The sequence below is a fragment of the Podarcis filfolensis genome, assembly GCF_964270895.1.
Source record: "Podarcis filfolensis genome assembly, chromosome: 11".
Taxonomy (NCBI): domain Eukaryota; kingdom Metazoa; phylum Chordata; class Lepidosauria; order Squamata; family Lacertidae; genus Podarcis; species Podarcis filfolensis.
Window position 1 is genome coordinate 50,276,956 of NC_139613.1, and position 72,089 is coordinate 50,349,044.

At 43.5% G+C, this 72,089-nt stretch overlaps 1 protein-coding gene and 1 long non-coding RNA gene across 2 annotated transcripts; both read left to right on the forward strand.

Moving 5' to 3' along the window:
• Window positions 1-3,908: 3,908 nt before the first annotated feature.
• On the forward strand, window positions 3,909-7,193 carry LOC310745109. Its single transcript, XR_014539942.1, has 4 exons — window positions 3,909-5,129; window positions 5,343-5,449; window positions 5,567-5,685; window positions 5,929-7,193. It is a non-coding gene; the product is annotated as an uncharacterized lncRNA (long non-coding RNA).
• Window positions 7,194-22,466: 15,273 nt separating this feature from the next.
• On the forward strand, window positions 22,467-57,764 carry SPTLC1 (serine palmitoyltransferase long chain base subunit 1). Its single transcript, XM_083576966.1, has 15 exons — window positions 22,467-22,597; window positions 24,879-24,986; window positions 27,262-27,356; window positions 29,093-29,186; window positions 31,465-31,537; window positions 36,869-37,001; window positions 42,627-42,756; window positions 43,447-43,536; window positions 44,598-44,705; window positions 45,944-46,039; window positions 50,133-50,229; window positions 51,430-51,484; window positions 54,272-54,389; window positions 55,495-55,568; window positions 56,336-57,764. Exons 1-15 carry the CDS (start codon window positions 22,535-22,537, stop codon window positions 56,427-56,429), a joined length of 1,428 nt encoding a protein of 475 aa, XP_083433092.1. The 5' UTR covers window positions 22,467-22,534; the 3' UTR covers window positions 56,430-57,764.
• Window positions 57,765-72,089: the final 14,325 nt, after the last annotated feature.

Sequence of the window (72,089 nt, forward strand, 5' to 3'; positions counted from 1 at the left end):
CTTCTTATATAGGAAAAAGGCAGAGGATATAATACAGAATCTAATCTCTTGGACATTTGAAAAAAACTAATCCCACACTACTGAAAGTTAATGACTGTTGGGATTTGTTAATGCCTCGATTGAGGCAGATGTTTTGGTATCTAAAATTTACCTAAAAGATTATCAAGTTCACCTGAAGGCTGCTAAAAAGGAGACTGAGGGAAAATATTAGACTAGCCGTTTCTTACAAAACTCAGTTTATCCTCATTCGGAGGATATGCTAAATTCCACACATTCAAAGAACATTATTTCCCTCAAAGAATTCTAAGCATAACACATTACCTTCCACATAGTTACAATTCCCAGAAATCCTTAACAATCTACAGCTCCCATAATTCCTAGAGGGGGAAATGTGCTTTGAATGTGCTATGAAGTTATAGTGCGTACACAGTTTAAACTACTCAGTACTATGTGGTGCAGTTAAATGAATTAACTTTTCTTTGGCATCTGCAATTCATTAAAATGTCAGGACAAGGCTCTGTTCTGTTGTTCATAGTGCTAGGATGCAGTTACTGTTGTTAAGGCATACCCTCCAACATTTCTCAGTTGAAAAGGGGCCTTTTCTGTGGTGGCTCCTTCTTAGTGGAATGCTCTCCCCCAGGAGGTTTGCCTGGCACCTTCATTACATGACTTTAGGCACCAGGCAAAAACATTGGTCTTTTCCCAGGCCTTTGTTTCATTGGCCAATCAATGGCCTTTTAAACTGTATGGGGTGGGAGTGTTTTTGTTTTGTTTTTATGGCAATTTATTTGTTATTTGGGGACATGGGTGGGGCTGTGGTCTAAATTGTAAGGTTGGCAGTTCGAATCCGCATGATGGGATGAGCTCCTGTCGTTTCATCCCAGCTCCTGCCAACCTAGCAGTTCGAAAGCATACCAGCGTGAGTAGATTAATATGTACTGCTGCAGCAGGAAGGTAAACGGCGTTTCCATGTGCTCTGGCTTCCATCACCATGTCCCGTTGCGCCAGAATCAGTTTAGTCCTGCTGGCCACATGACTCAGAAAGCTATCTGTGGACAAACGCCGGCTCCCTCGGCCTGAAAATGAGATGAGTGCCGCAATCCCATAGTCGCCTGTGATTGGAGTTAACTGTCCAGGGGTCCCTTTACCTTATACCTTTATCCTTATGGTATGTATTTTTGTGTTTTTATATTATAAACTGCCCTGGGACAGAGCAACAGGAGCTCACCCCATCATGGCGATTGGAACTACTGACCTTCTGATTGGCAAGCCTAAGAGGCTTAGTGGTTTAAACCACAGCGCCACCCGCTTCCTGAATAAACAAGCACACAATCACTGATAGGTCCACCCACCATTGTGAGGCTCAAAGCAATGAAGATGATGCCTCCCCAGCTGTTGCCATTGGCTGTGGGTTTCTTGTGATGTCACAAAAGCACTTGGCAACTGAGTGGATATGAAGGCAGGCCAAGGGGAAAGCCCTTTTCTATTTCCAGCAGGACACACCTGGCAATGGATGTGGCATTCAGCACTGCCCAGGTTTCTTCCACTTGGAGGAGGCAAGCAGGTGAATGGAAGGAGGCAATCCTCTGGCAGTGGGATGCTAGGGAGTGATAATAAGGCAAGTTTGCTTGCTTGAAGGCTGCTGGTATCTGTGGTTGGAAGCTGGCGGACATCTCATGATGGACCTAAGAGAAGCTGCCAGATGTTGGTGGATGGAAGCCAATGGCTTTTGGATTCTGAAGTTGGTGGAGGCTACAAGGCTAAAGCAGACTGATGTTTGTGGATGTCGGCTGATGGAAGTTCACCTTTGGAAGACAGTCAACAGAAGCCAGTGGATATTTGTGGATTGAAGCCAGGGCAGGAACGTGAATGGATGTCATGTTTTTGGATGTCAGTTGGTATATGTTTATGTGAGTACATGGGAGGTTTCAAATGTGGTTTAGGCAGAATGGTGTTTGCATGTGCATGAATGTGATGTGTGAAAGAATAGATGAAACCCATGGGAGGAGGGTTATTGGTTTCATGGAATCAGAGAATCAGGGAATCGAGCTTGGGAGGGACCATGACAATGCAGGAATCTTTTGCCAAAAGTGGGGCTCAAACCCACTGGCATGCTTTTGAACTGCTAGGTTGGCAGGAGCTGGGACAGAGCAACGGGAGCTCACCCTGTTGCGGGGATTCAAACCACTGACCTTCTGATCGGCAAGCCCAAGAGGCTCAGTGGTTTAGATCACAGCCCGTAGATATTTAATTAATAAATAAATAATTTTAGTGTTCTATCTCTCATTTGAATGGTGTACGTGACATATAAATGTGTGTGTTTGTATATTGTTCTATACCTGAGTGAGCACACAAACCCTTTAGGCTTGATAGCAAAAACTTTTCAAATTGTGCCTCACCCTGGCAAAGGTCTGGAGAACAAAGTGCCACTCTGTGTACTGGTAACCATTCCTGTTCTAGAGCATCTTGCACCATCTGCTTATTCAAGTGGCCAAGCTTACTAATATATGCTGGAATGTTGCATCAGGGCTTCTCCTTATATCAATTCCTCATGGAATATCTGGAATTACTTTGAGGTTTTGATCACCCTTCAGTTATTTCTCTAGCTTTGCGGTGACACTAACTTTTACATGATTATTTGCCTACTTGTCCTCTGAAGCAATCAACGCAGATGTTTAAAATTGCAGATAAATTATGATGCCACATCTGCTTCTGGTCCCTACCCACATGGGGGTTGGGGCTGTGCCTTGTCTGTCTACCCTGCAGGCTTCATCCTAAGAGTGCTTTAAATTTCACCCAGGATTCTCCTCTGTCTTCCCAGCTCCTGACTCACCTCCAGAATGGTCCTCCTTGACCTAAAGATTGGTCAAGGCTTCAAAAGGCTGACATAGGCTGTCTTACCTGATGAGGAGTTCCATCTCATAAGGATTTAGGCTGGGGTATAATGTCACTGTTCCTCCAGCAGTGCCAACAGAGCTCTGCAACCCTCCACTCATCCTGATCTGTTTAGTTGGGCTGTGTTGGCAGATATCTCCATTGCAACGGCAAATTCTTATTACCTTCTCTTTGAATTTGGCTGATTCTGGGCACACTCTGGACCTGGTTGCCCACAGTTGGGTTCAAGGTTCTCCTGTACACAAAAAGAAAACAGTGGTACCTTGGGTTAAGAACTTAATTCGTTCTGGAGGTCCGTTCTTAACCTGAAACTGTTCTTAACCTGAAGCACCGCTTTAGCTAATGGGGCCTCCTGCTGCTGCCACGCCACTGCTGCACGATTTCTGTTCTTATCCTAAAGCAAAGTTCTTAACCTGAGATACTATTTCTGAGTTAGTGGAGTCTGTAACCTGAAGCTTCTGTAACCTGAAGCATCTGTAACCCGAGGTACCACTGTACCTAAACATAGCATTATGCCTGCATCTGCTTGCATCTGCTGCTGAAAGCCCTTACAAGATTGGTAGAGTTTTGGTTTTATAGCTTGTCTTGCCATCCAAGAAGTATTTTATGAACTACTACCAAGGTCTGAAGAAGCTGTAAAAATCCACATTGTTGCAGATTCCACCCTGACCCGACATGTCATTTTTTGCTCCTAGCGCTCCTTTGATCCTTCAGGTTTCCTCAGCCTCTTCTGCTGAGTCACCAGCTGCTTCTACATGCCTGACCAAGTCCTGGAAGGGAGATTAAGTCATTTCGAAATCAAAAGTTGGTAATGTACGCACAGTGCATGTGTACATCTTTGTGGCATGAAGCTGAGCTACGTTGGCAAGAAGAGAGTGTTTGGAAGTTGGAAGCTGAGGCCTTCAGGGCTTGGCAGGGCCCCTCACCAGTCCAAATTAGATGCACTGACAGCCATTGCTTTCCCTGCCGGGACCCAGTAGTAGGTGCCAGTGCCTGTTTAGAACAGGAACCAAGCTCAGGTGGTCCCATCCACATGGACCAAACACCATTCTAAATTACCTAAAATTCAATGTCCTGATGCATAGATCTATTAAAATCATTGATTCCATAGAGCTATAGTCCAGGTAGGGCTACATCTAAACATTTCATAGGCCAGGGCATTGCATTTTGGGTGAATTAAGACGTTGGTTGCTACCACAGATGAGAGCTGAGCTTAGCTCCCATTGAAAGTTCTGTCTCCCATCTACCACTGAAGCATGTCCAGGAGGCTGGTGGAGGTTGATGGATGTGGCATCAGAAAAAGCTTGTGATGGCCAAGGTTGCCACAAGAAGAGCAGAGCCTGGTGTTGAGTGGGGGGACATCAGCAGCACCAAACCACAGGCTCCGTGGAGTCCAGCACCAGCCCTGGGTGTCTGAATGTGTTTTCTAATTTTGGCAAAAAATGACTGGAACAATCAGCAATCAGGAAGGCCAAAATTTCAATAAGGAATGGGAAAATTTATAATTTATCTTAAAAACCATTGCAAACAGTTAAAACTGTTAACAGGACTGGAATAACACTTGTAGTTTAATGGTGGACGTAATGGAGATGTAAAAGATTTGGATTATTATAAAAGATGCAGGAGGAAATGGTTAACAATAGGACCCACAAAGGGAAGGAGGGAAGTCCAGAAGATTCCTTGCAATCTTGTTTTTTATGTTTTATATTGGATATGTGATTGTAAAACTTTGATCTGAAAACCAAGCAAACAAATTTAAAACGAAAGTGTTTTCTAATTTGTGCAAGGATTGTAGCCACAATACGTCCCTGCTTAATGGTGAAATTAGATGCGACAGAGGGGATGTTCATATTGTGGATATATTTCTCCAGGCACTGCAGCCTTCATCTGAAGCCTCCCCTTTCACAGCTGCTTTTAACAAAAGAAAACAGCAGCTTAACAAGCCACAAAAATGTGAGACTGTAAATTTTGAGAGACAGCACATCACAGTCTCCTGTCCTTATCTCTCCAATACTTCCTCTCCTTGAGTCCAAAAGGTCAGGTCTGGCCCTCATACCTCTGTTTGATATGACTGATGTGTCTGAGCGCAACTTTCTTCTTTTCTTTCTTGTTGTGCAGAAACGTCGTCGTTCTCTTCCCATGATTTACCCTGATCTCAGCCTCCCTGTTTAAAAAAAGGATAGGACACTGAAGAATGTGAAATGTAAGCAGGGTTTATACTGGAAGATAGCCAGGTGAGCTGTGCATCTTCTCCTTCCCAGAGAAAGATGCTTGGGCCACCTCAAGCTGTTCTCATTCCTGTCTCCCTTCCAACAAAAGCAAGAGCAGTGATGGCACAGCCAGAGACTCTGCACACTTTTGGGATTTAGTTAATCCCAAAAGCCAATATCAATGCTAAAGCCTTTGCTTTTAGGAATACTCTTTTACCTTTAACATTTGGTTGACAGTGAGATTTGACGGCTGCAGTCCGCCCCCCCTCCCCCGTCACGTGGTAAAGCAGGACTGGAAGATGTTACAGCCCAAATATTTCTCCAGGTGACTGTAAAAGGAACAGGTGCTCTCCCTTTAAGTCAATCTTCACATTAATGGGGTGTGGGTTTTTTGGTCAGGGTTTCATTACTCTGACCCCTTTAAATTTCTCATTATTTTTCAATAATATTTTATTGCTCAGCCGGATTACGAGTTTCATGTATTACGGTCTGCCAATTACCTGTTCACCTGGGAGGAATAGCAATTGCCTCTGAGTGAGCCCTAAGGAGGAAAACAGCACCTGTCCAAGTGAGGGACTCGGTGGAGTGCAGAACCCGCATCACAAAGCAACATCTGAAATCGGGGCAAAAGTGGTTCTATGTTGCAGGGATCTCTGTCAATTCTCTGTGGAACCTTCAGTGTGGGGTTTCGCAGGGCTCAGTCCTATCCCCCATGTTGTTTGACGTCTACATGAAACCGCTGGTAGGGTTATCGGGCGGTTCGGAGTATGTTGTCAGCAGTACGCTGGTGACACTCAGCTCGATTTCTCATTTACATCTGCAGGTGAGGCAGTGGAAGTGCTGGACCAGTGCTTGGACTGGATGAGAGCCACCAAACTGAAGCTCAATCCTGATAAGACAGAGACACTGTGTGTGTGTGTGTGTGTGTGTGTGTGTGTGTATACATACAGTGGTACCTCGGGTTAAGTACTTAATTCGTTCCGGAGGTCCGTACTTAACCTGAAACTGTTCTTAACCTGAAGCACCACTTTAGCTAATGGGGCCTCCCGCTGCCGCCGCGCCGCTGGAGCACGATTTCTGTTCTCATCCTGAAGCAAAGTTCTTAACCTGAAGCACTATTTCTGGGTTAGTGGAGTCTGTAACCTGAAGCGTATGTAACCTGAAGCGTATGTAACCCGAGGTACCACTGTATATATATTTGGTGGGTTTTTTTTACATATCATTTCCAACAATCATTTAACATAAATTCTTATCTTATACAATGTTTTGGACTTCCGTCAACAACCTCTGATGATTTTCCATTCTTTATCACTTATTCTGCATTTCTTAATTTCTCTATTACTCTTAATTACCATTAACTAATAATTATTTTCATAGTCTTGGCACAATCACATCCCAAGCTGGCTGCACATGCAATTTGAATTTAAAGCTATGTAGTGCCAAGGCGAATCGACCATTGCATATGCCACATAAATACCTGCAATACTAGCATTATTATGGGTGCGTTTAAAAATAAACCATTGAAAGCATCGGCCGTATTGTTCAATGAATTGTAGATACACGATTGGTCAATGAATCGTAGATATGCCCTTTTTAAATGTGTTTTTTTGGGGGCGTTATTGGGTTCTTGTTTTTATTTTGATTATATATTTTGCGGTTTTAAATTTTGATTTTGTTCTGTGAACCTCCCTGTGACCTCCGGGTATAGGGCGGTATATAAATTCAATAAATATAAATAATAGATATACAGTGTACAAACTGACAAGCTCTCATTAATCTTAATTAAAATTTATCTTTATCAGATCTGGCACCTGAGAAAGAAATTATGTTTACTAATGTAATAGGTTTTCCTCATATCTCTGGATTGCCTATGTCTGAAATTTTAAGAAGCAAGGTTAAGTGTCCTGAAAACAGCTGATTTTGTAGCTATCCTCTCTCACATGTAAATAACCTTCAGTAGTGGTAGCAATAATATCTCAGGTCAAACCAGTTCAGAGATAACAAACAGGAAACCTACATATGTTGCCGCTTTGAACAATACTGGTGGCCTTTCAGATTTTGGAAGCTTTCCAATTTGCAAGCATTGTTGTAGCTGGTGCATAACTGCTCCCTAGTGGAAAAGATATACCACTGCAGATTATTTCTATGCCTAGTTGTGACATACTGGGACGCGGGTGGCGCTGTGGGTAAAACCTCAGCGCCTAGGACTTGCCGATCGCATGGTCGGCGGTTCGAATCCCCGCGGCGGGGTGCGCTCCCGTCGTTCGGTCCCAGCGCCTGCCAACCTAGCAGTTCAAAAGCACCCCCGGGTGCAAGTAGATAAATAGGGACCGCTTACCAGCGGGAAAGTAAACGGCATTCCGTGTGCTGCGCTGGCTCGCCAGATGCAGCTTGTCACGCTGGCCACGTGACCCGGAAGTGTCTGCGGACAGCGCTGGCTCCCGGCCTCTAGAGTGAGATGAGCGCACAACCCTAGAGTCTGGCAAGACTGGCCCGAACGGGCAGGGGTACCTTTACCTTTAGTTGTGACATAAGATATTTAAGTCAGTTGAGCATGTTGCCATCAGAATGTCAAAGAATCTGTAGCTGGATTTATTTATTCACAACAGGTAATATGATGCTGGGCTTCTGCAATTTTTTTTGGGGGGGAAATAGAATTTCTGTGATTTGTTCTTCTAAAATCCACTTGATTACTTACTTACTAGATTACTTTACCCACCGTGACACAATGTTGAGGGGGCGTGCGTGCATGTCATGCGCAATGCGCATCATACACATCACCTTTTCAGTGGTCAGCTCCTCTGGTTATCTCTTGCTTGGACTACTGCAATGAGCTCTATGTGGGGCTACCTTTGAAGGTGACCCGGAAACTACAACTAATCCAGAATGCGGCAGCTAGACTGGTGACTGGGAGCGGCCGCCGGGACCACATAACATTGGTCTTGAAAGACCTACATTGACTCCCAGTTCGTTTCCGAGCACAATTCAAAGTGTTGGTGCTGATCTTTAAAGCCTTAAACGGCCTTGGCCCAGTATACCTGAAGGAGTGTCTCCACCCCCATCGTTCAGCCCGGACACTGAGGTCCAGCACCAAGGGCCTTCTGGCAGTTCCCTCACTGCGAGAAGCCAAGTTACAGTGAACCAGGCAGAGGGCCTTCTCGGTAGTGGCACCCGCCCTGTAGAATGCTCTCTCACCAGATGTCAAAGAGAACAATAACTACCAGACTTTTAGAAGACATCTGAAGACAGCCCTGATTAGGGAAGCTTTTAATGTTTGGACAAATGTATTTTAATATTTTGTTGGAAGCCGCCCAGAGTGGCTGGGGAAACCCAGCCAGATGGGTAGGGTATAAATAAATTATTATTATTATTATTATTATTATTATTAGCCTCCGCAGACAATGCGACGTTGTTCACATGACATCACATGCATGCAGCGTGTGACAGGCCCCCCTCAATCTTGGGGGCAACCTGGCGCTTCTGTCCCCAGCTCAGTTTTTTTGCCAGGTCAGGCTTCCTCACTCAGGGAAAACCAGGACTGCGTTTGCTTAGTAACATCCATGGTTCTCTTTCTTTCTCTTGGATCCCAAGGCAGCTAGTACCTCCTGAAGGGCCAATATACAGAATAAATATCCTGTCTGTCCCATGGGTAGATATGCTCTCCACATTGCCATTAATTTTACTGCCTCAATAGCATACTACTCAGTCCATGCCAGAAGAACAGAACTGTGAACTTTGGAAGTTTATGAACTCTCGCCATCAGGGGCTGGTCCAATAAAAGTAATTGCCTTACCTGCTTTGCCTCATTGAATATGGAGAAGGCAATAAACCCAGTGAATCACGTTCAATGTATTTCCTTCTGCGCTCAGTAAAGACCTTTTTTATTATTACCAGTGCCCTGGGATGTATGATTCATGAAACAAGTTTGCACATATTTAGTCTACTCCTTGGGAAGGTGCTGCTTTAATCTTGTTGCGGGTCAACTTCATGCTAATGAAGATGGAGAAGTTACGGCACGATCCTATTCATTTTTCCACAGAAGTGAAGCCACGGTGTTCAACAGGACTTATTCCCAGAAAAGTGTGTATAAGCCTGTAGCCTAAAACTTGTATGGGCAAAACTCGGTGGTAGGTCAGGGAACCATTGAAGAAAGTAGGGATGGGGAACCTGTGACCTCCCCAGCTGTTGCTGAAATACAACTCTCCTTTTCCCTGACCATCGATCAAGCTGGCTGGGGCTGACAGGATTTGGAATCCATCAACATCTGGAGGATCATAGGTTCTCCAATCCTAGACTAATGTATCTGGCAATATGGTGAATTCTTTCCCCCCCCTTCCTTCCTTCCTTCCTAGGTTCCTAGGTGGGTTCCTTCCTTCCTTCCTTCCTTCCTTCCTTTCTTTCTTTCTTTCTTTCTTTCTTTCTTTCTCCCTCTCTTTCTTTCTTTCTTTCTTTCGCCAAAAGTGGTCTATTGTGTTAGTGTCAGGGAACTGTCATCGGAAGAACCGGTGGTGCAAGGGCTCCCAGAGGTTGAGAGAGACTTATCAGCGGAGGAGGGAACCAGCAGGGGGAGAGAAAGAGCTCCAAGGGAAAGCGAGTCGGAAGAATGGCTCAGAGACAATTCCAGCGAGAACAGCGGGGAGGTTTCAGGACCTCCTATAGGGACACCCACTCCTCGCCGGAAACTGTCACGTAGAGAGTCCAGAAGACGTGTTTCCGTTAAGGAGCTCTTATGCTGGAAGAAATTCCGTAAACGCCCACTGTCGGATTCTGCCAGCGACTGACGGAGCCATGCTTATGGAGCTCCGTTACAGACAGTGGTTTGTGGACTTAGCCAAACACTGAGGGACTAGGAACTTTACGCACAAGCAGCTCAACATCCCATCACAGCAATCCGACAGTCCCTGAAAGCAGCTTGTGCAGAGAGGCATCATGAGCAACCCAGCCGGAACCGGAGAAGCAGGAGGAGCTGGAGCCGGTCCAAGCCTGGAAGAAAGGTACTGGGTGTTGGAGGTCCAGCTAGCGCTGCAAACGGCGAGGCTCGATGAGAGGAGGGCTCAGGATGCAGAAAAGGCAAAGGCCCCCCCACAAGCAAGAAAGATGCCAGGATTGGTGCAGAAGTTTGGGGGGGATCCCAGGAACTATCAAGCCTTTAGGACAGAGATGCAGTATGCTCTTAATCTGCAGTTTGATGACTTTCCCGACGAGGAATCGCGAGTGGCGTTTGTGGTTAGCCATCTCGAAGGGGGGGCGAGAGACTGGGTTAGACCCCTGATGGCAGGGCATAATGAAGTCTTGAAAGACGCACGGAAGTTTTTTCGCGCCATGGACCTGATGTTTTCCAGCGACATTGAACAGGGAGTGGTGCGCAGACAGTTGATGGCTTGTAAACAGGGGAGCCGATCTGTCCGTGAGTACTGGACTGAGTTTACTATGTTGATACACAAATTGGGGTGGGATCTGTCAGCGGAACCCATTCAAATGCTTTTCGAAGAGGGACTTTCTTCGGCTGTGAAAGACGAACTTTCCCGGGCGCCCAGGGCGGAGTCTATGGACCAGCTGACCAAATCAGCGCTGACCATTGGAGCACGCCAGGAGGCTAGAGCCTTGGAGAAGCGGGAAGGGAAAGGGGAGCGTTGGAGGGATTTCCGCATTCCAGAGATTCCGGAGCCAACTTTCCCGCCCGCAGAGCCGATGGAAGTTGGAACAGCGCGCGCGCGGGCAGTTTCAAATCCCAGTGAAGGGCGGAAGAAGGAGGGGAAGAGCCCCAAGAAATGTTATCTCTGCCAGCAGCCTGGTCATTTTGCCAGAGTCTGTCCACAAAGAAAGGAATGGCAAGGGATGGCAGGAGCTGTTGGGGGGAAGGAGGAGGAAGGGCAGAACCAAGTAAAAGCCAGCACCTGACTGCCACCATCAGGGCACAGCAGTCAGGCCAAGGAGCAGTAAAAGTGCCCACGCCGGAACCTCCGAGACCAGCCCTAGTGATAGAGGTGTTGCTAGAGCTGCCAAACGGACATCCCTTAAAGATAAGGGCGCTGTTGGACTCAGGCAGCTCCTGTAATTTTATGAGCAAGGAGTTTGCAGCAGAACACCAGATACAGACAATCCCTTTAAGCAACCCCTTGCAGGTGACCATGATCGATGGGAGAGAGCTGTTGGGAGGAGAAGTCAGCTTACAGACCGTCCCAATGGTAATGAGGGTGGCCAGGCACACCGAAAGAATAGCGTTCAATGTGGCCACCTTGGGAGGGGCTCCCATTATTTTGGGGATGAGCTGGCTAGCGTTGCATGATCCGCTAGTGGGCTGGCATCAGAGAGTGGTCTCCTTTGGGTCAGCACATTGCCTAGAACATTGCAAAGAGGGCAAGGCTCCGGAAGGGGCAAAGGCCTTTCTAGCAGGAACAGAAGTAACGGACAAAGGAAAGGTGCCCAAACAATACGCTGACCTGAGCAATGTCTTCAGCGAAAGGGAAGCAGACAAACTACCACTGCATAGACCCTTTGACTGCCAGATCAATCTAGTCCCTGGAGCCCAGCTCCCTGTGGGCAAGCTGTATGCCATGTCAGACAGGGAACTGCAGGAGTTGAGGGAGTTTATTGACAAAAACCTGAAGAGAGGTTTCATCAGAGAGTCCAGAGCGGTGGGGGGCAGCCCAGTGTTTTTTGTGGACAAAAAAAACACGGATAAACCTAGACTTGTAGTGGACTTCCGGAGCATAAATGCAGTGTCGGAACCAGTGGCTTTCCCCATGCCCAGGATTGATGACATTTTGACCCGGGTGAGGAAGGGAAAAATTTTCACTAAACTGGACCTAAGGGGGGCATACAACCTGATACGGATAAGGAAGGGGGATGAATGGAAGACAACAATGTTCACCCCTCTAGGGGCTTTCGAATATCTCGTTATGCCCTTTGGATTACAAGCAGGCTCAGCATGTTTTCAATCGTTCATGAACCACGTCCTGGGACCTCTGCTCTACAAGAATTGTGTGGCCTTCCTAGATGACGTATTAGTCTATTCAGAGAATGAGGAGCAGCATGTAAAGGACGTCAGAGAAGTGTTGAGCCGACTGCAAGCAAACCAACTGTGGGTGAAATTAGAGAAGTGTCAGTTTCACACCAAGGAGGTGGAATTCCTGGGGTACCGCTTGTCAGACAAGGGATTAGCCATGGATCCAGGCAAGGTCCAGGCGGTACTGGAATGGAAGACACCGAAAACGAAAAAGGATGTGCAAAGATTCTTAGGGTTTGGGAACTTTTATCGGAAGTTCATCAAGAACTTTGCCCATTTAACGGCTCCCATCACGGACTGTCTCAGCAGCAAGAAGAAATTTGTTCGGACGGCAGAAGCGGAACAAGCATTTGAAGAATTGAAAAAGGCCTTCGCTTCGGAAGAACAGCTCCTGCACGTGGATTTACAAAAACCCATGAGAGTGGAAACTGACGCATCAGACTGGGCGGTGGGGGCGGTGCTTCTTCAGCCGGGGAAGGATAAGTCGGAGTGGAGACCGTGTGGCTTCTTCTCGCGGAAGTTAAACAAATCCGAGAGGAACTACACGGTATATGACCGAGAACTACTCGCCATTCACGAAGCGTTCCGGAAATGGAGACACTTACTAATTGGTGCACAACACAAGGTGCAAGTATGCACGGACCACAAGAATTTAGAGTACTGGAGAACGGCACGAGTGCTCAACCAACGGCAAGTGAGATGGGCACAGGAGTTCTCCAAATTTTATTTTGAAATTTGCTATGTGCCAGACCCAGAAAACGTCAGGGCGGACGCTCTCTCACGCAAACCAGAGTATTTGGAGGGGGAGGGAGCACCCGAAGAGAGACATATCATCCCAGAGGACCGCTGGGTATGTGGGGCGGCGTTGGTGGGGCAAAGGGAACTGGTAGAGGAGACGCAGAATGATGAATACGCCCAGAATAAGCTCCAAGGTCTAAGGAGGGAGGGAGAAAACTCCGGAGGTTTTGAAGAAAGAAACGGGGCATTGTATTACAAAGGGGCACTATATATACCCGAAGGGGAATTGAGAGGGAGAGTACTCAAACAGCTGCACGACAGCCCTACAGCAGGGCATTTTGGGCAACACAAAACCATGTGGTTGGTTACCAGGGAATTTTGGTGGCCCAGGGTGAGGGAAGATGTAAGGGAGTATGTAAGAGGGTGTGACCAATGCCAGCGAGCCAAGGGAGAAAGGCGGGCGCCGGCGGGGTTGTTAGAACCGTTGCCCACACCAGAGAGGCCATGGGAGGCGGTATCGATAGATTTTATGACTGATCTGCCGAAATCCAAGGGGAAAACCGCCATACTGGTAGTAGTAGACCTGTTAACTAAGATGGGCCACTTTGTAGCTTGCTCACATGCAGTCACGGCGGAAGAGACAGCTAAATTGTTTGTAGAACATATTTTTAGACTGCATGGCGCCCCCTTGAGGGTGGTCTCAGACCGGGGCAAACAATTCACGTCCAGGTTCTGGAGGAAGCTCATGAGCTTACTGCACGTGGAGGTCAATTTTTCGACTGCCCGGCACCCAGAAACCAACGGGCAGGCGGAAAGAGCAAACGGTATCCTCCAACAATACCTGAGGTGTTATGTCAATGACAGAGAAAACGATTGGGTGGAAAAGTTGGCGCTGGCGGAATTTGCCTACAATAATGCGGAGAATGTGTCCACCGGGATGAGCCCCTTTTTAGCTAATTATGGGTGCCACCCCAGGGCATTTCCAGGGGGAGGAGGGGAGAGATGGAGCGTCCCAGCCGCAGAACTTTTTGTAGAAGAAATGGAAGCGATCCATCGTCAACTCCAACTCAACTTAGAAAGGGCCAAAGAACAATATAAGAAGCAGGCAGACAAGAACCGAAGGGAAGGTGAAACCATAAGGGTGGGGGATCAGGTGTGGCTGTCTACCCAAGGATTGCCATTCAAGGGGGGTTGCAAGAAATTGAGACCCAAAAGATTGGGACCATTTGAGGTCATTCAACAGGTTAACCCCGTAGCTTTCAGACTCCGGTTACCGAACCACATGAAACTGCACCCAGTATTCCACAGGTCATTACTGTCACCGTATAGGGGGGGAAAAGAAGGGGTTTCCCCACAGGGACCAGTCTTAGAAGAGAGGGAAAGCAGCAACCATGTGGCGGAAATCCTCGACTCCAGGTGGAAGGGTAATCAGGTGGAGTATTTGGTAGCGTGGGAAGGGGAACCGGAGTCAGAAAACACCTGGGTAACGGCAGAGGAAGTCAATGACGAGGTCTTGATCGAAGCGTTCCATCAAAGGTTCCCCAGGAAACCTCAGTCAGTAGCGAGGTTCCGGAGGGAGTACTTTGGCACCACCGATGAGGAGGAGGAATTGGAAGGATTCACGGGGTCTGAGTTGGAAGAAGGAATAGATTCCGAGGAGGATGAGTACTTAGAAACCCGAAACAGCAACCGGTGGAGGAAAATGTTCGAGACTTCGGAAGATGAGGGAAGTTCTTTCAGGGGTTTTGCTCCCTCGCCTCCAGCAGAGGAAGGGAGGGGAGGGGGTGGAGGGGGCCCTGGAGGGGAGGTGGATGTCAGGGAACTGTCATCGGAAGAACCAGTGGTGCAAGGGCTCCCAGAGGTTGAGAGAGACTTATCAGCGGAGGAGGGAACCAGCAGGGGGAGAGAAAGAGCTCCAAGGGAAAGCGAGTCGGAAGAATGGCTCAGAGACAATTCCAGCGAGAACAGCGGGGAGGTTTCAGGACCTCCTATAGGGACACCCACTCCTCGCCGGAAACTGTCACGTAGAGAGTCCAGAAGACGTGTTTCCGTTAAGGAGCTCTTATGCTGGAAGAAATTCCGTAAACGCCCACTGTCGGATTCTGCCAGCGACTGACGGAGCCATGCTTATGGAGCTCCGTTACAGACAGTGGTTTGTGGACTTAGCCAAACACTGAGGGACTAGGAACTTTACGCACAAGCAGCTCAACATCCCATCACAGTTAGCATTCAAACTTCAAGCAAAATAAATCTTACGAACATCTTGGAATCTCAAATTTTAAAAGAACATGTGGAAATTCTCATACCTCAAGTTTTTACTGCATATGAAAATTGTATTTATTTGCTTATTTTACATCATTTGTATACCGCCCAAGCCACAATGCCCTGTTTTGTTTCCAGCTTCCCTAAGTATCCTTTTTTTTCTTTTATTGGTAGAGGGAAACAGAGGGAAATATCTGCACAAAAGGTATTGAGCACTATCTTTTCAAGCCTAAATTCAATAGCTGGCTCATAAGATCATGAATGTATGCATTTGTCATGGGGTAGTTTTGCAATTTAAACATTTCAAACTACGGCAAGCCACAAATTAGGTACTGCGTAACAACAAAGAGCAAACTGAGTTATTTAAATTGGGGAAATGCTAAGAGGAATAGAGAACAATTAAATATACCACAACAATAAATAGGGACAGGGTTTATAGGGTCAGATATTTTTTTTTCTTGCAACTAATTTTGTAATGTACCTTTTTTGAAGACAATTTCTATGTAGGAACTTTTCATGCTACATTACAAACTATTCTGGGGAGGCCCATAGACCTTCAGAGAGGCTTTTTAGAGGCAGAAAAGGCTGAAAATACTTATTTGGACCCAATATTTGTTTATCGTTGAAACAATTATTTTTTCCCTTTCCTGACACAGTAGAGGGATGTGACTTGCCTGTGAATCATTTCCACATATGCATATTTAGTATACAGTAGACTGCAAATTGAGCAAGCAAACTCACCCTGCCCAAATTAATTACAAATAGTCCCTTAGTTACAAAGAGTTCAAGGTATTTTTGCAATGGAGTGATGCAGATCTATGACAACACACCAGATCTTCGTATTTTATTGGGCAGTGCGTAGTTCTGGCATCAAATCCATAACTCATTGTTCAGACCTTACTAAGGGTGACTCCTGTATTTCCCAAGACCGGAGACAATGAAAATCTCTGATTTTCTCAGCATCCTAAATTGTTGTGGCTACGCCTGTCAGGCTCGAAGTGTTCTGCCATCACCTCCACGCATGTTTTAACCATAAGTAGAAGGAATTCCTGTTTGCCTTCTGGTCTGGATTACATGATCTGTAAACAGAGCAATGCCCTTATGAACTTCAACAAGACGGCAGGATCGACTGTTTAACATTTTTCTAGTTGACAAATGGGTTTTAAGGCTATCAAGGCTGGTCTGGTGGTTTCAGCATCAGCTCTGCGGACCTCAGATTTTAAACAACTATACAGCATTGAAAATCACAGAGTATTTTGGCACCATGGGAAAAACCCGAGACTGTGCGCTGGCATTCCAGTACTGTAGAAATATATACTGTACTGTTAACTCCTAGGACCTTTTATTCTGTAAAATTGGTGGCACTGAACATCAGAGTTCGCTCCAGGAAAAGAACAACCTTACAGCTTCTTTATACCATGCTTGTGGGTTATCCTTATGTTTGTATTTTTGCTTTTATTTTCTTTGTATCGCTTTATTTCTTTATAACGGAAACCTTTTCAATAAAATATGAATACCAAAAAATGTTTGTAGTGAAAGATTCAGGATAGTCTGGTTCATGCCTTATTGCTAGGCTGAAGAAATATAGCCTTGACTTAATATCCAGATTCTTTTAATTTCAGCCTAGGGCTCAGTAATAATAATTATAATTATAATAATTTATTATTTATGCCCCTGCCCATCTGGCTGGGTTTCCCCAGCCACTTTGGGCAGCTTCCAATAAAAGATTAAAAATTCATTAAAACACCAGTCATTAAAAACTTCCCTAAACAGGGCTACCTTCAGATGTCTTCTAAAAGTCCTATAGTTGTTTATTGCCTTGACATGTGCTGGGAGGGCGTTCCACAGGGTGGGTGCAACTACCGAGAAGGCCCTCTGCCTGGTTCCCTGTAACTTGGCTTCTCGCAGTGAGGGAACCGCCATAAGGCCCTCGGCACTAGCCCTCAGTGTCCGGGTTGAACGATGGGGTTCAAGACTCCTGCACTTCTGGTTTCGTATGCAAGCACAAAACTGGAAGAAAAGAAGAAAAGACCTGAAATTGAACCTGGAGGGTATTCGAACCACACTCTCATCCCTCCTTCAAGGCAGAACCTCTTCCACTGAGGAGATCATAGTATATGCATTGTCTTTCCTCCCCCCCCCCCATAGTCTCCGTTCTGAAGGGGGGGAGGAGCTTTTCTCCCCATCTCACCCCAACTGGAAAGGTAGTGTGGTGTAGTGGTTAGGGGGTTGGACTAGGACCCCCTGGGGGACCAGGGCTCAAAGTCCTCCGTCAGCCATGAAGCTCATTGGGTCTTCATGGGCCTGTCACCATCTCTCAGGCTAACCACAGGGTTGTTGTGAAGATAAATAACAAGGGGGAATGTATACTGCCTTGAGCTCCTTGGAGGAAATGAGAAATATAAATTGAGCAAATAAATAAAAGGTGCCATTTTCATCCTTTGTCTCCTCTTTTCATGCTCTTCTATCATTCCCTTCTGCTTGACAGGTGACTGTCAGACCCTTTTTAGCTCATTCATATTTCCCCACTCACTGCTTGTTTGGTTTTCCCTTTTCTCTCCTTCTCCAGAGATTAGTCTTGTGGGATTTCAATCCTAGTGCTCATTATCTTTCTATCTATCCCCATCCTCAAGCTTTCTCTTTTTGGCCAACTCCTTTGATCAGCTTCATCAACGTGGGGTTTGTGACACAAAACTGTTTGGAGTCCATCGGACAAGGTTAGATTTGGGGGAATTAACCTGTGACCCCGATTTGCTGGGCCAATTACCTGGTGGCAGGGGGCAGCACAAAAAGGGGGGTTCGCAGCACAAAACTTTGGCATCAGTTTTTTTGGGGGATATCCAGAATTTCGAGGTCACATGGTGATGAAGCTCCTCTGATTTCCTTCTTTATGCCAACTCTGCAATGGTCAGAGTGGAACGCTCTCTCCGAATTTCCTCCTCTGATCTCCTTTTTGGGGACTTACCTGGCTCTTTTCTGGGCCACGTAGGACCAGTCTGGATAGTTGGATTTGAGGTTTTCATCCCCTAAAAGTTTTTGATTTGAGTTTCTACTGAAATGAAGATGCATTTTAATGTTCTATTCTAATCTTGTTTTTAAGTTGTATTTTAATCAATTGTTTTATACAGTGGTACCTCGGGTTACATATGCTTCAGGTTACAGATGCTTCAGGATACATACGCTTCAGGTTACAGACTCCGCTAACCCAGAAATATTACCTTGGGTTAAGAACTTTGCTTCAGGATGAGAACAGAAATTGTGCTCCGGCGGTGCAGTGGCAGCAGGAGGCCCCATTAGCTAAAGTGGTGCTTCAGGTTAAGAACAGTTTCAGGTTAAGAATGGACCTCCGGAACGAATTAAGTACTTAACCTGAGGTACCACTGTACCTGGTGTTAGCCGCCCTGAGCCCGGTCTTGGCTGGGGAGGGCGGGATATAAATAAAACATCATCATCATCATTATTATTCCCTGGTTTCCCTAAATCTGTTACACCCCCTTCTTCCCCTTTTCAGTGAACTACTTTTCTGTATTCTCAAAACCTTTCTCTGCTATTGTTTCACTGCTACTCCTTTTTCACGCTGCTCTTTGCAAGTTATAACAAAATAATAAAACTGGGAGACGACGACACACTCACACCCCAAGACCCGTAGGATTATGTAAACTGGAGCATGCATTATTTATTCTGGTTGGTGTTTACCGAAAATGCAATCCAGGACATGCTAAAGAAGGGTGTAGCTGAAAGTACAAAACTGAAGTCCTGTTTTTCTACTTGCTTTGCCCATGGCCACCAGCTGAAAAGCATTATTACTTCACCCTCCCTACCATACAATTTGCTTCCCATCTGGTGTTGTGGCAAATAATGTTTCATAAAGTGTTGCGTACAGAGTGGTTACACGCATAATTTATCACAACCAGGATGGTAGCATTGGTTCCACTTTTCCCCTTCTCTTAGGAAATACTGCACAGGTGAACGGAAGGAGTGGGACAGGCCACTCTTCCAAAACACAGGTGGTGCAGCAGCTGTAGATTTGCATTATTATGCTTCCACTGCCCATCGTCCTTTTCCCCAATTTAAGGATGTGCCTCTCTTCAAGGTGTTCTAGGGGACCAGGCAAAATCAGCAATCCCTTCTGGGTGTGCCCAAAGTCATCTTAATAAACAAGTTGTTTTGCTTTGCTTTAAATTATTCCTAATTAAAATGCTAACACAGTCATTTCTTAGTCAGCCCTAACCATATCTACTCAGAATTAATTCATACAATTTCTCACTTGCCCTCAAAGCATAAGTAACTCTGCATTTATATGTTGCTCTGCTACCACAGCCATTAATTAAGTCATATTGAATTCTGTGACATTTACTCCCAGTTGCAGGTAAACGGGATTAGGATTGCAAACGTGACCATACAAACAATTGCAACTTGAGCGTTTTGTAATATTTGTTTCTCGCCATTTTCCAGAAGAGAAATAGGAGGAGAGAATATTGAATCACTTTGGTTAGGTGTTGACTCACTGATTCCTCAGGCCGCAGTTCTGGGCTAAGCCCACCATGTGAGCCAATAAAGGAAGTGTCAATGAGATGAGCAAAATACCTTCTTCTCTAGATTGTAGCAGGAAGAACAAGAAGTGCAGAACTGAAGCTGGTTCTCCTCCTTTCTTCCCTTATCGTAGGCATGTGACTCCCACATATCCATGTGTAGATTTTGTCTGCTTGAATTGTGTTTTACCTCGTTGGAAGCTGCCCAGAGTGGGTGGCAAAATAATAATAATAATAATAATAATAATAATAATAATAATAATAATAATAATAAAATAATAATAATAATAATAATAATAATGGCAGATGGGTGGCATAGTAATAATAGGAATAATAATAGTAGTAGTAATAATAATAATAATAATAATAATAATAATAATAATAATACAGTGGTACCTTGGGTTAAGAACTTAATTCGTTCTGGAGGCCTGTTCTTAACCTGAAACTGTTCTTAACCTGAAGCACCAATTTAGCTAATGGGGCCTCCCACTGCCGCCGCACAATTTCCTTTCTCATCCTGAAGCAAAGTTCTTAACCCGAGGTACTATTTCTGGGTTAGCGGAGTATGTAACCTGAAGCATCCGTAACCCGAGGTACCACTGTAATAATAATAGAGGTAACCTGCTTTTATTTTGATTATATATACTGTGGTTTTATATGTTGATCTTGTTTTGTGAACCGCCCTGAGACCTCCGGGTATAGGGTGGTATATAAATTCAATAAATAATAATAATAATAAATATTAATAACTCAGGGTCCAAACTAGAGCATGATGCTAAATGTGTACTTAGAAACTGCATCAAATCCAGAGGGGAGAGGACTGTCATTGGGACCATAACTCATAGCCATGCCAGTGGTTGGAAGAGATTGTTGGGATTGCAGCTGGAGAGGGACAGCTTATACCTATATACTCTGATGTCGTTTTGGAAGAAGTATCTGATGTCACATCTGGTCCACAATTTAGGCCAGGGTTTCCCAAAGCTTGGGTCTCCAGCTGTTTTGGGGCTACAGTTCCCATCTTTCCTGACCACTGGTCTTGCTAGCTAGCGATGATAGGAGCTGTAGTCCAAAAACAGCTGTAGACTCAAGTTTGGGAAACCCTGATTTAGGCGATCCTGCAACCTCCCCTGGCTCAATCCAAAACATACTGCTAAATGATCTGGAAGCTTCATGTGGCAAAGACTCATGAACCCCTTTATGTTTCTACACGACGTGCTGTGAATTCATGTTGCTGTATAAAAGAGTAAACAGAGACCATTTAGAATCAGGTGAGGCCATGTGGGGAACCTTTGACCCTCCAGATGGTGCTGAACTGCAACTCGCAAGTAATTCTTGTGAATTATGATGCTCTTGTTCTCGTTCTTTCACAGCAAGCTTTGTGTCCTACACCACTGGCCTTAACGCCGGCTGCGTTTTGAACCAATAGGACAGCACCATCCAGAGCCCATTGAAAAAATGTGAGAACACGAGTTGGAATCAGCCTCTTAAAATAATAAGGGGGCAGCGATAGCTTTGCGACGGAGGTTTAAGAGAACTACTGGAGAGCAGACGGAAGGCCGTCTTAAGCATATCCGGCGCCGTGGTTCAAAGATCCCTCCGGTGCCCCCCCAGAGTTGTCCACCTTTTTAAAGGGGGGGGACCCCAGAGTTGCTGACCTATTTTTAGGGAGCTGACCATGCTTACACATTATCTCAAACAAGCTCTTGGAACAAAATAAAATGAAAAGGCAGAGGAAAATCTAATTCCAAAGCAAGACTCATTCAAGACTCGGCAGATCTTCTAATTCATCCTCATGATTCAAATCACCACATATCCAAAAGTTAAAGCAATCACCAGTTTGTTGCTCTTTAAATAAATTGATAAAAGACACAGAGAATGAATTTCCCGGCCAATTTGTGTACAAAGTACAAAGTGTACATTTTCAAATATTGTGAGGGGTGGCGTGGGGGGTGAGTTTAAATCAGTGACATCCTGAACCTAAAAAGGACCCAAAACTTGGGTCACAAAGGCTGCAGCCCTAACTGCACTTACCTGAGAGTAAGCCCTGCTGAATCTAATGCAACACACATGTCTCACAACAATTGAAACTGATCTGTAGAAAGCACAACTTGAAAAAGAGAGATAATGCACCTATTTTTGTAAATTAAGAAATGGCATTGCCATTCCAATGGTGTGCGTGCACTGCTGCATCTTGCGACCGATCCTATGGGGTGGGGCATACTTGCAACCCTTAGATCCTATAGAGTGGGGCATCCTTGCAGCCCTTCCAATATTCTGCATCTTGTGACCAATCCTATGGGGTGGGGCATCTTTGCAACCCTTAGATCCTATAGAGTGGGGCATCCTTGCAGCCCTTCCAATGTTCTGCATCTTGCGACCGATCCTATGGGGTGGGGCATCTTTGCAACCCTTCGATCCTATAGGGTTGGGCATCCTTGCAGCCCTTCGATCCTATAGGGTGGGGCATCCTTGCAGCCCTTCGATCCTATAGGGTGGGGTGGGGCATCCTTGCAACGCTTACAATATTCTACATCTTGCGACCGATCCTATGGGATGGGGCATCTTTGCAACCCTTCCAATACTTTATTTAGTAAGTTGGTGTCCTCCACCCTCGGTGGTCTATTCGTAAACACGCACAGGATTGGCCACAGGGCCATAAACTGGATTCCCACCCACCCACCCCCCGGGGGGGTGTCAGCGAGGGAGAAGACCCGCCGCCTCCACCTGCGCTTTCCCCTCCTCGTCTCTACCAGGCAGTCTCCTCCGGGGAGTGGAAGGGGTTAAAAGGGGGCGGGGCGACGGGCGTGTCCACCGCGGGCTCCCAGCCCCGCCCCCGCACGCGGCGTGACGTCGCGGCGCGCGCCGGGACCCGGAAGCATCTCTCGGCGATGGCGGCGGAGGGCGCGGGGCAGCAGTGGGTGCTGGTGGAGATGGTCCAGGCCTTCTATGAGGTGAGCGGGCCCCTCGAGGTGGGTGGCCGGGTGGGTCGCCGCAGGGCTCCGCGGAACGGGGCGAGGAGAGGCTGGAGGCTTCCCGAGGGGTCGGGGAAGGAGCAGGGGCCGCCGGGGGTCCCTTCCTCGTCCGCCCCCACGACCGAAGAGGGAGGCTGAGGCCGGGGTGGGATGCCGGGAGGAGGGTGGCTGCCCGGGGGAGGGGCCCGTGGGCGGGGGGGGCGAAGGGGTCGCCGCGCCTGGCCATGAGGAAGACGTATAGGAGCTAACAGCAACAACAAGGGGCAGAGTTCCCTTCGCAGCCCCCCTCACAAGAAAATAAAAATAAAAATTTGAGGGGGCCGGGCCTCCAAAGTTGAGGGGAATTCCCATTCAAATGGTGTGTGTCTATGCCACGTTGTTGTTATTATTATTATTATTATTATCATTATTGAGGGAGCTGGGCCCCCAAAATTCAGGGGAATTCCCATTCAAATGGTGTGTGTGCAATATTATTATTATTATTATTATTATTATTCAGGGAGCTGGGTCCCCATAGTTCAGGGGAGTTCCTATTCAAATGGTGTGTGTGTGTGCCACATTATTCTTATTCTTATTCTTATTACTCTTTCCTGTTGTAGGGCAAACTGGATTTAGATGGCTTTGGGTTCCCACCCCATAGCTCCCATCAAGATATCAGAAGGTGTCATTAAATATTGCAATTATAAGGGTTATTTAGGCATGAGCACCATTGAATTCTGAGCAAACGTATAGGTTTTATTTCTAAGTTTTGCTTATAAATGTGGGGTAAATGTGCATAATCTTGGTTATCATTCAGTGGGTGTCTGTCTAGAACGCTCTGCTGAATTAATTCCCAGTTCTCCAACATGGACTTTTTTTGCTTTAGGCAAACAAACACCTTCTTATTCAGGTGTCTTAAAGTAGTTTACATACATTTAAGTATTCTTAATTTTTATTTCCTGGCTTACTTTTTTATTATTTGTATTTTTTAACCTAATAAGCCACTCTGAAATCAGTTTTGATGAAGGACATTATGTTTTAAATGAATAGGCTTCTGTTTGTTTATAGCATGAGTTGGTGACAGAGCTCGTACCCCATCTCCCAAGCCTTCTGGCTTTCAGTCAGAACAGACAGTGCTGCATTGGGTAGTCTTAATACCTAGTACAAAATCCCATTGCCATTGGTTGGCTTACCCATAAAACAGTGGATGCTCGAGTTGCGAACATGATCTGTGCGGGAGGCACGTTTGCAACCTGCAGTGCCGCGTCTGTGCACGAGCGGGTCGCAATTTAGTGCTTATTCGCATGCGCAAGCACCAAAACCCGGAAGTAACCTGTTCTGGTACTTCTGGGTTTTGGCGCGTCCGTAACCTGAAAACGCATAACCCAAAGCGTCTGTAACCCGAGGTATGACTGTACCATATTTCTAGCGCTGTCTGTATTCAGAGACTACATCTTTTAATTTGGATTGGCAGAGCAGTTTGGTTGGCCTGGCATAGTTCTACTTCTGTAGGTGAGTGGTAAGTTCAGTAATCTAACCACATGATTTATAGTTCTAAGTAATGCTAGGGGGTGGAAACGGCATGGATGTGGCACTTTGAGGGAACAGATAAACCTTTTGGCCTATGCTTCTAAGGGAGTGGTGTGTACCTACACTGTTCAAACCCATTGACCTGATGCTTGTTGAAGCAATCTTCCCAGAGTTTTGTGGAGACTGTTGAACTCTTTGAAGACCCTGTGTGTCTACAACATGTCCCGATAACACAGCTCTAATGGGAGAGTAGAGATCTTAAGTAAGAAAGATACTCTGTGTATAGAGACATAGCTAAGCATATAGAACACTTGTTATGAGCTATACCAGTTGCATAAAGTTGCCTATTAGGAAATGTAAGAACTTGTTTGGTAGCCAGCAGTTCCATACCATCAACGAGTGGAGAAAGAATGGACCACTGTCTCCAACAGCAACCTTCTTTGGAGAAGGTATTCTCTTTTGCCTAGTGCCCTGAATTTCCATGTTCAGTGCAGAGGAGGGGACTTCCTAACCTTTGCAGGCTTGTTTACAAGGCTGTGTTATTGGATCCAAGAGAATAAATCCAGCCTTTGTCCATTTTCTCTTTTGAAACCTTCCGATTGGGCAGTGCTGGGCTTCCTAAACATTTCAGTCAGGTTACAAGTTTGGTTAAAACAGCAAAAAGTGGTGAATTTAACTTGTACACTTTTAAAGAGATGGCAGACTTAGAGCAATGATTAATGTGCAGCTGGTATTTTTGTTTACTTTCCAGGCTCCAACTTACCATCTTATTTTGGAAGGTATTCTAATCCTATGGATAATCAGACTTCTTTTCTCCAAGACGTACAAGCTTCAGGAGCGATCTGACCTCACACCTAAGGTTTGATGTTCCAAAATAGTCTCAATATGCTCTGACAAAAAACTAAAAGTCAATATGATTAATAGCTGTAATGCTTGAAATAAGCACTTCAGTCTAATCATCGTTTTTTTAAAAGAACAACAACATGTTTTTATGAAAGATTTTCTTGGGTTACAAAAGTACATACATCACCTCTATTTTCAGATCATAAAGTCCCTTTTACATATCAGTTATATTTGACGTGAATAAGATTGGGGGAGAAGTGGTAGGAAGAGAGAATGGGGGGGGGGGGGAGAGAAGAGGGGCTGAGTCTAATCATAGTTGTATATACAAGTGTATATACAAGTGTCACACACACACACACAACCCCTGCTCGATTATGGGCTGTGTTAAGTTAATTCGTATTACTAATGACTTGGCTCTAGAGAAGTATGATTGCATAAGCAGGGAGGTTGTGGCTGACACACACTGTGTGGGGTGCTGTTTAGGACACCCACAGCCCATGTTTTTCTCTGGCTCCAAGCCTGTTTAATAAGTTGTGGTATTTAGGGATGCTGTTTTAAAAAGTGATGTTGGTTTCTGCGTAGCAAAAAAAAAAGTGTTCCTGTGACAATTACTCTTTGAAAGTGGTGCTATGTGCTTACCTTGGCAAGTTCTATTGATCAGCTGGTTGGCAGCACTTCTGTACCCAGGGCTTTGGGAGATCTAAAAGTCCGTTGATTGGTGGCACTTGTGAAGCCCAGTGCACATTACTTCCCGAAACCTAACAATCAACTGATCAGCTTTAGGAGTAAGCAGGTTGATTTCAAGCCATTATGTCATTGTGATGCAAGGTGACAGTCATGGCTGAGCCATGTTGGGTTGCAGAACAGAAGGGAATATAATGACAAGGCTGGCTGGATCCAGTTCCCCACCTGATTCCAAAGTTATTCTGAAAGGTGATTGCCCAGTTTAATAACCCTGTGTGTCGTACAGCAGTTTTCCACAGGAGAACAGATATGATGGCAATATGGCTGAAAAATGCTCTACTTCTTCTCTACTGATCCAGACGACTAGTTTCTTCACAGCTGTCACTCATAACGAGAGCCAGTGAGGTGTAGTGGTTAAGAGCGGTAGTCTTGCAATCTGGGGAACCGGGTTCGCATCTCCGCTCCTCCACATGCAACTGCTGGGTGACCTTGGGCTAGTCACACTTCTCTGAAGTCTCTCAGCCCCACTCACCTCACAGAGTGTTTGTTGTGGGAGAGGAAGGGAAAGGAGCATGTTAGCCACTTTGAGACTCCTTCGGGTAGTGATAAAGCGGGATATCAAATCCAAACTCTTCGTCTTCTTCTTCTTTTTATTTTAAAATATGCTTAGTTCACCTTTCCAAGGGTCAAAGCAGCTAGCAACACCAAAAGGTATCAGCCTTCTGAAGCAGATCATAACCTCTATAGAAAGCAGTAGTTTCACTATATACAGCTCTATAGAAAGCAGTAGTTTCACTATATACAGCTCACTATATTCAGCGGATTATTAGTTAGTAAAGCAAATATATTTGGAGCAGAGCCTGACTCGTGGACAGGGTCTCATAGGGAATGAGGCAGTCTTGGAGGGCCAGTCTATTATGGCTTTTAAAGAGTGGCTAACCTCTAGATCGGGACGCGGGTGGCGCTGTGGGTTAAACCACAGAGCCTAGGACTTGCCGATCAGAAGGTCAGCAGTTCAAATCCCCGCGATGGGGTGAGCTCCTGTTGCTTGGTCCCTGCTCCTGCCAACCTAGCAGTTTGAAAGCACGAAGTGCAAATAGATAAATAGGTACCGCTCCAACGGGAAGGTAAACGGCGTTTCGGTGCACCGCTCTGGTTCGCCAGAAGAGTCTTAGTCATGGGGGCCACATGACTGTACACCAGCTGCTTCAGGTATACTGGACAATGAAGAAATAAAGATGATAATAAAACCAATATTCAGGTGGGTGGACTTGCTTGGTGCATCTGTACAGAGAAGTCTATTAATTTCATAATGATCCTTTTAATGTCTATATTGTTCTTGGAAAAACATGTCAGCATAATCAAATGTTTTCCCAGCGCAAACAAATATGTGGCAATAGTTACAGTGCCAACTGGCATGCATAGAACATGAAATACATATGTGGATTAGAAAATGGGAAGCATATTAATATGAATGAATTACATTTTTGTATCCATTTAACTTACCAGATATGCATGTAAAATCCATCTGCTTAGATCAAAAATCTCTTCCTGATTTTCTCAATAAAATTATTAACAACCAATATTTTGGCTTCTTTCTGTTTTAGGAAAAGGAAGAATTGATTGAAGAATGGCAACCAGAACCACTTGTTCCTCCTGTATCCAAAGACCATCCAGCTCTCAACTACAATGTTGTTTCGGGGTAATCCTAGAATAAATCAATTTCATGTTTGACTAAACAGCCCAATCCCTTGCATGCTTGCTTGAAAGCCAGTCCTCCAGACTTCAAAGGTGCTTCCTTCATAGTTAGTATGCTTAATATTGCAGATTTGATTACTTTCAGGGGAAATCGTGATTTGTTCTCTTGCAAACTTTGAGAACCAGGTTACAGAATGGATTGAACTTTTAGCTCGCAACAAAATTTTGTAAAAAGAAAAACACCTCATGAGGATGCTTGGTATCTGGTTCACTTAGCATTCAGCTGCTTAATTGATATTAGAGAGTTGGCCGTTGACTTTTTAGAAATTTTATTGTGAAAGCTTGTCATCAAATCTAAACTTTTTAAGCTGGGGAGATTTCAGTGGTTAAGAAATGGTTGCTGCCTTCTATGCGCCTCTGAGAGTGAAAACAAACCACTGTATTAGCAGTACCAAAGTGATCTCTCTGGGTTGCAAGCCTGGGCAGTGTGTATGGGGGCCCTGGGCTGCCCAGACGACAAGACCCCCCCTCTCGGCCTCGCTGATGTGGTCCAAAGGAAAGGAAAGCAATACGTTTGGCACCAGCTTGGCTGTAGGAGTTGCCGGAAGGAGGCAGACAAGGTGCCATCCAACCATCTTAGGGACTCCACTCTGGATTTGTGTCAGGTTTACTCCTTCGCCTTTTCTTCTCCCAAAGATATCCTGCAAGGCAGCAGAGGTTTAGGATCAGAGTTTTCCTTCCAGAAACCGCCTTCTTGACCATTGAACCCACTGTTTATTGGCCTCGTCCACTCAGTTTGCTGGAGCCTGTTTTCACATGCAGGTGAAGTTCCTAACTCACTAAGGGTTCTGGTGAACCAGAGCAGCACATGGAAAGGCTGTTTACCTTCCCGCCGGAGTGGTACCTATTTATCTACTTGCACTTTGACGTGCTTTCGAACTGCTAGGTTGGCAGGAAAAGGGACTGAGCGACAGGAGCTCACCCTGTTGCGGGGATTCAAACCACCGACCTTCTGATCGGCAAGTCCTAGGCTCTGTGGTTTAACCCACAGCGCCACCCACCTCCCATACACCCCGGTTAAGAAGCAAAGCCTATAATATTCTGAATGTTAATGTTGACCCCAAAGTAAGTTATCCTAAAACTAGTAGACATAAAGATTTGTTTTCTACCTTGCATGTCCTGCAATAGTAGTTCAGTAATAAAATGTAAAAAGTAAATAGATATTTGATCATTGAGGAAAGGGAAGAAACCTCTTTATTTTAACTCTGTTGAAAGCAAAGTGATCTTTAACTAGGGCAGTCTTAATTTCTGATTGTCATAAGGTAGTTCTATGTTTCCCAAGATCCCTCTTAAATTTTCTTCCCCACTGCATGTTCCAAAGTTTCAGATACGGGTTCTTGAAAGTAGTTAGTGTCTGAAAATGCCAAATTCTGTGCGAGATGAGTGCCACATAGTTGCCTTTGACTGGACTTAACCATCCAGGAGTCCTTTACCTTACCTTCAAAGCCATGGTTTCATCAACAGGAACGCAGCAGTTTGAAATGTGATATAAATACTAAAAAAGGAATCCCTGCACCAGAAAGACTGAACAGCTTCCACCATTGCAATATGTATTTTCAAATTAGTTGTGTTTACAGTGTTGTGCAGAATTTTTAAAAGCACTGTTCTCTTACCAAGTGCCTGAAACAAAGTTAGGATTATTAGTAAGCTAAGAAAAGTTTGTTTTTCTTTTCTTTTCAGGCCTCCAATTCATAACATTGTCGTGAATGGCAAGGAATGCATAAACTTTGCGTCATTTAATTTTCTTGGGCTTTTGGATAATGAAAGGGTCAAGGTAAGTGCCTGCACTGTTGCTCATCTGTAGGTATTGGCTCAGGTGTAACAATCCTGCCTTAATAATCTACGGTTTATTAAGCAGGGAGGGAGCATCCTGTCGCTGTGCTATACTTTGCATACCAGATTCAGTTAGTGCTGTTTACTTTAAGCCATAGTTTAAAGTTGCCCAAAGGGGTAACTGCAGTTTAATCTTGAACTCAGTGCCACAGTTTTATAATACTGCTGTTCATATTGTGCTTGAAAAGTCTACATGAGAATCCTAGGCAAAATCTCCCTTTTAGGTGCTGAACCCCTGGCAACAGACCTGCTTGGATTTAGAGATCTAAATAAATATATTCCTTCCAGTAGCACCTTAGAGACCAACTAAGTTTGTTATTGGTATGAGCTTTCGTGTGCATGCACACTTCTTCAGATACACGAAATCTCATACCAATAACAAACTTAGTTGGTCTCTAAGGTGCTACTGGAAGGAATTTTTTAATTTTGTTTTGACTACGGCAGACCAAGACGGCTACCTACCTGTAAATAAATACAGTATGCTTTCAAACCCTTGTCTAGCATCTTGTTTGTAGGGCAACTGTGTTGCATTCATCTGTACTCGCTGGGACATGAAAGTGCCAATACTAACATTGTTGAATGTCCCAAGGAATAGCTATTGAATGTCCCAAGGGATAGCTCAGTAGCAGGGGTCAGCAACCTAAGGCCCATGGGCCACAAGCGGTCCATGGAGGTCGTTTAACCAACCCATGGACCCCTGCCGCCCGCCCGCCTGCCCAGCTTCTGTGCACCTTGCTAAACAGGACACGGAGCAGAGCGGGGACCACCTTCTGCGACCCTGGCCGGCTTCCCATTGGCTGCAGGAAGCTCCTGCAACCAATGGGAAGCTGTGTGCGCCTCCTCTGTGCCGGAAGGAGCGCTGGAAATAGCGTGTGCACGTGTGTACTCCGGCTCACCGCGGCGTCTGCAGGACCGTGAACTGGCCCAAGCCACAAAAACTTTGCCGACCCCTGCTCAGTAACATGAGATTCTTAATTTCAGGGTCATGAGTTTGTGCCCCTTGTTGAGCCAAAGATTCCTGCATTGCAGGGAGTTGGACTAGATGGTTCTCATCAGTGTTAGGAACTGGGATACAAAAGTTAGAAGCCACATTGCTCCTGGGGCTGGAATTGTAGGTGCAAAAACAGAATGTCTAGATGCTCCTTTTTTTATTTATATAGGGATTTCTTTTTTAAAGACACTAAAAGTTTTCTGTTTTAAAAACCAGATATTGGCACATATTGAATCCAGGCAGGTTTAATAACATGAGAGAAATAATAGCTTAGGAGGGATTTTTTAATGCCACTATGTAAGTGTCATAGCTACCTGGGAAGAGCAACAGAGGGGAATCCCATAATGAGGACACTGTCCTTTCCAACAGTAAGCAGCCTACTCACCAATTTCTCTACAGGAATATTTGTGGAAGAGAACCTGCTAGGGGAGATGCAAGTGATTCCTTGCAAACAGTAAGGTGGGGGGAGATGATACAACAGGAAGCACAAAAGCACTGATGCTTCCTGGTGCGTTTGCAGATCCTCTTTGAAGGCAGTCTGATATCCCTAGCCACGTTATAAAGGGACATTACATTATCACACAAGCATTGCTGTCTATGTTAAAGTGCCCAATACAGCAAGCAAAAGCATTTTGTAAGAAGTAGGTGCAGATAGAGCCTTTGAGAAAACATTCTGGAGAGGGGTTCAAGTCAGGTCAATTAAGAAAGGTGGGTGTTTTAAACTTTATCTTTTGATTTAAAATAATCCAAAAAAAATCCAGTAAAAACAAAAATGTAACCTGTTTTTTTTTAATCAAATGTCCTTACTTAGCCTTCTAAGATCAGCAGTTAATTTTTTATACAAATAGGTATAAAACACCTGATTCTCCCAGCAGCATGGTGGGGGTGGGGGGTGGAGAGAGACAGTCTTTTGCTGCTGCTCTGCAGGGCGAATCAGGTATTTTGTGGGATAGAGCAGTAGCAAAAGACATGTCTTTTGCTGCCGCTGCACCCTGCAGACCAGCAGGCTGCAGCCAGGCCGGGGTGGAGATACCTCGGCCCAATAGAGGCTCCCGGATATCTCCATCCAGTCGCAAAAGGTGGGTTGCCAGTGGCAAAATGCAACTGGAACAATAGGCATATGTAACGCCAGTCCTCATGGTCAATTTTGTGATTTTATGAATACTGTAGAAATCATTTCTTTTCTAACTGTACTTAACAACTCTTCTCCTGCTATGCTTATTCAAAGAATGCAGCCCAGAATTCTCTGACAAAATACGGTGTTGGCACCTGTGGCCCAAGGGGATTTTATGGAACCTTTGGTACGTATAACCTGTTTTTTCCAGTTGAGGATTAAAGGTAGCTAATTGAATGTTCATGTCACATAAAGGAATTGGGAGATGTGAACCAATGCTGACGTATTCCTCATTCAGATGAATTGGCATGTAAGCTTGTTTTTTTTGCATAGTGTCATTAACATGCACACACATGGAGTAATAACAAGAGCACATGGTCCCTTTCCTGAGAAGCACACAATCTAGAGTTTGACATGGGGCAGAAAGAAAGGTGAAACTGAGCATAAACAGAAAAGGAGTTTCCATTCAGTTCAGTTAAACATATTACAGCTCAATCCTCCTCCTCCTTTTCTTTGGCGAGTAAGATTGTCTTCCATAAACATGGGTTTTAACAGTGAGTCCGTAAGTGACTGTGGAGGCCAATTCTGGATCCACATGTCCTTCCACAGTGGGGACATAGGTTTCCGGGCAGGAGTTGATCACAGTGAGGGTTTGCTAAGTGTGCCTTCTCTTAGCATGTTTCTCCCTTTCGTCCTGAGTCCAAGTGTCTTCAAGACCCATGGCACCTTTGGTCAAGGCTGTTTGCCAGTTGTAGCACTCGCAGGCCAGTGTTTCCCAGTTGTCAGTGCTTATACTACATTTTTTAAAGATTTGCCTTGAGTCAGTCTTTAAATCTCTTTTGTTGACCACCGGCATTACGCTTTCCATTTGTAAGTCCGGAATAGAGTAGTTGCTTTGGAAGACGAGATATATAGATATTTATATAGATACGCGCAAACATGATACACATGTCTGCTCACAGAGTTTGAGGGGCTTTACACTCAGGGAAACTAGGTACAGAATTGCATCAGTAGCAAATGAGAGCTAAGAGGTTCTGCCAAAGACATCAGAGAAACGTGAGTTCACAGGAGGGATTTGAAGGGAAAGAGTAACTGCTGGAAAGTCCACATTTCTGTCTTCTTTTTTTGGCTGCTGCTGCTGCTGCTTAGAAGATATTTCCAAAACCGGAATTATCCATATGAGTTTGAGCAGGCCCCCCTAAAAAGTCAGAAGCAGCTTTTAGTCTGCATCCAGAAATACACCCATGGTTGCACACTCAGTCTTTTCAGGGAGAGTACTTTGCTGGGCAGTTTTGTACTTTTTGAGTGAAAAGAGATTACTTTTGCATCTTGTGAAAGTGAAGCTACAATACTTAACAAAGTATTATAATTAGGATAAACTAGAGCCCAATTGGATTGTAATGCCTGAAAGAAGCAAGAGGAATTCTCACTCAGAATTAAATGCTTCTTAATTCTCTAGAGCCATTCATCGGCCTACAGATGCAGAAACACAACTTTTTAACCATGCCAATACAACTTGATCCAGACAAAAGCAAGTGAGTTAGTTGGGCATAAATGTACTTATAATGGATGAGATGTATGTTCTCCCCGAAAGATTGACACCCAGGACCCTAGAGCTACTTCCGCATTGGTCTGAGGGGCTGCTCAGATTTCCACTGGCAATCCTAGTCTTTGAATATTCTGTAATGCCAGTAGCAAGAAATAGGAACTGTGAAGCTTTTCGTTAAAGAATTCAGCTATTGCCTTGACATAATTTTAAAAAAGAATTCCTATGACTTGCCTCTGGCCATTCTCAGACTGCCTCTGGCCACATCAACTGGACCTGAAGGCAGACCCATCTGGGCAGGACAGTTGCAACAGCATCCTAACTTCCATCTTTTCCCTGTGCTTCCCTTAAAACTTTCCAGATCAGTTCCTGATTTTTTTCACAGCAACAGCCTTCACACAATCTCTGCTTGCAATAGAAGTTGCAGCTTTTTCCAGGGTAATGAAACCGTTACAGCCGATTATTTACAGAAGCTTCCCTAGATTCTCCCGTGTGTATCGGTTACGGAATCTATCTTGTTTGAGCAGAATACATTGCTGGATGATGCCTTAAGCTTGTTTCAAGAATGCTTCGCAGCTTCTTTTCGCGGTTATTCAAATGTCATACAGGGATAATTGGCAGAGCTGAAGCAAAGACTAAATACTGAGCTTTCCAAAGAGGCCACGAGGGGGCAGTCTGATTTCTGGCCGAAACATCTTGACCGCTTGTGAACACAGTAATGGAGATATTGCCAACATACTATATCTGTGTGGTAATCAAGAGGTTTGGATTCAAACCTCAAGCGGAGGGATTTTGTAATACAAATCCCGCTGTGAAGCTCCTAGTCTGCATTTAATCACAGTGTGAGGGTGTTTCACATTCCTCTCCTGTCTCTGCAGAGCATTGTAGAGACAGCAGTGCAGTGAGCCTAAACGTTTTCCTTTATCTCCCCTATAGCCTGACTTTCTGGTGGGAATTGCTTAACTTGCTGGTGTTTTTACCTAGAGGATTGGGAATGTCTTCCAGGAAGTCACTTGGGACTGTTCAGGTTTCACAAGGCAAAGTGTTCATCTTATCGTCGGCATTTTGGGCACTGTGATTTGATAGTTTACCATAGGAGAACAATGTCTTCCATGCTCCCTTCTCCTTTTAATCATTTCAGTGGTGGTGCTAGAATTCTCTCTTACCTTCCTTGTTATTGGAAGATTGTGGCGAAACATTACCCATGACCATAACTGATGTTGTTTTGACTAGATTCCCATCTAGATATCCTGACTTCTTAATTTTAAAGCCATGTGGTTTTCAGTATGGTGAAAGACTTCTTACTCTGAAGGTTTGGCTGTTCTTTCCAGTGTATGTGTCATCTTCTCATGCTCCTGCTTAATACCTAGGGTGCATAGGAATACGAGAAGAGAAAGGTTTACGCCCTGCCCCTTTTCCTTGGATTTTAACAGCAGATTCTCTTAGGAATGTTGGTCACTAAATTGGGTCCAAACTGCCCCCCTCCCGATGTGATAATGAGAGATTTTGAGCTGAAAAAATAGGGAGATAAGGTTCATTAATCTGGCCTGTTACCAGCTCCCCAGTATCTCTAATCCTGGCAACTTACTTTATATTGAAAAGAGATGGTCTGAACTAATAGGTTTCATCCTATCAGACTCTCAGGATGCTTTCACCGGCTCCCGGCTGGTTGCCCAGGAAAGTATAAAGACAAGGAAAGGTTTCTTGCTTTCCTTTTTTATTTGAATCTTTACAGAGAGAGGCTATAGACCCCAGCCTCTTGGATAATGGTGTTGTCCTGAGTGAATCTCCACCCCCCATCCCCCAAATCTCTCCCACTTCCTCATTCGTCGTTCTCATCATCTCTACGGGTGCTGCTACATGCCCTCTGTCTTTGAGCTCTTTGCTCTCCCACTTTTAAGGCTTGCCAGGTTCTGGGAGATGGAGGGTCTGGAATGCTTTCTAATGACAATGTGTCAGCCGGGTGTTGTTCCGACTCTCCCATTATTTCCCAACTTTTCCCCTCATCTGCCTCTGAGCTGTGACCTTCCTCAAACCCCTATTGTAAATCTATACTGTCTTCTTCTTCCTCCTCCCTTGAAGGGGCAGGATGGGGAGGCGGACTCCGCCATTTCTCCTCTGCCCAGTCCCTGACACAGACACAGTGGCCACTCCTGGAGGACTCTCATGAGGCTCAGTAAAACTCTCTTCCCCACCACTTGTGCTTCGAGGAATAGATACCCCATTCCTTGCAGTGCTCGCTTGTGCTGCCTTAAACCACTTAGAAGCCATTTTACCATGTAAGCGGTATAAAGGTAAAGGGACCCCTGACCATTAGGTCCAATCGCGGACGACTCTGGGGTTGCGGCGCTCATCTCGCTTTATTGGCCGAGGGAGCCGGTGTACAGCTTCCGAGTCATGTGGCCAGCATGACCAAGCCGCTTCTGGCAAACCAGAGCAGCGCATGGAAACGCCATTTACCTTCCTGCTGGAGCGGTACCTATTTATCTACTTATACTGCGTGCTTTCGAACTGCTAGGTTGGCAGGGGCAGGGACGGAGCAACGGGAGCTCACCCCGTCACGGGGATTCAAATTGTCGACCTTCTGATCGTCAAGCCCTAGGCTCTGTGGTTTAACCCACAGCGCCACCCGTGTCCTTATATAAGCGGTATATATGTAAACAAAACAATGAGCTTGCTATCCTTTTCCATATTTGATGGAAGATGGGTGGGAGAAAGTGGAACTATTGGGCTCTATGGCACTCATTTGTGTACACTACAGTCACCCCTGCTATGCTGGATTGAGCCCCTCCAGCACCCACCCCCAAAATGAGATGGATCTTAATTCACGTTTTTCACCATGGTTGAAATTATATTTGGGGACAACGGTTAATTCTTCTTAAATGGGTGGATCTTGCTGGGTTGTGTGTGTAATAAAGGTGAACCCACTGGCAGCATATGAATCGATGGTTAGCTTGACCCAACAACGCCACACACACGGGGCAAACAAAACTCACTGCAGTCAACTGTAGGTGACCATCCATGCCTTGGGCCCCCAACCGCTCTCAGTGCCAAAGAAAACTGATAAAGGAATAGAAAGAGAACCTACCCACGTGACGCTGACACAAAAACCTTGCACATATACCATGTAAAACAATGAAAGTTTACTACCTCCCTTCTCCCCCCCCAACTCTCTTCTCCCCCACCCTTGTATGCAATATGCAATATTGAAGTCTCACTGATCTGCAGAAAAAAACTTTAGAATCTGAAAATAGAGGTGATGTATGTACTTTGGTAACCCCAGGAAATATTCAGTAAAAACATTTTTTAAATAATAATGGATGAATCTGTAAAATAGGGCTCAGTAAGTGATAGATGCGAATGTTTCATTCGAAATGATGGATGTTCAGAAAATGAGTTGGGGAGGAGTAGGAAGGTAGGGGATGAGAGAAGGCAATAAAAAAAAAGTGGAAAAATGCAAGATAGGAATAAGTGTCAGGAGAAGAGATTTAACTCCACTGATTGCTTTGTTGGTTTATCGAGCCTGAAAACTGCTTGGGGAATTCCACTTGGAATGCACTATGTTAATATAGAGCTAAGATAATTGCCCCTTAGCTTTCTAAACAAGCCTCTGAAACTTGGCAGTGTTGATTCCCTCTGTTTCTAGTTTCCCAACAACAGACACATTTTGGTATTCGTTTCTGGAATATTTCTGACAGGTATCTTGAGTGTGGCTTGCTTACTTTTACTCACAAAACATAAGTGCCCTTTTAAGGTAATGCAGTCAAACACTCAGATGAGTTACTTTGCACCTGGTTAGAATGACAGGATTGTCAGCCTGTACTTGTTCCGTCCGTGTGTGTGTGTGTGTGTGTGTGTGTGTGTGTGTGAAGGAGAAAATAACCTGGGCAGAGTTGAATAGATTTTCATGCTGTTAATGACTTTGCATCTTTGTGTGACTTTTCTAAAACATAAACTACCCTTCTCAAACAGATGTACATCTGGAACTGGAGGAACGACTTGCCAAATTTATGAGGACCGAGGAAGCTATCATATATTCCTATGGATTTGCTACAATTGCCAGTGCTATTCCTGCCTATTCAAAACGAGGAGACATTGTTTTTGTGTACGTAATCTTCACTTTTTCTATATTACAGTGGACCCTCTGGATACAAACTTATTTGTTCTGGGGGTCTGTTTTCACCCCAAAAATTATGTAAATAGAGACACACTTGTGCGCATGCGCAAGGTACATGGAGCGCTTGTGCGCGGGGCGAAACCCGGAAGTATACACTTCTGGGTTTGCCGTGGCCGTAAGCCAAAGATTCCATATCCAGGGGGATACTTAAGTTCAGAATCTCTGTAGTATTTCTTCTCCTCTCTGTAAGGATGAGGTTCTTCATAGCAAAATCCACTTGTTTCTAGGTACCATATTTCACAAAAGGTAAAAATTTTAGAGCCAGTTTACACTCTCTCTATCAAAAGAGGAATCCCTACCATACTGGACTGTGTGTTCGTGAGCAAGCAACATTGCAGTTGATAGCAATTCCTGGAACTACAGCACTTGGAGGTGGGGGGAGTGCCAATGCAGATGTGGCTATTTTTATCCTGTGACTTGCCTTGTTCACCTAATTTTCTTCCTTCAAATTCAAGAATCATAGAATCCTGTGTGTGGTAGTTAACCCCACTACTACTATTACTACATCATCATCATAAAACAATAATTTTATTATTTATATCCGCCTATCTGGCTTAACAGGGATGCGGGTGGCGCTGTGGATTAAACCACAGAGCCTAGGACTTGCCAATCAGAAGGTCGGCGGTTCGAATCCCCGCGATGGGGTGAGCTCCCGTTGCTCGGTCCCTGCCTTCCAACCTAGCAGTTTGAAAGCACGTCAAAAGTGCAAGTAGATAAATAGGTACCACTCTGGTGGGAAGGTAAACGGTGTTTCCGTGTGCTGCTCTGGTTTGCCAGAAGCAGCTTAGTCATGCTGGCCACATGACCCGGAAGCTGTACGCCGGCTCCCTCGGCCAATAAAGCAAGATGAGCGCTGCAACCCCAGAGTCGGTCACGACTGGACCTAATGGTCAGGGGTCTCTTTACCTTTACCTTTATCTGGCTTAACAACAACAACATTAATTTTATCATTTATACCCCGCCCATCTGGCTAGGTTCACCCAGCAATTCTGGGTGGCCTACAGCACATAAAAAATGGTAAAACATTAGACATTAAAAATTTCCTGATACAGGGTTGCCTTCAGATGTCTTCTAAAAGTCAGATAGTTGTTTATTTCCTTGACATCTGGTGGGAGGGCATTCCATAGGGCAAGCGCCACCACCGAGAAGGCCCTCTGCCTGGTCCCTGCAACCTCACTTGTCGCAATGAGGGAGCCGCCAGAAGGCCCTCAGAGCTGGACCTCAGTGTCCAGGGTGAATGATGGGGGTGGAGATGCTCCTTCAGGTCTACTGAGCCGAGGCCATTTAGGGCTTTAAAGGTCAGTACCAACACTTTGAATTGTGCTCAGAAATGTATTAGGAGCCAATGAAGATGCTTTAGGTCTCGGCGGCCGCTCCCAGTCACCAGTCTAGCTGTCTCATTCTGGATTAGTTGTAGTTTCTGAGTCACCTTCAGAGCTAACCCCATGTAGAGCATATTGCAGTAGTCCAAGCGGGAGATAACCAGATAGAATCGATTTAAACTAAAACAGAACTTATTCTTTCTGTTTGAACCACTTCAAGTCAAACCCTTTTCAAACAGATTTGTCTTGGCGCTCTTAGAACAGTTGTGCATGCTTTAGGTTTGGTTGAGCCTTTGGGGGAGAGATTTCCAAACTAGGCTAGAGTACAGTAAGGTGTCCAGTGAATATATGCATTGTGTGCCTTCCTCCTGCAGTCTCTACCAATGGCTTACAGATGCAAAACTGCTTGGAGGAAGAAGCCTATGAGCTGGGCTATAGATGGGGGCATCTCATATACCTGATAGGGACAATCTCCCCTGTTGTAGTGACACTTTCCCCAGCTGTTGCAATCTGGGAATTGTTGCTAGCAGTCTGTGTACACCCAAGTTAACCATAGATATTTCTTTCAAAGGGACAACCTACAAGCTGTTGCTTCTGGTTACCAGCTCTTAGTGGGATCTGTGGTCTTTTTTAGTGAACATGCATTATGAGCTATCAATCTCAATTGTTTAAAAATGAGATTAACTGGGACAGTTATAAAACCACTTTAATAGGCCTTCTCCTAGAAGAAGGGCTGAACGTGATTGTTAGGAAAGTGGTTATGCACAATTTTTCAGCACCAGTGTAGGATCGCTTATATGATCTTGTCATTTTCAAAGCTGTATCTTGATACCATTTTAAATGCCTATTAAGGGGTAGTTTTAATCGCTTATGAAATGCTTTCAAAATGACTACTTGGTTTTAACGATCAATTGCTGCTTCAGAATCAACTCTTTAAAAATTGCTAGCAGCTGTTGAAACGTTTTGTCAGTATCCCCCATAGGTTACAGCCAAGCAAAGAAATGCACTTGATGAGTGGTTGGAATGAATTTACTTAATGTCAGACAAAAATCTCCTCTTACTGAGCTTGTGCTTGTTATGTGTTAGTTGATACTAACTGAAATCGTGTGTGTGCGTGTGTAAATCTCATAGAACTCAATTGGACATTCCCAGATAAATGTGTCTGTAGCATACGTAGTCTGATTTTTCCCCCCTTTCCATTTTCCCCCCACGTAACCTATGAACTGAGTGAGTTCAATGGCTAGGAATTACCTAGCCCTGGCAGTTTTCTCCTTATTAATATACTAGCTTCCTTTAAAAAAAATATTGAAGGTGGCAAGCAAACTTTTTAAAAAAAATGTAAAACAATGAATAAAAGAATATTAAAATAGCCTTTATGTTTAAAATTGCAATTAAGAGATTATGAGCAGTGTAATCAAATAACTAATTCAAGGAGTAATACCTAAAGATGTCTGTGGTCCCCCTGCCCCAGCCCTAATGTCTTAGCTGCTCTTCAGAAGACAAGCTCAGTTTGAACCTTTTGGAAGGATATGGTTATCTTGCCATCAGCTCAGAAAATTTTCTCTCCACGTTTCAAACCCATGGAGCTAATCTCTGGGGTTAGGCAGATTCATATGTGTGGAGATATTTGGTGCTCTGTTCCCAAGCCATATAGGGCTCTAAAGTTCAAAACCACGGAATCCTATCCAAAACTAATAAAAATGACTGAAAAAACAAACCATAAAACCCGATACTGTTCCATCTTCACTAGGTACCAGTTTGTCGCTGGGCTCAGTTTTAGGTGATGACTATAGACCTACAGACTCTTATTAACTGGAGTTTGAGTTGAGTATAGAAACAAATAGGTAGACAGTTCAGATGATGCAGTATTGCAGTTTTATGCTGCAAACTGCTATCTCCTGTCAGCGCTGGGCCAGAGGGATTCTGGTCTATTTGAAGTTTTTGCTCTGCCATCAAAGGCAGCCCTAACATAGTGTTACAATGATCGGCTAGAAGTGACTAGGATATGTCTGAGTCTGGTTTCCGAGATAAGGGCACAGCAGCTCCACTAGCCAGATCTGGCAAAAGGCAGCCGTAACCACTTCTGCTATCTGAACATCCTTAAGCAAGGCTTTACCTAAGAGCACTGCCAAGCTGCAAACCAGATTTCTTTTTTTTAAGAGGAAGGCCTCTCCCATACCTCTTCTAGCCTGCCAGAACGTCCATCTAGCAGCACCTCTGCCTTGTCTAGATTAAGCTTCGGTTTGTTCACCTTAATCTACTCCGGAACTCACCAGTTTAGAACTTCCGTTGCATCAAAAAATGGAAATGAATGCTAGTTTTGATCTGCATATAGATGATCTCTAGCCCAAATACCGGGATGATCTAGCTGTTTCATATTCATGTTGAGAGACAAGATGAATCAGTGTGACATCCTGTATGCCAAAGATGATGAGTTGGAGGAGTGATGCAACCTTCTGAAACTCCTTTAAAGGAGCTCTATATAGCACAATGCCTTCCAGCCAGGTGATCCAGAAGATTACCATAGTTGATGGCAGGGTGGATTTGATTTAAATCACTAGTCAGTAAGACTTGATTTAAATCTTTTTTTCTTTTCTTTTTTACAGAAAATCTCATTCTTTCTGCTATAATCTTAATATTTACAACCAGAGGAAGGTTTCATTTTTGGAATAATAAATTTTCAGAGTAGTTTTTACACTTATATCAAAAATTACTGATTTGGTTATACTATTAGAAATACATAGACAGATAATTATGAAATTGTACGGTTTAATAAGTTAACTATTTATATTTGGACAACTTTTCTGCTGTACTTTATTGGAAGGAGAAAAATAATCATTTCCTTAATAACAATTTAAACAATTTATTTAACTAAAGCAGTAACATTATAGCATATGTATCCATGTTTGTTAACTGATGTGGTTAACCTTTTTTTAAAAAACAGCACCTTAGACTGAGTTTTAGCACACATGAAAAACTTAAAACAAATCCTTATATCCTGATGAATAGCCTTTGGACTATAATGTAACTTAAATTGGAAATTATCTTTAGAAAGATCTTTCCTCCAAAACCATTTTATTTTAAAAATCTGATTTAAATTTTAAAAAATCTGATTTTTTTTAAAAAAAAAATCATTGATTTTTATCCACCCTGGTTGATGTTACCGCAACCCTGGGAGGTTTGAAGCCACTCTGAACCTAGCCCTGAGCAACTAATGATCTGTTTAGACAGCTTTAGACAGTGAAGGGTATTCTTTTTCAAAAAAATTACTTTATTAGGGCATAAGAAGAAAGCTTACACTCTTTCTGTTGATTTTTACTGTAACCTGTTTTTTCTCTCTTTTATTCTGCTGTTTGCTTATTGTGTGATGTCTGCTATAGCTATTTTGTTTGTGTGTGTGTGTTTTCTTAAAAAAATATTTAGGGGTACTCTCATTTTGACTCAAGAAAACCACCATTTTATAGTTCCAATCAGAAAAAATAGATAAAGTTAATGGACAAAAGTACAAAGATTCACAGAATGTTTAGGGGTATGCGTCCCCCCAGAAAAAAGCGCGCTGTGTGTGTGTGTGTGTGTGTGTGTGTATTTACACCTTGGGGATCTTTTTGATTCATACAGAGGGATAGAAACATTTTAATAAACAAAATGATCTTAGTAACAGTTCCTTGTGAACACAGGAAAAACAAAATTGTTGGCTATTGATTGAGCAGCTCTCATACACTGGCTGCATTCAAACATAACAAATTATGGTTTTATCATTATGTGAATGAGCCTCAGGCACATTCATTTTCCTTTCTGTCACCAGTGAAGAAGATTGGAAGCTTCACATTTTAGTGTTGTAGCAAAACCTAGGGAAGCTGTCATGAATGTTAACTATGGTTTGCTAAAACAGGCAAACCGGGAAACATTGTTCATGAAGCTGGCTTGTTTCAATAAACCACAGATAAAAATAACACAGTTAAACTGCAATTGGAAATAGAAGCAAAAGCATGTCATCTCCTTGTGGCCATTTCAGAGAGAGAAGAATGCAAGAGCCCCGTCATGTGACGATATTGCTAATCGAATGCAGTCTTGCTGTCCACTTCTGTAGCTGGAGGTGGTTGAGGCTGCTCATATGGTCAAAAAAGCATATTGTGTGGCAATTCATGAAAAGTACATTATGGAGAGAAATCAGACTTCAAAAAGGCAGCTCATGCTAAGAGTGAACTGACACAATTCTGTGTATTTACAGTGATGAAGCAGCGTGCTTTGCTATTCAGAAAGGCTTACAGGCATCGAGAAGCAACATCAAGTTTTTTAAACATAATGATATGGCTGACCTTGAGCATCTACTCAAAGAGCAGGAGATTGAAGATCAGAAGGTACGGTATTTTTGAAGTCATTGATGTGTTGTAGGGTGTATTTTTAAGCTAACATATTTTGATGCCTTCAATGCTCATTATTTATCTTCTAGTCCATTCTGGAAATGAAGTGTTGTGTATCTTTTGAAGTAGGTTTGGCAGCTGTGTTTCATTTATTCAGATAGCCGTGCTTGGTGTCTGCAACTTGCACTTAACTTTTGAAAAATCTACAGATGGAACTGTAAGACATGCAGTTCACCCACTTTTTCTTTTTTTAAAAAAAAAAATCTTTTTTAAAAAACTCAAAATAACCAGAACACACACACCACCGCAATATCAGTGCAGTGTAAAAAATACTTCCATTTTGTTTCACAACCACACTGTAAGCACCATTTTTGTATTAAAGTAGTATCAAAACAGAGCCATGCACATTTCTTTATACATCAACATTTGTGTTAAAGGCTCGGAGTTAATAGCATTAAGCCTTTATCCTGGCTGCAGAGCTTACTGGCTATAAAGAATGCTTAACCGCAAAGTATCATATTGTTAAAAATGTGTTTAAGGCCATTGATTTCTGCTGGCATAAGCTCAAGCTTTTCTTCTGTACATTTTGTCAACTTTTGATGGCATTTTAATAGTAACCTAAGTGAGATTATCTCATAACAAGCATCTGTTAAGAAGCATCCATACAAAACTTTTGTTTCTCTGCAGAACCCTCGTAAAGCTCGTGTAACCCGGCGCTTTATCGTGGTTGAGGGTTTGTATGTTAACGCTGGAGATATTTGTCCTCTTCCGGAATTGGTGAGTAGGTAGTTTTTGTCGATAAGTATTTTCCCTACCAGTCATTATGTGCTATGTGAAGAACGAACAGAAAAATACTAGACTGTTTACTGATATGTGTGTTTGACCTAAACCACTGAGCCTCTTGGGCTTGCTGATCAGAAGGTTGGCGGTTTAAATCTGCACAATGGGGTGAGCTCCTGTTTCTCTGTCCCAGCTCCTGCCAACCTAGCAGTTCAAAAGCATGCCAGTGCAAGTAGATAAATAGGTACCACTGTGGCAGGAAGGTAAACGGCGTTTCCGTGCGCTCTGGTTTCCGTCACGGTGTTCAGTTGAGCCAGAAGTGGTTTAGTCATGCGAGCCACATGACCCAGAAAGCTGCCTGCGGACAAACGCTGGCTCTCTCGGCCTGAAAGTGAGATGAGCGCCACAATCCCATAGTTGCCTTTGACTGGACTTTACCAACCCAGGGGTCCTTTACCTTTACCTTAGATAGGGATTGAGGGCTTCACCCCTTATATATGAGGACACTTGGCTGGTGCAGTGGTCAGAAGAATGGGATGCAGCAATTTTGAGGCAGGAGACAATATTCTCACACGGGGAATGAGGTGTGTTATATTGGTGCTGCTGTGTTCTGCCTAGTTGTGCATTGATAACTTTCATTAGTGGTGCTATAACGGGGGAAAGTTTGTTACAATGCATTTGGGCAATTTCTCAGTAAGAAGGCTTTCTATTTGTTCCTTCAAGGAAGTCTGTTCCTACTCCCAAAGTTTTAAGGGTACTAGTTCTGTATTTTGATATTTCACCGCACACACACCCTCGACTCCCAAAAGTCCAGCTACTCAGTGAGGCACCAGTGCACAGAAAATTATATTCTGTGCACAATCAGGCTAAATATGTCCCATATCTTACAACAATGTCAAGGAATTAAAGTGCATGGAGGTTTGCGTTTTTAGAATGAAGTTGACTGAACAACAATCTGATTGAACACTTGACAACTTGTGCATGAATCTGGTTTCTTGTCCTGAGCACTCGATAATCTTGTGCTTTCTTGTGTTACTTGCAATTGAATAAATATGTAGGTGAAATTGAAATACAAATACAAAGTGAGGTTATTTTTGGAAGAAAGTCTTTCCTTTGGAGTGCTGGGAGAACATGGACGAGGAGTTACAGAACATTTTGGAATAAATGTAAGTGCATGCTTTTCTCTGATGACAATGCCTTTTTGTGCCAAAAGGAAGAAACAACTTTTGATATGTTCGTCATGTTTATAGCAGTGGCTTAGCAGCCATTATATGCAAATTCTGTGCATGGCAATCTTGTCTCTTGCATAATCCCTTAAATATTTGCTTTGCAATGAAAATTTAAATGCAGGAGGGATTATTAATAGCAACAAATATGTAAAACATCTTCAAGTTATCAAAATCAGTTTCCTTTTAAAACAATCTACTGCGACTTACTCAGTTTGCAGGTTTTTGTTACTGCTTTGCCTTTTTCTGAATTTGTCAAGAATCTGCTTTGGGATCGGACAAATGAATGGGTGAATTTTCTGATATGAAAGAACATACTTAACACAAAGATGTTGTATGCATCAATATACCTGCATGATGCACATTAACACATAACTTTATATAAATCCTTCAGAACATTTTACAAATTACTGGCTAGGATTCACTTGTAGTGTCCTCTACATGTCCAAGAACTGTTTATCCACAAAGAGGCAAAGAGCTCATAAAGTAGAACTTGGAAAGATGCAAGGAGCTAATCTTGGAAGGGAAAAAAATCCTGCTCCCTGTTCATCTTTTGAATCCTAGAGCATTTTTCTTCCAGATGAGTTGTGTCATTGTAATCATTCTGGAAAGTGCATGTAGAAATTTACATTAATATTGACACTCGGGTCAAATCTGTTAACTGAATGTATTCCAGAGTTAAGTTGAGAGCTGCTTCAGATCCACTTTGCTCTTTTAGATCTTAGTGGATAAAAACAGGAAAACTTAAATTGTGGATACAGTGGTACCTTGGTTCCCAAACAGCTTAGTTGCCAAACAAATCGGCTCCCAAATGCCGCAAACCCAGAAGTAAGTGTTTCAGTTTGATAACATTTTTCAGAAGCAGAACGTCCAACGCAGCTTCCACGGACTCCCGAAACGGATTAAGTTCAAGAACCAAGGTACCACTGTACTTTGTAGGATATCCACTGACACCAGAAATTTGCATTGAGTGCCACTTTAATTGTATTTTGTATTTGTATCTCTTGTATTTTGCTGTCCGTCGTTCTCTAGATGAATTTAAAGAGTTTGTTAATTATGGGCACGTTTGGAAGGGTTAAATAATTCGGAAAGCTAGTCTAACCTTTCTACAGCTATATGGCTGGTTACCAAACATGCTGTTTTTAACTAACTCTGGTATTGCCCTGTTTGTGCAACAGATGGATGACATTGATCTTATAAGTGCAAACATGGAAAACTCCCTGGCTTCTATTGGAGGGTTTTGCTGCGGGCGATCCTTTGTTATTGATCACCAGGTAGGTGTAAAAACCGGAAATGCATGATATGTTGTATGTTTTGCAGTTCCAGTAGAATACTGTGACCAAGGCAGGTATTGGATAGAGTGGAGTCACACTTGGCCAGTCTGGCAGATGTTGGTAGGCTGGTGGGAGCATCTCCTCTTCATGTTGTCAGTTGAGAATAACACCATCTTGTTCATCTTCCAACATTATATATGCTATCAAATGCCAACACTGCCCTTCAGCTCTCTATATTGGACAAACAGGACAAACTTCATGCCAAAGGATAAATGGGCATAAATCTGACATCAGGAATCATAAAACAGAGAAACCAATAGGAGAACACTTTAATCTCCCAGGACATTCTGTACAAGTTCTTAAAGTAGCTGTCTTATTGCAAAAGAATTTTAGAAATACACTTGAAAGAGAAGTTGCTGAATTACAACTCATTACCAAACTAAAAACAATGGAGAGACCTGGTCTGAATAGAGATATTGGATTCATGTCCCATTATATACATGAAAGCTAGTTTTGGTCATCTATCCCTTTAAAAATCCCTTGCCCTTCCCTGTGGAACCAACTGCCATAACAGTCATCAACAGGTTGAAGTGACCTCTGCTTCAGAATATCTGATGAAATGTGTATTACACACGAAAGCTCATACCTTGAAAGCTTATATTTAGTTTATCTTTAAGGTGCCACTGCAATTACTAAAATATTTTTTCATCTTTCATCTTGTTATTTATTACGGCCATGCAAGGGAGCCGCAGCAAACAAGGAGCATCAGCAGCTATTGCTGCGGAATGGGGCAAAGGTTTCACTGGATGCAGTTGAATTGGTGCCCAGTATACATAAAGGAAGGTGGCTGACCTGGCAAGAATTGGGGAGAAGTAGTTGATAGTAGGTGTGAAGGTCCTAGAGCAAAGGAGAGCCTGGGCTTCAGTAAAGCAAATAATTTAATTAGACAGCACCTATATGATATCGAAAGGGACACGGGTGGGGCTGTGGGTTAAACCACAGAGCCTAGGGATTGCCAGTCAGAAGGTCGCAGTTTGAATCCCCACGACGGAGTGAGCTCCCATTGCTCAGTCCCAGCTCCTGCCAACCTAGCAGTTTGAAAGCACATCAAAGTGCAAGTAGATAAATAGGTACCGCTCCAGCGGGAAGGTAAACGGTGTTTCCATGCGCTGCTCTGGTTCTTCAGAAGCGGCTTAGTCATGCTGGCCACATGACCCGGAAGCTGTATGCCGGCTTCCTCGGCCAGTAAAGTGAGATGAGTGTCGCAACCCCAGAGTCGTCTGCGACTGGACCTAATGGTCAGGGGTCCCTTTACCTTTACCTATATGATATCGAGCGACAGAATAATTTGGCCACAACAAGGACATTTTGTCCATGGTATGATTGTTTTCCACCTAATCACTTTGGCATCCTCTTTGCAAAATTTAACAATTCCAAAATACAGACGAGCTTTCACTTTTGCAAGATTGAATATACTGCCTTCGGCTGTACTTGAGGGTCGATTTTGAAAAATCTCGCTGGGAAAACGGCTATGTCCTTGTGGAGAGGGCAGTAATAATAATAATAATAATAATAATAATAATAATAATAATAATTATAATTATAATTTTTATTTATATTGCGCCCTCCCCAGCCGAAGCCGGGCTCAGGGCGGCTAACAACACTAAAACAGTGCAACATTATAAAAACATTATAAAAATTAATTAAAATAAAAATTGATGGCAACCATAAACTAAAGTTTTGTAAAGATTGCCAAAGGAGGGAGTCAGGCTGCGCCCTGACCAAAGGCCTGGTGGAACAGCTCTGTCTTGCAGGCCCTGCGGAAAGATGTCAAGTCCTGCAGGGCCCTTGTCTCTTGCGACAGAGCGTTCCACCAGGTTGGAGCCACAGCCGAAAAAGCTCTGGCTCTAGTTGAGGCCAGCCTAACCTCTCTGTGGCCTGGGACCTTCAAGATGTTTTTATTTGAAGACCGTAAGTTCCTCTGTGGGGCATACCAGGAGAGGCAGTCCCGTAGGTACGAGGGTCCTAGGCCGTATAGGGCTTTGAAGGTTAAAACCAGCACCTTAAACCTGATCCTGTACTCCACCGGGAGCCAGTGCAGCTGGTATAGCACCGGATGAATGTGATCTTGCAGCGAAGACCCCGTAAGGAGTCTCGCTGCGGCATTCTGCACCCGCTGGAGTTTCTGGGTCAGTCTCAAGGGCAGCCCCACGTAGAGCGAGTTACAATAATCCAGTCTGGAGGTGACCGTCGCGTGGATCACAGTGGCTAGGTCAGGGCGAGAGAGGTAAGGAGCAACTGCTTGGCTTGGCGGAGATGAAAAAATGCCGCCTTTGTTATAGCTGCAATCTGCGCCTCCATGGAGAGGGAGGTATCGAAGATTACACCCAAACTCTTAACGGACGGTGCTGGCACTAATTGCACCCCCGCAAGAGATGGGAGTTGCCCCCTCAATCTCATATCGTCCCGTCCCAGCCAGAGGACCTCTGTCTTCGAAGGATTTAACTTCAACCGGCTCCCACGTAACCATCCAGCCACAGCTTCCAAGCATCTGATCAGTGTGTCTGGGGCCGAGTCAGGATGGCCATCCATCAACAGATAGAGTTGGGTGTCATCAGCATACTGATGGCAGCCCAGCCCAAAACTCCGGACAAGCTGGGCAAGGGGGCGCATAAAGATGTTAGAAAGCACTGGGGAGAGTATCGCACCCTGGGGCACTCCACACACCAAGGAGTGGCGGGATGACAATTCCCCCCCAAGCGCCACCCTCTGTCCCCGACCAGAGAGAAACGAGCGCAGCCATTGAAGGACTGTGCCCTGGATCCCCACGTCGGCAAGGCGGTGGTCCAGGAGTTCGTGATCGACCATGTCGAAGGCTGCTGAGGGGTCTAAAAGAATCAGCAGCCCCGACCCGCCTCGATCCAGCTGCCTGCGGAGATCATCTGTTAGTGCGACCAGAGCCGTCTCGGTCCCATGACCAGCGCGGAAGCCGGACTGGAATGGATCCAGAGCCGATGTTTCATCCAGAAACCTACCAAGCTGTTCCGCAACCGCTCTCTCAATCACCTTACCCAGGAATGGAAGATTCGAAACCGGGCGGTAATTGGATAGATCTAAGGGATCTAATGATGTTTTCTTTAAAAGCGGGCGCACCACTGCCTCCTTCAGTTCCCCTGGGAATGTCCCGGTGCCAAGGGACAAATTGATGATATCCCCCAGGGGGGCCCGCACCTCGTCTGGACACGCTCTAATCAGCCAGGACGGGCACGGGTCGAGAGGACAAGTGGTGGGCTTTCCAGCTCGGAGGAGTCTGTCCACATCGGCTGGGGATATCCAGTCAAAGTGGTCCAATACTGGACCCGAGGACAGTCGAGGGGCCTCCAGTTCCTTTATTGTATCCAAATTGGCAGGGAGGTCATGGCGGAGCAACAGGACCTTCTCCGCAAAAAAGCTTACAAATGCCTCACAGCTGTGTGTCAAATTGTTATTTAAATTTGGCTGTCCTTCGAGGGACGTTAAAGACCGAATTATACTAAATAACTGCGCCGGGCAAGAGCTAGCGGATGCAATGGAGGCTGAGAAGTAGGACTTCTTAGCGGCCTTCACTGCCATCTCGTAGGTGACAGTATTGAGTCAGTGGCTCATGTGCTTCTGGCTTGCACTCTTTATAAGGATTTGAGGAGTGAGGTTATTACTCCTCTATTATTGTCCATGCCAGGTCACTCAGCCATTGCTACTGTGTCCTTTCTTTTAGCAGATCAAGATGATCAGGTGACAGCAAAAACTGCAAGGTTTTTAGCAGGGGCAATCAGAATAAGATATATTATGTGATTATTGATGTAAACCTCCAAAATGTATTTTGTATAGTTAAGTTTTTACCTCTTATCTTCAGTACATTTTATTTTATTTTATTGCTATGGCTAGTGGTTGATGCAAATAAAGATACTGTGTTGCACACATGTAGCTGTTGGAAATAATTTCAGATTAGGTCTTTGGAACAAGGGCAAACTAAGCATCCAGATAAATTCCAACTTGTTTACCAATGAATTATCTATATAAAGTGTGGTCACTCCATGCTCCTTTTTCTTTCCAGAGATTATCTGGTCAGGGGTACTGCTTTTCAGCCTCTCTGCCTCCTCTCCTAGCTGCTGCCGCCATTGAGGGCCTCAATATCATGGAGGAAAACCCAGGTATCTTTTTTTAAAAAGCAGAAAACTGTTTAGCATAAACTGCCAGACTTGTGAGATGGGTTTGACTTCCTGTTCTTATGAGAGATTGCTCGTAGGTTCACTGTAGGAATTGCAGTTCACATTTTGGTATGCTTGATAGTTGACTCAGCCCTTCTTCTTTTTTAATGATGCCTAGGTTATCTGGAGGATAGTTGTGCTATATCACCTAGTACATAGTGCAGTAGGAAAGTTTGTAGTTTTTTGAGAGTGGTGAAATCCCAAGAAATCTCCGAAGAAATCTCGCCAAGCTCGTTGAATGGGCCACAAATGATATAAGTGATTTGTTCCATTAAAAGTGATGTAAGCAAAGGATGAGGGAGATCCTTCAGATCCATGATCGTGGTGTTTCTTCTTTCTCTTCTGTTGCTGCCATGAGTTTTTATTTTTTGGAATAGAGAGATACACATATAAATATAGAAGAAAAATAAATTGCAATAGCAATGGCTACCAGGAAAGAGAGTCTTCTCTCTAGTTGAGAAGTCACTCAGAATGTGCCAGAAAAAGGCAAATTCAGCGTTGGAAATCCTTGCGAAGGGAATTGAAAACAGCTGGTAGCATAATGGCATCCTGTAAATCTCAGAATGGCCAAATCTGCTACATTGTGCACAATTCCAGTTGTACTGGATTACAGTTGGAAAAGGTTAGGAAAAATGACAGCAGAAATAATTCGGTGGCTAGGGGTTAGAGCACCTCCCAGCCTTGCCTCCTCCGCTGGCTTATGTTGTTCTCCCTCCAGGAAAGAGAATTGCTTCTTTAGAGGCCTGAACTATTCTGCTACCATCCTTCATGTCTGTTTACCCAGAAGTTGAGATAAGAGAAAGCCTTTTTGCTCTCTAGCAGTTCTCCAGCTCTGCCTTTGAAAGAAGGTGAAGTTCATTGATTCATGAGCTTGACTTAAAAGAGGCAAAAATGCCCCACTGTTGACCATGTGGTCTTCTTCTGTTCTACGGTGCCTGTTGTCTGTTCCCCGTGGTCTAAGGTAGCATGGGAGCCCCATGTTTGTATCGCTAAGCATTTATTTTCTCTGTATAATTCCTGTAACCTCTCGAGTGGTAGAAAGGCAGATTTGTAGAAGTGGCAACTCTAGCACAAGACTTAAACAGCTGTTTATATTTATCCTGCTCAGTTTTAGATACCCCAACTTAAAACTGTTTTATCTAGGCATTTTTCAGATTTTACGACAAAAATGCAAGCGAATACACCAGGCTTTACAAGGGTAAGTGAATGCTTTGCCTTCTTACTTTGAACTCCATGTTGAACGGAAAATGCCTCCTAAAAAAGCCATAGTTTTCCAAACATCCTATACCATATTATCCAGGAGTAATCCCTAGTGAGTGGAATAGGGCTTGCTTCTGAATAGGCATATAGAGGATTGTATAAGATTGCACCTCCTAGTGGGGTCCCCCCCCAAGCTCTGTTGAAGTTTGAGCTACTTTAGAAAATCTGGCTTCTGTGTTTGACTGCAGTTACAGTTAAAGCAGGGAACAATTTCTTGAAATACAATATGGGCAGTTTAGCTGTAATTTATCTTCAGTTTAAAATTTTTCTCTGTGGCATTTCAATATCAGACATGCGTTTAAAAGATCATACTCCCTCCAATAGTGCTATATGAAATTTTATAGCTGGGGTAAATAAACATGTCATGTGTAAAATAGCCTTTGTTCCTAGGCACTCCTAGCTATTTTACTTGCACATTGAATTATTAGCAGGGGATACAGTCTTTGATTGATACCAAAGATGCAGTCCGTGTCTGTAAATGTGGTCATAATTAAGATGTAGCTGGCCAAAAGCATTGGAGAAAATAGATACTTGTGGGAGACCCTGTTTCCGAGACTTTGCTCTGTGCTCACTTTGGAGCACTCCCAAGTATTAATGCAGGAATATTTGCAAAGACTAGCATCAAGATTTTGGATGCTTCAGGTTTGAGCCTCTTGTGCAAAATTAATTTCTGCACATTTCACTTTATTTAGCACAAGAGGTTGTGACTCAATATATCCAAGTTTAGATTAGGGCCTCTGAATTCACTGGTGTGTTGAACGTCTTCAACACATCAGTGTTCAACACATCTTTCAAATCACGAAAGAGCCTTGGCTGTTCCCTTTTTTGAAGGCGATGCTGCATTTCTCTTTTCTGTAGTCAGGTGCATCTTACATACTATCCTTAGCTTTTCCATATAAGTTCTCACCTCATACATTTACCACATCTTCTGTCGCACAAGTTTTCATTAGGCATACATTTCATTGTGCCAAATTCCCCATCCTCTGCCTATGTAAAATATCCTTTAGAATAGGGTTGCCATACCAGCAAAGCCAGACTCTCTTCTCTTAACACAAACATTAACTGACCTTTTGTCTGGAAGAGCTTTGTCTGACACTTTGCTTATTGTTCTTCTCTAGCTTGATGCGTACTTGAGTCAGATGTTGGTTTATTTTAAGTAAGTGGCAAAGGGAACTTGGATATCAACTTGGGACTTCTAAAGCAGCCTCTAGAAATGTACAGTACATTTATGACAAAGTGCGGTTGGGGAGAAATCTGCAAATGTCAAAGCTTTAAATTGGCTGGCATTCAAAGGCGGTTTCTCTTATTAAACTACCTTTTCCTTTTGTAGCAGTTAGTTGCCTTCATTTCTGAAACGTGCTAATGGTCCATTTTATAACTTAAGCTGTCTGTTAGAATTATACATGAAGCATTGGTATTGGGACCTGAGCTTTTTAAGTTCTTCGTGAATGATCTAAAGTTATTTTGTAAGTCTTCAGCCTGCAAGCCTCTCACATGGTTCCATAAAAATCTGCCTTGTAAACTGTATGTTAGAGTTGCATTCATGATTTTGCTTGTGACTAGATGATTGCTTGCTTTATGATATTAATCTCCAAACACTGCTTCTTTCTCTCTCTCGTGTTATTGATTTCCTTCCAGTAAAATCCATTAGATTTCAGGCTCTTAACAAGATGCTTTCCAGCAATTTTAATGTGGAATAATTGAAAATTGAGATGTTTCTAGAGATTAAATTCTAAATTAAATTGAGCAAAACTCTTAATTTGTTTTTGCATATCTTTGTCCTATTGACAGCATTGTCCACTTGCCCAGTGAAAAACTCGTGGCTGGCACGGCTTTTATGTTGACCTAGTTGGAGGAAAATATATTCTTCCACAGTTCAGGGAAGTGCCTCACCTCTTAATTTAGAAGTGCAGTTTAGGCAGATTCTACTGGCACTCTTACAGGAGTTGAAACTGCCTCCCCAAGTCAAATGTGTCATCTCTGTTTCTAGATTTGATCAAGCCAGTGTTGTCTCTGCTTTGTTCCTCCTAGACACTCTTTGGCACACTAGAGTCTAGCTGTTTAGCATCTAAAACAAGTACACATGTAGCTGTGGGATGGAAGTTGCTGAAAGAAAATGGTAGAATTGACATGGCCATTTCCAGATGTTTTGTCATCCACACTCCAGGTTACGCAGAACTAGACGATACTGTAGAAATTGGCTGATCCAGTGCTGAAAAGCTGTTCTTGCTGTGGTTAAACATTTGATTCTGTCCATGTAGGAAAGTAGTTCCATTTCTCAAATTAGTTTATTTGGATACTGGCCCTATCACATCCAGAGGCCAAGAAAAGTACAGTAATTGAAGGTTTGGGAGATGGGAAGTTTGCCTGTACTCTGCAGATGGGCCACCTGCTGCTTAGGCAACCTGCTATAATGCATGATGTTTGCTTCTGCTCTCTGCTTGTGATCCATCATGGGTTGGTATAGGAATAGATGGAAGGAAGGGAGGGAGGGAGGGAGGGAGGGAGGGAGGGAGGGGTGAGTTCCATTGGATGGGGCAGCCTTCCTGACTTGACCGTGTGGTTGGCTGTTTCGGTCATGCAGTCCTACAGGAAAGCAGAGAATGCATTCCATTGAGTTCACTATTGTCACAAAGCGACTGCTAATTTACGTTGCCAGTTTTTCTTTCATTTGATTGCTGACCATATCAGCGTTTTTGATATGTTGACCTTTTTTTTTTTTTAGGATTCCTGGTCTACGTGTAGTGGGGCAATCCATTTCTCCAGCATTACACCTCCGCTTAGAAGAAAGCACTGGATCTCGAGAGAGTGATGCAAGGCTACTGAAGGAAATTGTTGATTATGTAAGAGTCCTTTTTTACAGTCCTCAAAGCCTAGCAATGAGAAGAACGGTGTTCTGTATTGAAGTCTCTGTTGCACTTCCTTCTAGAATTCCTCCATGTGCTGGGTTGCAAGGTTACATTTGAAAAGTAGGGTTGCCATACATCCAGAATTTCCTGGGCATAGCTGAGATTCGGCCGTTGGAAACGGTGTCCAGGCGGAAATCGCTTTAACGTCTGGGAAAATCCGGACGTATGGCAGCCCATGCCGGAAGTGTAGATTTGGGCAAATTCCCTTAAAAATAGCTCCAGAACTGTTTTTTGTAAAAAGAGAAAAGGAAAGTTCAACAACTTTGGCCAAAAAGGATTTTCACACTTTGAAATTTGGCAACCCTAAGATTACTACAGCAATCATCTGGGATTGGTCCCTTTTTAAAATAAGGCATATGAAAGGCAGCATTGTACCCGCTATGGGAGATGGGTATTGAGGGCAAGACAGCACTGGACGAATGTCTCTAAATTCCCTGGCTCTTGAGCCCTGTGGTCCCACAATGACAGGCGACTCCCAGTCAGTTGCCCAGGAACGTACGAAGATAAGGAAATGTCTCTTACCGTCTGCTTTTTATTCAGTATTTACAGAGAGAGGCTGTAGAATCCAGCCTCTTGGATAATGGCATTGTCCAGAGTGAATGTCCACCCCCCCGTCTCCCTCACTTCTTCATTCATCACTTTTACGGGTGCTGCTACATGCCGTCTGTCTTCGAGTTCTTTGCTCTCCTACTTTTAAGGCTTGCCGGGTTCTGGGATGGGGGAGCAGACACAATTTCTGGCATCTAGACATGCGCAGATGCGATTTCCGGCACCGCGGTAGCGAGTCGCCATGCTGCACCAGTTTAGCGCAGCGTGCGGGGACTCGCCAAGCGGGCAGCTCGGTTTGGGGGCGGCTTGTGGGCCAATTAAACTGCCCTGTAGAGCAAGGAGCAGTCGTGGTGATGGCTAGAAGAGAGAGAACAGTATTACAAACCAGGACTAAAAATGCATTTAGCTCCTTGTGGCAGGGTATCACATGTTACTTAACAGTCCGATAACACATGAGCATGGCACTTGATGTTACTGTTTCTCTCCTCAGTGTATGAACAGAGGTATTGCATTAACCCAGGCTCGCTATTTGGAGAAAGAAGAGAAATTTCTCCCACCACCCAGGTTCGTAAATACTTGCTCACCTTGCTATTAAAACAAAACTGTTCTTCTGACGGCAGGCAGAATGGGTTGGTTGAGAAGCATGCCGTAGCTGGTGTTGGAACCTCTGGATTTTCAAGGTCGCTGTTGTTTTATAAGTCATGGACTCGTCTATTGAACAAGCAGACTGGCCTAAACGGCTTGCTCATCTATACCTAAATAGGGTTCAGGGCAGGAATATGTGTGAGGTTTTTTTTAAGAATAGCTAATAAAATGCTGTCTGACGGTTACTTGAGATCAGGCATGGGGAGGGAGAATAAGGTCACTTACATTCTGTTGTCACTAGAAGCAACAGAGTGACTCGAGGCCCAGCCAGATGGGTGGGATATAAGTAATAAATTATTATTATTATTATTATTTTATTTTATTTTATTTTATTATTAACATCATCATTATCTCGCTGTACCTTTTCTAGCTACTGAACTATACCAGTCACCAAATCTAGACTTCATAATCCTTATTACTGAATTGACAGGGGAAGCTATCACTACTGTTATGTGAAGCAAAAAAATATTGATGGGCAAAGGAAAGTATTAGGAGACTGAGTACATATGCAGCTGTCATTTACTAAGTCAGGCCACTGATCTGTCTAAGCCAGTAATGTCTTCTCTGACTGGCAACAGCGTTCCGGAGCTTAAAGAGTCTGGTTTGTGCTGTAAGGTTGCACGCATTTTGCCGCGCAACGAAAAGACAACAACTTTGACTGACTACCCTGTTTTTGCCCCTAACAGCATCCGAGTTGTAGTGACGGTAGAACAGACAGAACCGGAATTGGACAAAGCTGCCTCGCTTATCAGGGAAGCTGCGGAGTCAGTGCTGAATTGAGGCCTGCATACTTGAGTCTTCGTTCTTCACCCAACACTGGGAATACCGGTTTTCCTACTGTATGGCGGATTGGCTTGGGCTCCCAAGGTTCAAGCTCATTGACTTTCTCTTCTGATGGAGTGGAAAGCTCAACTTCCACTGAGTCATTCCAGAACAAAAAAAAAGTCACAAATATGGGAATGTGAAACTCTGCTCACTGTATAAGTACTGTTTCAATTGGAGATCATTGTTATCACTGGCATTTTACATGAGTTTCACCTCTGTTCTTAAAGGGCCTTATTCCTTTTCCTAGCTCTCTAAATGTGAGTTTGAGAGTTTTGTGTTTAACGCTAATGAACATGAAAAGGGTGAGAAAACTTACACGATATTCTTCATTTAACCTCTCTTATTTTAAATAACATTCCCCCAAACAGGTTCCTATTACTGTCAGACCAGATAGTTAAACGGTATTATGGAATTATGCTTTTGAATAATGTACTTAAGTAGCTTTTATTACACTGGGTATGTGGGAATTTTGTACACTTTTTTTTAAAGATCTTTTGGTTTTTGAAATTCCCAGAAGGAGCTGTTTTTCTAACGATTTGTCCGGTTTCCATTAAATGTCTTATCTCATGCCAATTCCTTTATTCTATACAAGTTGACCTTTCCTGCGATTTTACCCCGCATTTAACTTTTATACCGGTGATCGCCAGTGCTGTGCACACATTGGAGCTCTCAGTTAAATTTCAGTCTCAGTCTCCACTGGATTGAGTTCAGCATTGTACAGTACAATCTGTATGCACACACAGATGAAATGCTGGTAGAATTTCTCCCACCAAGCAAACAAAACAAATATCGATCTCTTACCATAATCTGTTGGATGCATAAGTTAATGGGAAAACTAATTCACTAATGATGTTTATTGTCCATGTTTACTCATGAATACCTTTAAAAACCATGAATAAGTTAGAAATACTTAACATTTAGTTGCATGGGCACATATCCCTACTGTAATCAGGAAGTTCCAATTTTTCTCTCTCTTTCTCTTTCTCTCTCTTTCTCTCAATTACTTGCTTGAGACCACCACTCAGGTCTCTGCTAAAGATGTGCAGAAAAGGGACTGTCATTGATACCGTAGAAGTTTCAGTATGCCACCTAGAGTCAGAAAGGACCTCTTCCGTCCTTCAATGAATTTGCCATGATAGGTGTTCCAGATTTCTGGTGAATACTATTTTTTAAAGACTTTCTGTTACGTCTGGGTTGTTCTACACTCCTGTGCCTTTTTTGGTTGCTGCTACATATTCCAGCGCTCTATTTGACACATAATTTTTTTAAAAAATAAAAGCATATATTTGATCCTGGTTTTGTCCTTCTTTCTTCATATTCCGACTGCACCATCTTCCCTATCAGCTACAATCTCATTAAGGGGGGAAATAATTGGATTTGAGCTACAGTCCCTGAACTCAGTAGGGCTAAATCGGCTTAAAGTGCTTCATGGTAACTTGAGGTGGGTATCAGGCTTCTCTCTCAGTACTTTAAGGTATAAATTTTTCCATCATGCTTCAGGCTGTGCTGCCTTCCGTACCCAAGCCACTTAATTTGCTACGTTGATGAGTTTCTGGTTTTCTTCAAACTGCGGTTTCAGGATTGTGGCCAAACGTGGTATAGTCCAGTGTAACTTTATCAGCTGCCGACAGTTATGCTAATTGTAAACTGAAAATATTTTCAGGACTGTAGACTCCCAAGTTCTCTTTCAAATGAGATCAGAAAAGGGTTGGGACTTCTCATTTAAAACAGGGTGTCCTGCTTTTCCACAATCGTTTTCATGCCTTTGGTTTTATGCTGCTTTGTGTTTTAGTATTGATTTTTTAATTGTATTAATGTGGTTTATTAATTGGGTTGTTTTTTTAAAAGATATCTGAAGCAGCTAGAGGACATGGTCAGTTGGAAAGTGTATAAATGGCAGAAATAAAAATAATGGTATGGACTTCCAGATAAATACTAGATGAAAACAGTCCTATCACTTTCTGTGTTGTGATTTTTTTAATGTAAAGCTAAAGCGTTCTGCTTTCCTGATGGTGAGGCAGTCTGAAAGTGCCTTTCTTTTCCTGGATGCAGGATATATTAATATCCTGCAGTAAGCTGCAGTAAGAGACTTAGTTGTACAAGTGTCTAATGTGGCCAAATGGCATCTGTCTGTGGCACCTATTGGCTAGTTCCTGTAATTATTATTATTTGTTAATTATTATTTATACCCCACCCATCTGGCTGGGTTTCCCCAGCCACTCTGGGCGGCTTCCAACAAAATATTAAAATACAGTAGTCTATTAAACATTAAAAGCTTCCCTAAACAATATCAGCAATATCCCTCATCCCAGTTTTGCAACTCTTTACAATTTTCATGATTTTGTGGGAGTGAAGGTGGGGTTGATAAAGAAAAGATCTGTGTGTGAGAATATAGACAAACTCATAGGTGCTGCTTTAAACCAAAGTGACGAAGTGCAGACTGCATGAAGCACAAGTGGAAGAGAAAGTTAGCCCTGCTCTTGCATTCAAGGTATGTTACCAGTTTTGAATTGTGCTAAAAACCAGTTGTTGTTTTTTCTTGGTAAATGTTTACTGAACAACATGAGCAAAATAGTGTACAACTTTAGCAGAAGGAAGCAGAGAGGCATGCCAGTATATCAGTCAAAAAGCACCAGTTCCATATCACAACACGCAGTGTACATTAGAAAACAAGACAGAAACTATAGCCTTATAGCCAGGAAAACTAACACAATAGTCCCCACATCTGATTGCGCCTCTAGGTTTGTAATTCAGGATTACATTACCTAACTTGGCAAATTGATATTTCAAAAGTATAGGTAAAGGTAAAGGGACCCCTGACCATTAGGTCTAGTCGTGACCGAATCTGGGGTTGCGGCGCTCATCTCGCTTTATTGGCCGAGGGAGCTGGCGTACAGCTTCCGGGTCATGTGGCCAGCATGACTAAGCCGCTTCTGGCGAACCAGAGCAGTGCACGGAAACGCCGTTTACATTCCCGCCGGAGCGGTATCTATTTATCTACTTGCACTTTGACGTGCTTTCGAACTGCTAGGTTGGCAGGAGCAGGGACCGAGCAACGGGAGCTCACCCCGTTGCAGGGATTCGAACCACTGACCTTTTGATCAGCAAGTCCTAGGCTCTGTGGTTTAACCCACAGCGCCACCCAGGTCCCATTCAAAAGTATACTAGATTATTAATGTCCATGGCAATGCTAAGGTGTCTTTGTCAGATGGAGAACAAAAGAAGCTGTGGTTCTAAATATGTTTGCCGAACTACAACTCCCATAATCTCTGGCCATTGGCCATGCTGTCTGGGGCTGGTGTGAGTTCAGCAACATTTGGGGTATCCCTGTCCTAGAGCATGCTGTACATTCTTGGTGGGAGAGTGTACCCCAAACTTCCTGCGGGTACACATTGAGCAAAAAATCAATACTGAGTAGACTGGCTATGTTGAAGGGAAACTTAGATTCCTTTACTATTTTCTCAGTGGCAACCCCTCATAGGATGCTGAGGGTTTCTCTGAAAACAATGTGAAAATCCCAATTAGATTTCTTTTTGACATTGCTCTCCTATGAGAAATATTTTACCTTGGGGTCTTTGATGGAGAAAATCATAGGGTCTACTGTTTGTGTTGTGTATGAACTCGAAAAGGTGTGTGTGTGCGCGCTTGTTAAAATCAATGTTAAGAATGTGAGCTGATCCATAGCTGCCTTCTCACAAATGATGTTAAGAGAAGAGAGCGAAAGATACACTCGCATCCTGCTCCTGACTAGAAGTATTTTCAAAGAAATCATCATGGTAAGATATCCCTAGGACAATTTGTCCACAGATATGATGATGTTGTTGTTTAGTCGTGTCCGACTCTTCGTGACCCCATGGACCAGAGCACACCAGGCACTCCTGTCTTCCACTGCCTCCCACAGTTTAGTCAAACTCACGTTGGTAGCTTCAAGAACACTGTCCAACCATCTCGTCCTCTGTCATCCCCTCAATCTTTCCCAACATCAGGGTCTTTTCCAGGGAGTCCTCTCTTCTCATGCGGTGGCCAAAATATTGGCGCCTCCGCTTCAGGACCTGTCCTTCCAGTGAACACTCAGGGCTGATTTCCTTCAGAATGGATAGGTTTGATTTTCTGGCAGTTCACGGGACTCTCAAGAGTCTCCTCCAGCACTAGAATTCAAAAGCATCAATTCTTCGGCGATCAGCCTTCTTTACGGTCCATCTCTCACTTCCATACATCACTACTGAGAAAACCATAGCTTTAACTATACGGACCTTTGTCGACAAGGTGGTGTCTCTGCTTTTTAAGATGCTGTCTAGGTTTGTCATACTGGTCCTTAATAGTTTTGTAGCAGCAGCTAGACGAGAGAATAAATGTCTAAAAAAATGATGTTTTATTGAAACTGGCTGGTGCCAGAACAGCCCTTACACAAGTAAATGAGATTGCCTGTTGGTGTACAGTTGCTTCCTTTTCCTTGCCATCTCAGTGCCTGAAAATTAAATCAAGGGCAACATTTAGAAAACAACAATGTGATTTCTAACACATTTCTAAAGTTGATCCTTCTCAGTTGAAGCTTATTTGGAGGTTAGGAACTGTAAAACACAACAAGAATACTGAGTTCAGAGTGCTGGTATGCGGGAACAGCTTTGACTTCCTTTGCACTTTAGAAATGTGATCCTGGTCGCGGCAAAGAATGGAGGGCTGTCTTCGTCTTGTCTTTTTGTCACCCCATCTGGTCTTTATTACTTCAAAAGGGGCTGTGGGGTGTTGGCGTTTGCCGATCTCTGAAGCTGCTACTGCAAACTGAGCTTTGCATCCTGCGATGATTCACAAAATGTACAGGAGCCGTAAATGCTACTCTGGCAAAGGAAATATTTAGGGTTAACCCCAAGCATTTGTGTACTTAACAATTTCAGGGCTCCAATAAAAGGAAATGTCTGGAAGCGCATATGTATGACGATTGGACCAAAGCTGTGTTATATATATATAAAATGACCAGTTTCTTCTAGACACTGATCCATTCAAAGCATGTACAATTAAAGTAAGCCAGAAATCCGCGTTAATAAATCAAATTGGTCATTAGAGCTAGATTTAGTAGACTCCTCTATTTCCTTCCCCATCTCTGTGTTTCATATGAAGTCAGAGGCCTACAGCTTCCCCATGCTATAGAGGAAGCCCCTCACTCAATGTAAATCAATTGGTACAACATCCCCTTATTGCTCTCATTGATTGAAAGTGGTGCTAGACTGTTAAAGTCCATAGTTACATTGCCTTGGACATCATGACAAAAAGAAGAGAAATAATACCTACCAGGGTAGATTGGCAGACGAAACTATTGGACTATGCAGAGATGGTATGATTAACCGGGAAAATCAGAAACGAGGAGGATCAAAGCTTCAACAAAGAATTGGACAAATTTATATTATAGTCGAAAGACCACTGTAAACACCTGAACTCTTTAGCAGGTTTTAAATAGCTCTTGCAATGATACATAGATTTTGGACACAATGGAGGACTGTAAATTGGATGGAGTTAGGCAGTTTAAAAGTTATTCAAAGAACCCATGGAGGGGAGGAATAAAGTCTGGAGATTCAGAAGAATCTTGTGTAATTTTTTTATTACGTGAATGAATGAATTTGTAAAACGAAATATAAATTATTTATAAAATAAAAAATGAAAATAAAGAAGGCATTGAGAAACATGGCAAATAAAGAACCTCTCACAGTCATAAGGGTTAAGGTTTGTAAGACTCATTTTGCAGTGTGCCGCATTTTACATTCTGGTAGTTGTAACTTGCTATTTTGAGATTCTGGGCCAAAAGGCAATAGAAGCTAATATATTGTATTGGCATTGTTCTCTTTTGGATAGTAAACCACCTTGAATGTTTTGCATGCTCATACTTCTCTGGATTCTGTAAGTGCAGCAGAATGGGGCTCCCTGCTTTGCCACCCCACCCACCCCAAACAGAAAAAAATATTTAGGCAACATATACCTTACTTTTCCGTCTATTAGATGCCCCCATGTATAAGACCCCCTCCCCTATTTGGGGGGGACTCAATTTTAAGAAAATGAGGGGAGATGGCCCACAGTTGTTGAGCCTCTCCCCCCATGCAGCTGCGGGCAGGAAACACCCCCTAGATTATTTCCTGCTTGCAGGTAGGGAGTGTTTCCCTCGCGCAGCAGCATCGAGGGAAGTTGCGCTCCAGCCATTCAGCTGGTTGGCCAGAGGGCACCTTCCCCCATGCGGGAAATGACCCAGAGAGTGCTTCCCATGTGCAGCGGCATCGGGGGAAGCTATGCGCCACTAGCCAGCGCCCCCAGATCACTCCCTGCGCTCAGCGGCATCTCCCCGCCCCATGCCACTATCCATGTATTGGACAACCCCAGTTTTTTCACATGATTTTCTTGTCAAAAAACCTCATTCAATACATGGAAAAATACAATGGGAGCGATACGGAGTAATAATAATAATAATGATAATGATGATAATGATGACATCATCAACAACAACAACACAGGGCAACAATTTTTTACTTTTTGAATGTTGTCTAGATTTCTGCAACTGATTTAGGGTATTTTTGCACTGCTGAATCAGGAAATGGCATCCATTTCTCTCCATCAGGTCAGGTCAGAGTGGCTGGGGAAACTTAGCCAGATGGGCGGGGTATAAATTTATTTGTACCCCGCCCATCTGACTGGGTTTCCCCGGCCACTCTGGGCGGCTTCCAACAAAGATTAAAAATACATTAAAATGTCACACATTAAAAACTTCCCTGAACAGGGCTGCCTTCAGATGTCTTCTAAATGTCAGGTAGTTGCTTATCTCTTTGACATCTGATGGAAGGGCATTCCAAACCTGGTTTGCTGTAGCTTTGCTTCTCACAGTGAGGGAACTGCCAGAAGGCCCTCGGAGCTGGACCTCAGTGTCCGGGCAGAATGATGGGGGTGGAGATGCTCCTTCAGGTATACTGGGCCGAGACCGTTTAGGGCTTTAAAGGTCAACACCAACACTTTGAATTGTGCTCCGAAATGTACTGGGAGCTGATTGGCATCCCTCAATCTATACTCTGGGGATGACGAACCTGAGCCATTTTAAGATTTTGTAGGACTCCTGACTCCCATCAGACCCAGACAGCATGGCCAGTGGGTCAGTTTTTGTAAGATTGTACCTTTGACAATGCATAGTAGAGTGTCTAACTATTCAGCCACTTTAACAGCAGGAACATGGTTTTTCTTCCCATAGGTAAAGGACGGCTGGGTGGTTAAGTCCAGTCAAAGTGACTATGGGGTTGGGGCATTCATCTCGTTTTCAGGCCAAGGGAGCCGGCGTTTGTCCACAGGCAGCTTTCTGGGTCATGTGGCCAGCATGACTAAACCGCTTCTGGTGCAACAGGGCACCGTGACGGAAACCAGAGCGCATGAAAATGCTGTTTACATTCCCGCCACAGCAGTACCTATTTATCTACTAACACTGGCGTGCTTTCGAACTGCTAGGTTGGCAGGAGCTGGGACAGAGCAACAGGAGCTAATCCCGTCATGGATTAGAACCACCAACCTTCTAATCGGCAAGCCCAAGAGGCTCAGTGGTTTAGACCACAGTTCCATCATCAACATCTGGCCACAGGTTCCTCACCCACACTGGACCCACTGAAACTGGGAATATAGATGTATCAATTTGCCACTATTAAGCACCCACATGCATTCCTCATATATCACCAGTGACATCAGGTACCTAACATAACTATTTCCTTCTCCATAACAAAGCTAGCTAACAGGCAAGAACTCTTAATAGCCCAGCAGTGGAAGGATTGCAAGTGCATATGTTGAAACAATGATTTAGCAAAGTCTGGGAAATAGCTCTAATTGGAAAACTGACTCGGTATCTACAAATAGCAAAAGGCCAGAGGGAAAGAAAGATTCCTTTGCAGCAAGTTGGCGGAGCGTTACAACTTTTATAAATGAAGACGAAACTGGTTGATCAGGGCCAAGAATATTCAGAATATTGCACTTTTATGACTCTCCTGAGTGTGGATTAGAATGCTCTTTCAGCTTGCTCAGCCCTTGAAATAGCGCCAAAAAGTATTTTTTGTTCACTTGTAGCGCTGCATACCTGGGATGTTTGGTTCTACTGTTATAATACTGAATGAATGCATTAAAAAGACTGAATGAATGCATAAATGTGATTCTATGAAAATATTAATATCTAATACTCCCTAATCCTCACTCTGAGGCAGGAGTGGAGAACCCTGGGTCATACCCTTCACTGGCGGAAGATTCTAGAATTGCGTATCATTCCTAAGAAAGCCAACCATCAAATGTCCTCTGAGGACATACACACCTACTGAAACATTACACTCAGAGCCTGCAAGAACAATAATGGTTTTTCTTTTAGCCAACTCCAATTGGGCCCCCTTCTGATATTTCATCAAGCTTTCTAGACTTTGGGTTTTTAGTTTTTTAGCCTTAAAGACTAGAAACTTGCTTTAAAGAGCACAAAAACAAACGTCTCTAGAGGATGTAAAATCCTGTACTCGATACCAGTGTTTGAATTTTCAGAGTGCAATTCTTGAATATATGTAAATACAATTTAGCAGATTTAGAAGTACAGGAGAGAGTAAACAGAAACCCAAAGCCAAACTAACTGTGGCCGCAACTGACATGAGCAAAATAGTCTCAGTTTTGTCAGCAGCATGTAGATGCTATTTTTGAACACAAGATAACGCTAGAAAATTGATTGTGGGGAAACTCTTTTCATCCTGTTTTAAAAACCAGTCCGTTTACATCTTGCTTTAGTTGTGATAGACATAGATTTTATTTTTAAATCTGTTTTGTGAGGAAATAACCTTTTTAAAAAAACCAACTTCTTCCCCTGCTTGGCTTGAAATATCCTTCTGGAGTTTGTTTCAGGCTTGCTTTCTCTTTCAGCCAGAAACTTGACAAGTTAAATTACAACTTCAGAACAGTGAAATAAAACACTTGCTTTCCTACAATAGTTTTGCATGTATGTATGTAGACCATTTTTTGTCCTCTTAACAAGCAGTGCATCTTATTGTCTTGCTTGTAGAGCAGGAGGCAAGCAGTATGGGGCCAGGATCATCTTCTTCTTCTTTGGTGATCACTGTAGTCGAGTAAGATTGTCTTCCATAAACATGGTTTTAACAATGAGTCCCTAAGTGACTGTTGAGGCCAATTCTGGATCCACACGTCCTTCCACAGTGGGGACATTGGTTTCCAGGCAGGAGTTGATCACAGTGTGGATTTGCCAAGCATGCCTTCCTCTCAGCATGTTTCTCCCTTGAGTCCTGAGTTCGAGTGTCTTCATAGCCCATGACACTTTTGGTAAAGGCTGTTCTCCAACTGGAGCACTCGCAGGCCAGTGTTTACCAGTTGTCAGTGTTTATGCTACATTTTCAAAGATTTGCCTTGAGACTGTCTTTAAACCTCTTTTGTTGACCACCAGCATTATACTTTCCATTTTTAAGTTCATAATAGAGTAGTTGCTTTGGAAGACGATAATCAGGCATCCGCACAACATGACCAGTCCAACGAAGTTGATGTTGAAGAATCATTGCTTCAACACTGGTGATCTTTGCTTCTTCCAGTCCACTGATATTAGTTCGCCTGTCTTCCCAAATGATGTGTAAATTTTTTCTGAGATACCGTTGATGGAATCTTTCAAGGAGATGGCGTTTATAAGTGGTCCATGTTTCACAAGCATACAGTAAGGTTGGTAGTACAATAGCTTTGTAAACAAGCATTTTGGTTTCCCTGCGAATGTCCCTGTCCTCGAACACTCTGCACTTCAATTGGGAGAAAGCCGCACTCACAGAGCTCAGGCGATGCTGGATTTTGGCATCAAGGTTGGCCCTTGTGGAAAGATAACTGCCTAGGTAGGAGAAGTGGTCGACATTTTCCAACGTTACACCATTGAGTTGGATTTGTGGTGCTGCAAGGGGGTTATTCTGTACTTGTTGGTGCAGCACTTTGGTTTTTTGGATGTTGAGTGATAGGCCAAGCTTTTCGTAAGCTTCTGCAAAGATATTTAGGATGGTTTGGAGGTCATCCTCTGAGCGTGCACACACTACATTGTCATCAGCATACTGAAGCTCTATGACGGAAGTTATGGTAACCTTACTCTTTGCTTTCAGCCTGCTCAGATTGAAGAGCTTTCCATCTCTTCGATATATGATTTCTACTCCGGTGGGGAGTTTCCCTTCGACAAAGTGTAGGATCATGGCAATGAAAATAATGAATAGAGTTGGGGCAATAACACAACCCTGTTTAACACCTGATCCCACTGTGAATGGTTCACTTTAAGAGCCATTGTTATCTGCAATGATAAGCCAACACTCACAGACCCACACAGGTCACAACTGCAGCAACACAAAGCTAGCACACGGTGAATGGCAATTGTTTTCATTTAGCAATTGCGGTTCGTGTGTGCTCATAACAAGCAATTGTGTGCCTCCCAGTTAGGGAGGTCAGAGAATTCCGACAGAAAGGGGAGGGGAAATTGCTGGTGTCCGATTATCCGTCCCAAATCTGGAACAGAAACCAATAGGTGAAAACAGTTGACATTCACTGTTGTTGCTTTCAGTGTGTAAACCTAATCCCTCCCACCCTATTTGCATTCTGTTTCCATTGCACTGAAACAAACAGAGTGGAATAATGTACCAACATTAGGTAAAATTACGTAAGTTGTGTAATTTCGCCATACTGGATGGCAGCGATTTGGAAATCAGTGCTTTCTCACTCCTAAACCATCCCCTGCATTAATGCTAGGCTGCACACCGAATCTACAAAGCCCTTGCTCAGCCTCCAAAAGGAGCAGAGAGGTGTAATTTAAGTATGTGCCTTTCCTCATGTTAATCCTTTCTTCCTCTTCCCTCTCCCATCTGTCCGTTTTTCCTGCGTAATAAGTGACCAGGCTCTCAGTATTCCACTTGTCATTTGGATCATTTGCCCATTGTGTTCCCCTATCATTTAGGATTGGCAAAAACCAATCTTAAGATCCAAGCCCCCGTTTAGCTAAGGTTAAATTGTCATGAGCAGTGAGGGGGTTGCCATGTGTCATCTTTTTCCAGGACATGTCCTCTTTTTACAGGGTAAAATTTCTGTCCAGGTGGATTTTTAAAATTTTCCAAAACGTCTCTGGCTATTCTTTCTGGATGAGACATAGGCATAACTGGTGGCTGAAGACTTGCTTTCCTCTTCTCTTCTCCTGCCCCGCTCATCAATATATAGCACAGCTTCTGTAACTTACATATAGTAAAAGGTAAAGGCAGTGGCGTAGCGTGGGGGGTGCAGGGGGAGCTGGCCGCACCGGGCGCAACATCTGGGGGGGCGCACTCACACTCGCAGCTCTCTGCCCCTACTAAAATCCACGGGTTAGGGGGCGCAAATTACTTGCCTTGCCCCAGGTGCTGACAACCCACGCTACGCCACTGGGTAAAGGGACCCCTGACAATAAGTCCAGTAGCGTATGACTCGGGTTGCGACGCTCATCTTGTTTTAAAGGCCGAAGGAGCCGGTGTTTGTCCGCTTCTGCAGACAGTTTTTCCAGGTCATGTGGCCAGCATGACTAAGCCGCGTCTGGTGAAACCAGAGCAGCGCACAGAAATGCCATTTACCTTCCCTTCGGAGCGGTACCTATTTATCTACTTGCACTGGCGTGCTTTCGAACTGCTAGGTTGGCAGGAGCTGGGACCAAACAACAGGAGCTCACCCTGTCATGGGGATTCGAACCACGACCTTTCGATTGGCAAGTCCAAGAGGCTCAGTGGTTTAACCCACAGCGCCACCCACGTCCCCAACCTACATATAGTAGGGGTATTTAAATTGAGAGTCGGCATTGTGTCCTCTTTTTTGCACTTCAAAATATGGCAACCCTAGCTTGGACAGGAGCCTCACTTAAGTTCAGTGAGACTTATAATGCAATTCTGTGCAGACTTACTTAAAAGTCCTAATGGGGGCTAACATTAGGTGCCATTGAATTTTCCATTGTTTCCATTTGAGACTTGGCCATGGTGAAAATTGTCCCTGGACCAGAACATACAATGGAATTTATAGGTTTAAGATTCCTTCCTCACCTTCCTATAAAGAGAAAAATTGCATGGGGGAATCATTCATTTGGATGGGAGACTTGCTCTTGTTGCTAGCTATATCAATGTGACCACTGAGGGCCTATTCTAGGGAGTCAATGGAGTATAACTGAAGCTTAATTAATTGCCAAATTGAGAAAGTAACACTTTCCCCCCTCCAGGCAGGTGGTTATGTCTTTGACCTTGTATACACGCAGCTCCTTTAATCATTTAGATATACAGTAGATCAGAGAAGGTTCCAGATGGAAGCTGAACCCACGACCCCTTAACATAAAAACATCTCTGACACCAATTACACCATCTGTTGGTCATAAAGCCACATTCACTATCTTCCCTTAGCTCTTGCGTTATAGAAAGCTGAAGGTTGAGATTTGGGACTGTTCACGTTTATCCCGGAACTTTAATACAGAACACATTTCCACCACGGGAGAACAAAGCACAAAGCACATTCTTACTCAGTGAAAACAAAACAAATATATATATATAACAATAAGAAACAGTTGTCTAAAAGTCATTATTTAAACCCAAAGCTGTAACTCCAGAAGTGTGTTTCTTCTCATGCCTATGATTTTTTTTAAAAAAACAAAAAAATTCTAATGTTAAGGTTAAAAGAAAAATTAAGCAGGTAGAAGAATTTTAATTACAAATTTAAAAATATCATAATTTGATAGCTACTGAAGACAATTAAGTTGGTAATAATTTATTAAGTCTTCTTTCCACCCCTACATTTTAGAGTTCCCTTTCTGGAACTCTCACACCAGAGCATATTTTGAGCATTTTATCTGGAAAAGGGGGCAATTGACTTGTCCATTTCTATTCCGTAAAAATGCTTTGGGATGGAAGGTTACTTATAGCAGCAAAAATGCTAGTGGAAGGTTTTGGTAATTCTGTTGAACTATCCCACAAGGTTTTTCTGCTTTTAACAGTATCATAACACATAGCGCTAATTGAAAAGCTTTCAGTTTTGATCACAATTTTTTATTAACCTGAGAAATGGTAAGCTAGTGAGATTTAAGTACTGGCTTCCTTTGGAAGCGCAGTTATGTGAGCAGTAACTGCTTTTGGATGTCATGCAGAGATGAATTGCTGATCAGGGAAGACAAGGATACAAATATAAGGTAACTATAAGAATTTCACAAAGTGAAATATTCTCACCGCTTCTTCCACCCTGGCATCTCCCAGAAAAGCCTCTGTGAAGGTTAGAGGCCCCTCCTAAGCAAGTTTTGGCTGTAGAGGACTGGAAGGGGAGGAGGAAAGTGCCCTGTTTCCATCCTGAATGTGACGAGAAGTTAACTTAAGGACGTTCATGGAAGTCTATTATGTCATCCTCCTCCCCATGAGCAACCAACATGCCTCATCCCATATTGTTCAGGAAAGAGCCCCAGCAGCTCCCCGCTCTTTTGCCACTGTTGCCAAATCAATGGGGTATGGTGAAGGCAGAAAAAATTGCTGGGTGGTCCAGGAGTACCCTCTTCACCCACAAAAAACCCCTAAAGGGTGTTAACTACTCTTGCAGTAAATACACCCTGTTCAAGCATTTTATTTTTTATTTTTCAAAAATTTTTATTAGTTTTTCAGATTTATAACAAATATAACACAACACAAAATAACAAAACATGTTAAAAAGAAAAACAAACAAACATACAAAACTTCTTACATTTAAAAATCCAACTTAATTTCCATTGTTAAATGACTTCCTCGACTCCTTCCTAACTGATTTTTGTTGAGTCTCATTTTAGCAATTTTCCAATATCCACTTTCTAATAGAGTTAACTAATTCAATTTACTTCTTTTTGCATCTGAATAAGAATGTGAAGTCTTCTTCAGTTGGATTTCTAATTCACCATATATCTGACAGATCAAATTTGTCTATCATATCAAAAAAAAGTCTTTGGTAGTCTGCCAGCATTCAATATTTTCTGCCTCTGTGTCCTATCCATTAAAGCTGATGCAACTCCATTCAGATCCCCCATTAGGATTAATTTATAATCCAAATAGTCCAGAAGTCTTGTTTCCAAATTCTTGAAAAATTCTGCTTTGCCATCGTTTGGTGCATAAATTCCCAGCAATAAATATTTTTCGCCTTGTGCAGTAATCTCAACTGCAATGTATCTTTCCTCTTCATCTTTAAATATCAATTTTGGATTCCATTTTTCTTTAACATAGAAAACCACTCCTCTTTTTTTCTGTTCAAGCATTTTAAAAAACATGTTCAATGAATTAATGGGATGGGGACACCTTGCTCCACCTCCAACCTTTGCACATTAATTCACTTCCTGAACAGAAGTAGTAGTAGTAGTAGATAATAATAATAATAATAATAATAATAATAATAATAATAATAATAATATATTTATACCCTGCCCATCTGGCTGGGTTTCCCCAGCTACTCAGGGTGGCGCCCAACAGAATACAGTGGTACCTTGAGTTACAAATGCCTCAGGTTACAAATGCTTCAGGTTACAAACTCTGCTAACCTGGAAGAGTTGCCTTGAGTTGAGAAATTTGCCCCAGGATGAGAACGGAAATCGTCTGCCGGCGACGCAGCGGCAGCAAGAGGCCCCATTAGCGAAAGCACGCCTCTAGTTAAGAACAGTTTCAGGTTAAGAACAGACCTCCGGAACGAATTAAGTTCGTAACTAGAGGTACCACTGTATAAAAAAACACAATAAATAATAATAATAAATAATAAAATTTTATTTATATCCCGCCCTCCCCAGCCGAAGCCGGACTCAGAGCGACCAACAACTGTAAAATGATCCATTTGATAAAACTTCAAACATTAAAAACTCCCCTAAACAGGGCTGCCTTCAGATGTCTTCTAAAAGTCAGATAGTTGTTTATTTCCTTGACATCTGATGGAAGGGCGTTCCGCAGGGTGGGCGCCACCACCGAGAAGGCCCTCTGCCTGGTTCCCTGTAACTTGGCTTCTCAGAGTGAGGGAACCACCAGAAGGCCCTCAGAGCTGGACCTCAGTGTCCAGGCTGAACGATCGGGGTGGAGACACTCCTTCAGGTATACTGGGCCAAGGCTGTTTAGGGCTTTAAAGGTCAGCGCCAACACTTTGAATTGTGCTCAGAAATGTACTGGGAGCCAAGGTAGGTCTTTCAGGACCAGCGTTATATGGTTTCAGCAGCCACTCCCCATCACCAGTCTGGCTGCTGCATTCTGGATTAGTTGTAGTTTCCGGGAGAAACTAGTTACCAGAGAGTCCATCTTTCTCCTTACACACCTACCTGGACACTGCAGTCAAGCCCCACAAATAATGCTGCATTCTCTGATAATTCATCTTGCCATTATCCTGCTCTTTGGAACTCTCTTCCCCTGGAAATATAGCATGTGTCAATGATTACATGTTTTGAGTGCACACTCAAAGCTTTTCTTTTGACCCATGCTTTCCCGGATGATTCTATGGGTCCCATATATGGGTTGCTTAGAGTTTAGTGCTGATAATGCCAAGGTTGCAGGCTTGACCCCCATATAATAATAATAATACCTTTATTGTCAGTGTACAACCTGTGTACAATGAAATTAA

Coding starts and splice junctions, on each gene's coding strand:
- SPTLC1 (XM_083576966.1), top strand. CDS start 22,535: ATGGCGGCGGAGGGCGCGGGGCAGCAGTGGGTGCTGGTGGAGATGGTC. Junction 51,485..54,271: donor ATACACCAGGCTTTACAAGG/GTAAGTGAATGC, acceptor TTTTTTTTTTAG/GATTCCTGGTCTACGTGTAG. Junction 54,390..55,494: donor TGAAGGAAATTGTTGATTAT/GTAAGAGTCCTT, acceptor TTCTCTCCTCAG/TGTATGAACAGAGGTATTGC.